The sequence below is a fragment of the Carassius carassius genome, chromosome 4, assembly GCF_963082965.1.
Source record: "Carassius carassius chromosome 4, fCarCar2.1, whole genome shotgun sequence".
Taxonomy (NCBI): Eukaryota; Metazoa; Chordata; class Actinopteri; order Cypriniformes; family Cyprinidae; genus Carassius; species Carassius carassius.
Window position 1 is genome coordinate 30,391,659 of NC_081758.1, and position 64,868 is coordinate 30,456,526.

At 36.7% G+C, this 64,868-nt stretch overlaps 4 protein-coding genes across 4 annotated transcripts in view; 1 reads left to right on the forward strand and 3 right to left on the reverse strand.

Annotated features, from left to right (window-relative positions):
* LOC132139743 (secreted frizzled-related protein 1-like) overlaps positions 1 to 9,760 on the reverse strand; it is an 11,224-nt gene extending 1,464 nt beyond the window's left edge. The window contains exons 1-2 of the mRNA XM_059548338.1: positions 9,020 to 9,760; positions 6,107 to 6,187 (exon numbers count right to left, since the gene is read on the reverse strand). Coding sequence (XP_059404321.1) covers positions 6,107 to 6,187; positions 9,020 to 9,530 — 592 coding nt within the window. The 5' untranslated portion in view covers positions 9,531 to 9,760. The remainder of the gene's footprint in view (positions 1 to 6,106; positions 6,188 to 9,019) is intronic.
* A 19,687-nt stretch (positions 9,761 to 29,447) lies between these two features.
* LOC132139744 (lysyl oxidase homolog 2B-like) lies at positions 29,448 to 55,757 on the reverse strand. The gene is made up of 14 exons (XM_059548339.1): positions 55,611 to 55,757; positions 53,724 to 54,093; positions 52,813 to 52,988; positions 43,778 to 43,989; positions 39,078 to 39,294; positions 37,128 to 37,311; positions 35,468 to 35,625; positions 35,190 to 35,357; positions 32,633 to 32,798; positions 31,785 to 32,025; positions 31,359 to 31,474; positions 31,069 to 31,205; positions 30,825 to 30,936; positions 29,448 to 30,055 (listed from the first exon to the last, which is right to left on the reverse strand). Exons 2-14 carry the CDS (start codon positions 54,061 to 54,063, stop codon positions 29,985 to 29,987), a joined length of 2,298 nt encoding a protein of 765 aa, XP_059404322.1. The 5' UTR covers positions 54,064 to 54,093; positions 55,611 to 55,757; the 3' UTR covers positions 29,448 to 29,984.
* An 803-nt stretch (positions 55,758 to 56,560) lies between these two features.
* Positions 56,561 to 58,900, forward strand: LOC132139745 (D(1) dopamine receptor-like). The gene has a single exon (XM_059548340.1). The coding sequence runs from the start codon at positions 57,043 to 57,045 to the stop codon at positions 58,390 to 58,392; it is 1,350 nt and encodes a 449-aa protein (XP_059404323.1). The 5' UTR covers positions 56,561 to 57,042; the 3' UTR covers positions 58,393 to 58,900.
* A 141-nt stretch (positions 58,901 to 59,041) lies between these two features.
* Positions 59,042 to 60,471, reverse strand: LOC132139746 (histone H1-like). The gene has a single exon (XM_059548341.1). The coding sequence runs from the start codon at positions 60,405 to 60,407 to the stop codon at positions 59,802 to 59,804; it is 606 nt and encodes a 201-aa protein (XP_059404324.1). The 5' UTR covers positions 60,408 to 60,471; the 3' UTR covers positions 59,042 to 59,801.
* Positions 60,472 to 64,868: the final 4,397 nt, after the last annotated feature.

Genomic DNA, 64,868 nt, shown 5'->3' on the forward strand with positions numbered 1-64,868 from the left:
CAACTATTACTCCACAAAAAAAAAAAAAAAAACATTCATCAAGCACCAAAAGTAACCAGGGATGAAAAAATGTTTTATACGATTTTTAACTAGTCACGTTGAAAATATCACTATAACATGATTCAGGTAACATTTTCTTTATTAACCCTCTAGTTAAAGAAATTTCTATTTCAAGTGCACCAGACGTGAAGTTGTCAACATGATGTAATTGTTAAACAAATCTCTTGTTAAATATCTTTGCAAAAAAGATGCATGAACTACAACTACATGTTGTACAAACTTGTCTTATACATATGTTGAGAAAAAATACAAGGAAAATGCTTTTTAAAAAATCTCAAAAGTCAAGGTAATTAAAATAAAAAAATACAGAAGGTAGCTACAACACCAGTAGACTATTATTTACTATAAATGTTCTGTAAAAACAATAAACAACCTGTCACCATGATGCAAACATGAAATTTCAAAAACATACAGTAGATAGTTTATTAAAGGTTTTTATTGGATAGTTTTTATAGTGTTTTTTTTTTCTGTGTGAACATGGACACGTTTGACTGTTGCGCTTACATCTCTTACAGCGTCTCATGCATGAAACGGCATTCTAAAAATGTGGCGCTCAAATTAAACTTATGGTACTTATGGTGCTACACACAGAGCGCATCACACCAACATGCAGGGCCGGCCCGCGGCATAGGCGGTATAGGCAAATGCTAAGGGCGCCACTCATCCATAGGGGCGCCAGAATGAGTGAACGAGTGAATTTTTTTTTTTTTTTTTTTTTTTTACATATTTGTTTTTATAATAGGCTACTATTTGAAAACCATTAATTCGAAATACTACAAAATAAAGCAAAAAAAAAAAAAAAACAAGTCCGGCTCTTCAATCTTCCCCCGCCCATCGAGTGCTTGAAGTGCGTCAGAAACAGAGCGCGCGCGATCAGTTGTTGGTAATTTGTTGTGTAGCGTGCCCGACGCCGCATCCAATGTAGACAGCACTGCTTTTGTTAACACACAGCTCATAGAAACGGGCCTGGCAGCTCGCGCCAGTTCTAGACACGGTGAAAGTTTCCTGATTGTGACGGAAGGCCGAATTTACATGACACATTATAAATGAGCATAGTCTGCGATAGATACAGTGCCAAAAAGAAGAGAAGAGGATGAAGACAGAGGTAAAGAGATGTAGTGAATGAACAATTTATTGCATAGGAGTAAGACACTATAATTTCATGGCAGTTATTTTTACCTTAAACTTAATGTTAGCAGTTGTTCTGAGTTCTGAGTCCCCAGACTGTGATTTTGTACAATCATGTCAGTTTTAAGACGCATTTTTTATTATCACTTTTTTATTAATGTTTTACTCTACAGTTGTGCAGTTTTGGGGGGATACAGTACAGGCCAAACGTTTGGAAACATTACTATTTTTAATGTTTTTGAAAGACGTTTCTTCTGCTCATCAAGCCTGCATTTATTTGATCAAAAATACAGAAAAAAATTAATATTGTGATATATTATTACAATTTAAAATAATTTGTTTTCAATTTATTATACTTTAAATTATCATTTATTTCTGTGATGCAAAGCTGAATTTTCAGCATCATTACTCCATTCTTCAGTGTCACATGTGACATCCGGTCTATCACATGATCCTTTAGAAATCATTCTAATATGATGATTTATTATGAGTGTTGGAAACAGTTCTGCTGTAATGTGTGTGTGTGTGGGTGTGTGTATATATATATATATATATATATATATATATATATATATATATGCTAAATCATGAACACAATGACAGGGTGAAATGGGCTGTGATGCATGGGGCGCCAGGTAAAATCTTGCCTAGGGCAGCAAATTGGTCAGGGCCGGCCCTGCCAACATGCAGTTGGATTATTCTTTTCTCTTTACTGTTAGCATTGGCATACTGTCAAAGTATCTAATTCTAAAGTTTGGTAATATTTCTATTCAATATTGTGATTCCTCGAGTTATACAAAATAAAATTGTGGCAAAACATTAAATTCAAATGAATCTATAAAATATATATATTGTGTTAATATAAATATATATGTACATATATAATGTATAAATAAATATAATGTAAATATAAATCAATTAAAAATAAAAGACTAAAACATAAATAAATCATTTTAAATGCTAGAAGTGAATTTACGCATTACTACATAAAGTGCAATATGGAAACAGATATTCATTTTGAGATTTGCTAAAGATTAATTAATAGTTAAATGTTAAATATTTCGTGTTTTTTTAAAGATTAATTTTAAGTGAGCATTTTTGTCTGCAAAGGTAATCTAGATGTAAAAATAGGTGACATGAGCACGAACAAATAAATATCTAATAGTGACCGATACGATTTTTAAAAAATGTCTAATCTCAACCTATTCAATTAAATAAATAAAAAAGTTTAATATGGTACTGATAAGTGACAGAAAACGGTTGGTAAAAACCTCTGCAAAGATTACATAAAATGCTGTACCTTATCCATCAGTATAAGAAAGACTTTTGACCACTTAATTCCTGTTTTAATCTAGCTCCACATTTTTAGATAAACTCTCTTTAACCTGTTTATCTTTTCATTTCCTTAACCTTCGCACAAGTCAACTCCACGGTGGTCTTCCCATAATATAACGTCAATGGCTGTTACTTCCTCACACTGCCTTCCAGGTGGTTTTTTTCTTTTCCCCTTCTGGGTTAATGATGGAGAAATATGAAGCGCATTAACATCTTATCAACTTCAACAGTCGAACATCAGTGATCCACCAGTGAACTTCAGAAGAATTTGGTCCAATTAGCAGTCCGATCCTGAAGACCCGTGGAAGTGAGCAGACATCGGTATTGAGATTTACTGCTAATTATGCTTTAACAACCTGATCAGTCTCCATTGGCTGTCAGTAAGCAGAACACAATGAAACTAAATCCTCATCATATCCTCTTAAACCTTGACTTAAATATCCTCTGCAGCCTGGAACATGAAAATATAATGCTTGATCATTGCCAAGGAAAGTTAAAGTCCCCCATGAGGACCCCTTTTAAGTCATGAGAGCAGCTCTTCACAATGTTATACTGTAATTCAAAGAGTTGCATGATGAAATGTGTTTTAGTCCACAGCCCATAACCTCATATCTCACACATCCTAACTTCTAATGACTCTGGCAGAAAAAAGCCTGTCTTCCCAGTATTATTAGTGCACATGGAAGGGATTACAGCTTGATCTGAAGTCTATAAAGGAACTTAGTGTTTGATTAAATAAAAATATGGTCTGAAGGTTAAAGAATGATCAAGTCAGGCTAGAAAGAGTCTTGCCTACCTACCACATCCACTTTACCTTAGTTCAAATCCCGCTTTAACTCCACTGTGAATTCCTTTTGCACCTTGTGTTTGTGAATGTAATCCTTACAAATGCAGGGACATGGCTACAGTTAAATACCTTCATGTGTGGCTTTACAGCTAGTATGTGTAACACCACACTTTCCGAACAATAACAATGGGAAAGCTATAATAATACCACTCTACACAAATAGACCCACATGAGTGAAACCATTTTACTGAACCATGTGAGGATAGTAAGCAAATATTGTGCACAAAGACCGCACAAAGTTTCTGCATTCATACAACGTACTATAAAAACACGAAACAGCCACCGTTTCCAAGCACAGTCATTAGATCAGATTCTAATTACACAAACCCGAGCAGATAATGTTTCGATCTCAGATGGTCCAAATAAGTAATTCATGCTTGAAAGCTTTGGTAAATATTTGTTAAATAAGATATAAACAAAGAGAGCATATCTCAGAAATCGTGTGGTCACAATCAGTGTTCTTTCCAAAATGAAATGAATCAGTTTGATTTAAAAAACTGTGAAAGTATTCACATTTCATCTGTGATAAACATTGCTTTAAAAAACCTTTTAACCTTTGCCCCTGATCTTTGACCTGGCTTCCTCTGTCATTTTGGAGACATGTCCGCAGCCAGAAGTAACGATGCCATAAACTCAGTAGGGTGAGTTCGAGCTCAAACAATTCAGAAACATGGCACCTGTGGCTTGGGGTGAGCTCCAGTTAAAATGGTGCTACACCATACAGTTTTACTACAGGAAAGCTGAGCATACATCACTGACCACATGATAGACAGCCAACTAAAGTGTGCTAATGTAGTACTGTTTTGTCAGAAAGGAGAGACAGAATTTGAATAAACTGTATCTATATTTTGTGATCTGTTTCCGTGTTCTTCAATATATCTTTAGGATTGTCTAAGTATCCAGAGCTGTTCAAAATGTCTAATGAGAAAACAATATGTATACAAGCTTGATTTAGAGACTAACCCATACATTTACTTCCTCAGCAAGATTTCACAGCATGAACCCTACCTTCCCTCACTGTCTGTCTTTGGCAATATCCTGGAAAACAAATGTAGGACTGAGGTCACAGTGAGAGTGTCAGTGGGGTCAGTTTACATAAAGCTGACCAGAGAAAGACGGCAGCTTTCCAGAGATAGCTAACCCATTTCAAACACTGAATGAAACTTTATGGTTTTGTCAGAGACTAACCAAAACCAGCTTTTGTTTTCTCCTCTTCAGAGGAAGGCAGGAAGTCACTCTCGCACAGCTCTCCTTTTGTTGAGGTAACTCCTGCTGTGATTGGCCTTAATGGCTGCAGTTACAGTCTCATTTAACAGTCATTGTTGTTACCATCCTCAAAAAAATAAATGTTTAGTCACACTGAAAATCTAATAACAAGAAATTAAACTCATCTTTTCTAACAGAATGGAAAAAAGGCCACCAATGTACCAATGCCATTCAATCAATATATCATTCAAAAGATGGGATGCTAAGATATTATTATGGTTTAAAAGAAGTATCTTATGCTCACTAAGGCAGGCATTTATTTGATCAGTAACGCATTAACATTAATATTGTGAAATATTGTAACAATTTGAAATATTTTAAACATTTTCCATTTGAATATATTTTAGAATGTAATTTATTTAAGTTTAATTTAAAAGAACAGCATTTATTTGAAAGAAAAAAAAAATTGTATGATTAATTTATTTACCAATGCATCCTTGTTCAATAAAAGCATTACATTATTTAATATTATTATTATTATTATTATTATTATTATTATTATTATTATTATTATTATTATTATTATTATTATTATTATTATTGTAATCTTACTGTCCTTGAAAATATATTATATTCATATAATATATATATCCAGTTTACTCCAGTCGCCAAAGAGTAAATTCAGACTTTGACAGTCTCTGCCCAGAGGTCAACCCCTGGGCTGTTGTCACATCCAGACAGGAGGGCAAACATCCCAATTTAGAGCTGTTAGTAACAGCCAAATAAAGACTGTACAGCCTCTGTGAATTACTTCAATTCATTAGTTAAACAGCCATAGCCTCTCAAAGGGTAATCCAAACCATTCAGCTGCTGCTGTTTTAAGTATTAAAACCATTGCATTGTTCTATTAAAAGTGGATTTGGCAGTCAAGACAGTCAAATATGTGCAAAATAACAAAATTGTGATCCAGTGATGCTTGAATCTGTCCCAAAAGCAGTGTTAATGGCCATGGAATAAAATATCATTCTAGCTCTTGACATTTATGGCTAAAGAAAGCTATGACTCAACATGATGACTTAATGCTGATGAAAGGTGGACCTCATCTTTAAACTAAACTAAACAGAAAGATTTAATATACCAGTAAGCAAGTCATTATAAAAAAATTAATTGCTATGGTTTCCTCTCCTGAAAGAATAAAGTTTTCCCTCATTATTCTTACGCAAGACCCTGAGAACCAAGTTTAAGATGAGCAAGAACATTAAACTACAGGCATCTGTATGAGGCTCCTGGGGAAGCTGAAGGAATAGGTGAATACTTTTGGTTCAAGACTGTGTGGTTTTGGCTGTTCTTTCAAACTAATATACTGTATATCAGTCTTGGCTCTCTTGCATGCCTAGTCTATTGCCAGAATACAGAAGATGAGAGAGGAAGATGGGCTGCAGTCCTGAAATTTTCAGTGTGTGAGCACAAAACAGCATGGATGTGTGTTTTTTCTGCGTGCATGTGTGATGTGTGTACTTATGTTCTTACCAAATTCACTGGCACACATGTGGTCCAGAATCACATCCGTTTTCATTTCATTGTCACAAGGAGGACATACTGGGGAGTATCCTAAAAAAGAGGAAATGCTGTCAGTGAAATGTCTGAGAAATTCATCATTGGTATCAAAATTCAGAGTTATTGTGATCAAATGATTTTTTTCTTTTGTCTACTTTAGTGTTTAGTCCCAAATTGTTTTTGTGTGTGTGTGTGTGTGTGTGTGTGTGTGTGAGAGAGAGAGAGAGAGAGAGAGAGAGAGAGAGAGAGAGAGAGAGAGAGAAACGCTTTGGAAAGTCTGCATTTGGCTTTTAACAGAGGGGATCCAATCACAGTGAAGTCTTCTTTCAAAAAGAAGAAAATTCAAACTTGTTTAACTTTCTCTAATAATCTACACATCAGGCAAGCCATGGGAATTTCTCCTGGCTTTCTTCTGTTTTTTTTTTTTTTTTTTTTTCGTGTGTGTGTGTTTTTTAAAGGGCCTGTAATACATCCTACATGTGCTTTGAATTGTTAGTATATTCTTTTTTTTTCGCTGCTCTTCTCATAGCATTACAAGATTAGAATCAAACCTTTTTAGACAGACATAAAAATCTTTGCTTGTTTCGTTCTTTGCCTGTCACATGGTAATTTGAAGTAAACCAATATGATCTCTGTTATTTACATTTGTATATAATCTATTGTTACAAGTTATGCAGGTTAGAAAAAGAAGGCATAGGACAACACCCCAATAACTGACTGACTGTAATTAGGACAAGAATTGTTCTCCAGATACCTCCCTATAGTCATGGAAACAGAGAAATTAAGCCTTGAATGTAAAGGTTTTTAATTAAATTCTATTGAAATTCAAGCAAATTATCATTATAATCCGTTTTTTTTTCAACAGGATAAGAAACTCAGATGTCTTTATTTGCACTATTTGCCAAGACTTTGATTTAATTTTTGGTGACTACTTGTTTTTTCATTTGCATCTATTTAACAGATTACTGTGAAAATTGCACTCAGGTGAAAGGAGCTTGTAAAGACAGCTGCTCGCAAGGAATTCCAAAGGTAAACATTTTTATGTCACAACTTTTCTGCGTAATGTAAATTATCACCCACTTGCAAGCTACCAGTGGATCAAACCACTTGTGCAAAACTATTATTTTAAAGCATTTTTGGATGACGGAATCAGCAGCAGTAAACTTAAACTGCCCTGTGGAGGATAAAACAGGGTTCAAAATTCAGTGGCTCTTGTTGAGTGTTACTTTCTCCACATGCATTATTGCCATGGAATCACAAAAAAAGCAGACAAATGGTTAGGGCTTAACCCCTTGTAGAGAGTAGGAAGAGACTAAATCCTTTCTTCTCTTTAACCCGGCACTGCATGAAGCTTACATTGGGTCGTTGAGGGAGGCTATGTAATCTATCTGTGGCTTTGGGTTCATTCGACCCTGATGCTGATAGCATGTGATAACAGGATCACTATGGGGTGCTTATTAATTTAACTTCTCTCTCTGGTATTCCAACTTCCAAGCCACCATGCTAGTGATCTCTCACTCAGGACTGTGCATCACTAACAGCAGGCTAGGGCAGATGGCAGAAGTCACAAAAGTATCTTCTCTCAGTGTGGTACATCGTTCTGGCACAGTTCATTCTAAAACACCATGTTGTATCTTTTGAAATGGAAATTCCCTTGTAATTTATGAGCCATCTACATAAACTAGTTGTACTTTCCCTTGTCTGAGACAAACAGCTACAGGGTTTGAGTGTTTCCATAGGGAACTGGTGCCAGATAAATAGTCCACATGACTACAAAAAGATAACCTACCTACTTACCTACCTAATTTGCTTTAAATTACAGGGGAGGTTTTTAATGGGAGTCTCTAAGAGTGTGGAAATGTATTTATTTATTTTCTAACTGTTGAAAATTACAATTTTCTGCTTTGGTGCCACCAGTAAATAAAAGCAGCTGTTCAAATCTCTCCCTTTGTCTGAGCTGAGGTACTATCCTCCTGCATTACCTTATGGAAAAAAATGTGTTAACAGGCACAGCAGGGAAGCCTGGTAAAGTTTTTGCTGGTGTTGTATTGAAATAGCATTACATTTAAAGAAATAACAGGGTTACTCAGTAGTTGAATTCATTTTAAGTCATTTTTTGCTGCCTGCCTACAGGGTCTTTTTTACAAATTGAAACTACACTAAAGAAAAGGATCTATTCCAAAAATTAGGTGCCGCAGTTGCGAAATAACACCAAATAAATAGATATGTAATGGTCTGTTGTTGGAACACATCCCAGCGTTGTCCTGGAACTCAACTAACACCCTGAAAGCAATTGCTACCAGCTGTTAAACAAGCAAAAACTCAGCTCTTCATCTATCATGCTTTACTTAAAAGCCACATCCCCTGTGTCCTCTACAGATGTTATTGTAAGGAACACGTTACCTATAGACATTTTCCCAAAACTGAATCACTTGTCAAATCAGATAAAACTATTAGGCATTTAAGAGCTTGAGAGGCAACAAAAGGTGTGATAAGTCTAGATGAAAACCCCCAAATGTCCCTGAATGTCCCTGAAATAACATTGCAATTGCCTTTAAAAAAATTCAGGTGTTACTTCTCACAAACAACAAAAGGTGAAGGCTGTAACATAAGTAAAATAAAATAATACTAAATGTATACAGTATACATTGAAGCAGCCAGTATAACCTTACGTTTATCAGGATAAAAAGTGCCATCACTGAAATATACAGACAGAAAATAATTCAGTATTTGTGAAACAATTACATTTTTATATTTTATACCATTATATTTGTGACATATTTTCATTAGCCTCACATATATCTTCATGTTTTAGTGAAATCACACTTGATTAAAAAAAATTAATAAGGCCAAACTTAAACTTTTCATCAAGACATGTGGACTTACCAGTGGGCTTGGAGGCCTCTGTGGCATTAGGTGTACTAATGCACACATCATCTTGAGGAAACTTGTCACAGGTGAGCATCTCAGGCCAGGGAAACCCAAATGCTTCCATGATGGGTATGCAGCCATCACGCACATCTTCACAGAGCCAGCGGCATGGGTAGATGGCCCTCTCCAGACACAAAGGGGCAAAAAGGGAACACAGGAACACCTGAGTGCCTGGGTGGCAGTTCTTGTGCACCAGGGGCACCCAGCTTCCTGCCTGCTGCTTGACCTCAGCCATAGACTCGTGCTCCAGTAAGTTGGGCAGCAGCATCTGGTTGTAGCCCACACCATGACAGAGCTTCAGGTCATCTGGGATGTCCACACACTGCGGAGGCTTGCCATAGGGTAGGTCGCCTTTGTACTCTGGCTTCCAGATATCATACACATCCTCAGATGTTTGGCCCAGTGAGACTATTAGTATTAATAAAATGATGATCCTCCAAAGGAACAAAGATGCGAAGGACTTCATTGTGAACACCTGGTCAGGATCCCCAGGCTACGGAGCCCAAAAAGCGGTGAACCTTGAGTGAAATTAAGTCTTCTTTGTTTAGAAAATAAGAAGGGAGAGACAAATACCTCTGAAGTGAAAGTACTGAAGTTGTGCAGACTCCAGCTCTGAAGCCCTGTAGCTAGCTGTTGCTGACTCACACGGCTGAGATGCTTGAAATGCGCTGCGCTCGAGACCAGGGGAGATGAGACCGCCTCGGCGACCAATAGGAAACGTTCTGCACCTTTTGCTTCTCATGTGTCAATCAAAGTATTCAATGACCCAGTGAGTGAGCCAATATCCCCGCGCGCGTGCGTCTCTCTCACTCGCAGTTTGTGAAAACAGATTCTTAATAACTTCATTTCGATAACATTATTCGAGGCATTGAAATGCATGAGGAGTCGCTGAAGGCACGCGATAATGACTTTTACAATATACTGAAAAGCCGACATTAGGCTACAGAGGGAAACATGCACCTATTACCACGGAACTCTGTGGTTTGTCATGCATTTTCAATTCCACGCAACGCGGCTCCTCAATATGTGCGGAATAACCTACGTTTAGACTGGCTGCTGATTTTCTTGATATATGTGATTTCTGTTCACACAGCGAGCGTTAAAAGGTCTATGTGATTTAATAACACTTTATTTGCTCTGTGTTCGTGGTCTCATTTCTATTTCAACGACCCAAATTAAGTTAAAATGTGAGGTGTGAAATCACCCGACGCGTGTTAACTCTCCTTTTGCGCAGTTGTTTTGCTAATCACATTGGTGAGATAATGAAGATGGAGATGTCTGAAGATGGCTCAGAATTCATCACCAACACCCACTCTCAATACATTTTAAAGCAATACGGTCATTATAATATGCTCTACATAGCACCATTTTAACTGGAGAACTGTAGAAAAATGACAGTGCCGATTACACGAAAAATGTTAGTCAAGGTTATCTTTCCGTTCTCAGTTTAAGTTAAAATATTATTAAATCGTCACAAAGTCCAGGCAAGATTATTTTTTTTTTTTACAATAATACATGTGCAGTTTTATACATAACGCGGGTTTGACCCTATAAAGCATAGCCTACTGTATCATATTCGATAAGCCTCTACATACCTCTCTTCATACTTTTTTTCTTCTAAAATCCTACACCTTTAAGGTTGTGTCAGGTGTGTTTTTGTAAATTCCAAAAGTAAATGCAAAAATAACTTTAGTAGCTAATATTTCACGATTATACAGTATTAATAAGATTAAGAATATTTCAACATTTAGGCTACTGGACTAAAGCTATTTAGTCACTTTACTGCAATGCAATTTGTTCTGAACTATCAAACAATTAAAACTACATTGATCATTAAGTATTTAAATCATCTTACTAAGATATATTACCGGTAGATATAGAGTGACAACTGATACTTATATGCATTTTATGTAAGTAGACATATTAAGTTTGGGCTTCTGAATAAAACAGATTTTTTTCCTCCTGAAGTGTGAGCTCCACATTCTCACTATCATACTAGATGGGCCATAAAATCCTGATAAAAATATTATACAAAACAAACTGTTTTGTCATAACTTGCCAGTATAGCATCATTATAAAAAAAATACTGTAATCAAATTAAGTTCAAATGATGACACTTGATTTTCTAAGTTTGATGATCTAATATATTTGATAAAATATGCTGACTATATATATAAATATTGGAAGGCTTCGATGAAATTAAAGGACGATCAATATAGATATTAGCTGTTCATACTATTTTGCTTAAATGAGAAATAGGATGTGTACAATGCTCCATGCATTTGAACATGGTGCCATTAACCTATTGTCTAGTACAACCATAGGATTTTATACGCTATTTATGTAACAAAATTTCCACAAAAACACACTTATGCATAATGTCTTATAACAGGAAAGACTATTTTTCTATGCATTTGGTTAAACATGTGTCAGCTGAGATTGCACTTCATCTGTGTTAAACTAAACAACAAGACATGGTCTACATAAAGGTGAACATATCTGAAAGATATAGGGCTAAAAAAGCAAGAGTTTCAGGAAAAGGAGTGCTGGCTTATCGGAAAGAACAACATGAAGCCCTCAACACCCTTCAACTGAAGCATTTTTCAAGCAACACCTTTCTAGAAAATTTCTTGGTTTAGGGAGTCTCTCAAGCTAAATAAATGAATGCCTTTTCTGTTTGTATAGCCTCTGGTATGAAGGAAAGGGCTTGATCAAGCTAATATCACACTTGAGAGATGCCTGCATGAATGCTAATTGAATGGCTGTGATTGGAAAAGTGACCTAACAGTAGGCCTCTTAACATAACATTTAAACTAACAAAGCAAAACTGTGGTAGTTGTACTGAGTGCCCATTGAACCCTATTCAAAGTGGTTTCCTCAGCCACAATAGAGGTCATTATCAGTAAAATGCGCATGCGGGTACTCGAAAGGTCTAATCTTATACTAACTGCAGCACCTGAGCACAGCAACTTTCCTGATTTAAAGGAGAATAGATGGCTAAATGCAGGAATTTGATGATGCATAATGGGAGATCTTTGTCTTCCATTTGTACAGTTCCACAACCATGTGTGAAAAATAAGATTTCTTAATAAAGTTACTCAGCAAATCACATCAGGAACCTGTGTTGCATGAATTCCAAAGTAGTAAATGAGTAGGCCTCATTTAAAATAATGTTGTCCTGACAGCTCCTGGGGAATTCACAAGACCACGTTTTCACGTTTTACACCAACCTGTGAGTGCTTGTCTGCATGCGTTGCAAAGCCAATGACTAACATTTACATATAACTTGAACTTTCATGTTGGGGTGAGGAAACATAAAAAGAGAGAGAGAGAGAAGGAAATAGTCATTCCCTTTCTTGCTCTCATGTTTATTTAGGCTAAGAGATTCATTTTTTAAATGTCATATGCCAAGTTATAAAACATGTTCACACTCCATAATCACTCAGGAGGGAGAAAGCAGTCAGCTTTACCATAGAGAAACTGATTCTGGTTTATTGCTCGTCTCTCAAGACTCAGCTAAGCTCGAATTGGTTCCTTAATTTGTGTCTTTGTTAAGGCTTTTCAAATGAGTTGAAGCAGAGTGTCATCCTTCTGCATTTTGGGGGTTGGCTGCTCTGTAAATCTTTAATTTTACGGTTTAAACTAGGCTCGAATTACAAATGATAGCCAAATTTTTTGATGTCACGTTGATTGCCAAGGTGGATCATAGCAACCGTTATATTTATAAACAAACAACTTCTTTATGTGGCAGCAATGTGGGAGTAGGAAAAAGTAACTATAGTGAAAAGGAAATTATGACAGTTCATAAAACCCTTAAATGTGAAGCCAGGTGAATCCTACGAAGAGCTCTCAGGACCTTCAATCTGACTGGGGTGATGTATTTTAAGTTGATCTTAACAGGAGACAATATTTAAAATATTCATCTTTAATTGGGCATGACAATTGAATCCTTTTTCTGTAGACCACCATAACGTCTCCAGGGCTTTTCAGGATAAAGAGACAATATATCCACCACACTGCACCGCAGGCCTTCAGAAAGTTTGCCAAAAAGTAAAAGATGGACTCTCAGACATTCACAATGTTCTCTCCAGCTGCCGGCAAGGATGACAGATTGATTTGCAGTTAGGAGAAAAGAGGAAAAAGTGAGGAGCAGTAAAACAAACATGCTGTTACTTTTCTTTCACAGCTGAAAGCCAAAGAAAGCAGAGAAAATCCCATTGCCTCTGAAAGTCCATTCAGGAGCCTGTCCTGTGACGGTAGTAACATCGCAAAGATAACCACTCTAGTCTATAGTCTACCAGCCCCACTTTTTTTTTTTTATAACATAGCACTGATATCACCATCTAACCTCACAGACATGGTTACCTGCTTGCGTTTGATTAAAGCAGTTCGGATTAGAGGTTGCCGCTTTCCTATTTTTATGTCTGTTTCTAATCACAAAACAACATGCATTAAACCACTTATAACGTTTTACAAATACAAGCCAAATGGAGTATAACAATATGACTGCATTTTATCTTATAAGACACATGCAAGCCTTACCATCCGGTTATTATGATTTATGTGTAAAACAGCGGTTTTCAATAAATATGTTGTATTGTATATTGTTATAAAAGGGTCACGGACAACAGTGATTAAAAATTGTTAAATGCAAATAATAAAATTCAACTAACCAGTCATTAAAGCTAGTCTTCATAAATAATGGAGTAAGTAGAGTTTTGAGTTATTAGCCCACATCTCTCAATCACAGGAGGTACTCATATCAAATCAGTTTTACGTTCCAAAGAGAAACACTCTTTACCAAATTCATGTCAGGACATCTTAATAAATAAGGGGAACGAGTTTGTGACTGGGAGGGAATGCTGGCGCTTACTGCTATTTTGATATCCATCTGTTTATAATTACAGGAATCTCATGCCACCAAAGAACACACCTTTTCCTCCTCTCTATTTTGCCACTGAAACATATTTTTATCTGTAAATCATTTTCAGGTAATTTGTTGTTTTATTTCCTTCTTTAATAAATTTTTCAATATTCCAGAGGGATTGTTTTTTGTTGTTGTTTAATTTGATTTTAATGGATCAACCTTTCAAAAGAGTTCTGTTTATATATTAAAAAAATAATTAATTTAAAATCTGTTTTGAAATCCATTACATGTAAATACAATGCTGCTGGCTGTAAAACAATATACATATATATATAATAATAATATTTTTTTTTTTTTTTAACATTTAACTGTATAAGTCTTAAATGAAAACCACAATAGCTTTTTTCTCCCATGGCTCTGAGACCTCCAGCACAAAGAAGGACTAAAGTAGTAGAATCAGGTCAGCTGATGCATGACATTGACCAGACATGTGTTGAAATGTGTTGTGGTGGCTCTGTGACTTCATGCATGGGCAGAGACTTTTGTCCAGCTCTGCAGTCTCAGGCCTCTCCTCTTTCTTTTGCACACTACTACATCCTGGTCTATTAGCAAGTAAGTAAATTACTACAATTCTTCCACTGCTAACTACAAGCGTTCAGTAAATTTAATTTGTAATCAGTAGAGATCTACTATGAAATTTGTGCCTTTAATTAAAGAAATTATAACCCTAAATGGCCCTTAAATTTAGTGACTGCTGATTATTGCAGATCAGGCTATTTGTGTGGCGTGTACACAGCAGTTCTTTATTAAGAATAACAGAAAGTAACTGCCATTGTGTTCTTTACAACAAAGAGTTGAGTCGTTGGCAATGAGAGCAACACCTCACTGGTGACCATTTGTAAACAAAATGGAAATCTGTCCAGCTCTATGCATTTCTTTTTTTCACAAAGCAACCTTAATGTGGTCTCATCAGGAACTAATTGCATTTTAACGAGGAAGGCATGGTGTGTTGCATTTAGTTATTCCAACCACTGAATAATCTGTCCTTCCAGAAGCTTCACATTTTACCCACTAGTCTTTCCCCTGTTTACTGCAGCATGGCTTTGTGAAGTTTGGACACACCTTCTCATTCAAAGAGTTTTCTTTATTTTCATGACTATGAAAATTGTAGAGTCACACTGAAGGCATCAAGGGCTATTTGACCAAGAAGGAGAGTGATGGGGTGCTGCGCCAGATGACCTGGCCTCCACAGTCACCGGACCTGAACCCAATCGAGATGGTTTAGGGGTGAGCTGGACCGCAGACAGAAGACAAAAGGGCCAACAAGTGCTAAGCATCTCTCGGGGAACTCCTTCAAGACTGTTGGAAGACCATTTCAGGTGACTACCTCTTGAAGCTCATCAAGAGAATGCCAAGAGTGTGCAAAGCAGTAATCAAAGCAAAAGGTGGCTACTTTGAAGAACCTAGAATATGACATATTTTCAGTTGTTTCACACTTTTTTGTTATGTATATAATTCCATATATAATTCTACATGTGTTAATTCATAGTTTTGATGCCTTCAGTGTGAATCTACAATTTTCATAGTCATGAAAATAAAGAAAACTCTTTGAATGAGAAGGTGTGTCCAAACTTTCGGTCTGTACTGTATGTATATATATATATATATATATATATATATATATATATATATATATATATATATATACATACATATACAATACATTATGTCTTTATCCCAATTAAAAAGAAACATACTAATAACAAAGCATTTTTTGAATGTTCTTCATAAACATTCACCCAACATTATCATGAAAACATTATTCGTGCTTCGTTATTGTAAAGTTCTTTAAACATTGCTACAGGTTATTTTGACCATTTTTATTTTAAGTATCTCCATGACTTAATGAACAAACAGCTATTTAATAGGTTAAATACAAGTTAATTAATAATTAAAATATATTTAAAAGTCATAAGACACTTTAATTATTCAGTCAGAGTGAAACAAAATTCCGAAAAAGGAATTTAAAAAGTGGCTCAAATTTGAAATATATATAAAAACATTAGTGATTCATTCATATCTGTTTCTGATTTCTGACTAACATGCATGGTATACCAGCATGGACATATGATTAATGATCGGTCCAGGTGCTGCTAAGAGTGAAGTAGAGGCCAGGAAGAGGGAGGTCACTTGCCTGGTGGCAAAGTTCCCAGAGAAAACAGCGTTCAGTTCTTTGCTTAAGGATACAGGCTGGATTTGACAGGAAAAGGGAGGGTTTTCCAGCCCGCAAGCTTCATGGGAGTGCTGCCTCCACCGGCATGCAGTAGGTCATCCTGTCGTCTCAACTGACTGTCAAAATAATGTGAGTTTTGGCAGCCCATGGGCATCTTGATGCTATTAAGTGCGGTTCTAATCGGACTTGTCTGGTTGAGATCGTTCCAATGATTACACTTAATCATGGTCTCTAAATCTATAGGCTACACAGGAACCTAAAACTGTTAGGATATAAAATGTTTGGCAGTGATTTCATGTATTTCTCTTGCCCCTGAGAGCTTATTGCAGAGAGATCATTTCAAGGCACTGGAAAAGCAATTAAATCAAACATGGATGAGTGACTACAGGACAAATACCTTGTCGGCACTTCTCAACATAACCAGAGAAAGCTAGTCAGCTTTTTGAGGGAAGGGGCGCTGAAAAAAATGGTTGAAGGAGAACCCAAACAAAGAGAAACCGAAAAAAAGGATGAAGTATGAAGAGATAGACAAGAGAGATAGACCAAATTTTGGGGTCAGACACAAAGTTTGACCTTTGACCTCACAGTTCAAATCACCCCATAATTGCCTTTTTGCAGCAAACCTCCTGCCATCCATGACCAAAGACAATGTAACAATTTTTCTTTTCAATTGTCTGTCACTCACTCGATCCTAGAGCCTTTCAGGGGGCATATATGGTTTCTTATTTAGATTTATTTATCTTGAATGGCAAAAGTGGGGGTCGTCTGGACCCTGGAAACATGGGCTCTTTGTCTAACTTGGTTTCCCATCTACCCCCTCCGCTGCTCACTACCACTCCATATTCAATCTTTCTTCCTTTATGCCAAGGGCTATGGCTCTTGGGTCATTTCAAGGTGGATTTCCATCCACCCAATCTCATCAATAAGGCTTTTATTTCCCTTAAATTCCAACCAGTGACAGACAGGACAGTGTATTGTAATGGTCAGGATTTTAGGATATACACTAGTTTTTCTCAGATTTATCTAAGCAGATGAAAATATTTGTCCATTTGTTTTCTTCCCCTTCTTGTATTTTACTTTTTCTGTATACAATCAAATTGTCTTGATTGCGTCATTTGAAACATTAGGACACTCCAAATTCACAATCTGTGCCAAATCTATCATTTAAACCTACAAGTAGAGGTGCTTTGCTTGTTGTTTCAGTCTAAACATGTACTGGAATTCATAAATCTTCAGATGGCTACATTCATCTCACTTAATTCTAAATGAAAGAATTCTGCAGAGGCAAAATTATATTCATTATTGCTTCACAAGAAAAATATACCTGTCACCCAGTGAGTTGAGATGAAAAAGTAAAAAATTTTTTTTGGTTAATATCAATATAAGTGTTTTTTGTGAGAGTAGTTAGAAGAGAATGAAAGACAACATGATTATTTCCTTGCTTACGAACAGATTGACATGCTGGCAATTGAAACAAAATATTTATCAAGAAATTTCAGCTGGTATTAAAATGGTAGGATAATAAAATGCAGATTTGTGAGTCATAAAATGGAGAAGTCTAAAAAGTTTGGTCTTTATTTCTCTTATATAACCACACATGCAAAGATGAGCTATTTATCTTCAGGTCTCAGGAGCATGATATCGCTTTTTCCTTTTTTCTTTCTTTGCTTGCTATGCTTCCTGTTCTGTTTGTTAAAATCTCCCAGTACTGTTCTTATCCACATCATTCCATTTATGGGGATCAGGTCTTACTGTAAATATAATCAGAGGATCAGAAGGCCATGGAAACATGCTACATTCCTTTTACACTACTTACAAAAGTTATACATCAGACGGAGTGATGGAGTTTGTCTTAAATTCATATTTGGAGAGGCTGTTTGTATTTATTAAACTTCGGTTTTATCTCATGAAATGAGATATGTCATCAAATTTATTCTAATATAGTTCTCAATTTCCTCGTATAACCAATCCAGCATAAATCAGAACAGGGAATATGTTTTTGGAAAAAGCATGAATAGATATTTCCTAAAAGAGTCTTATGCTTGATGAAAAATGAAACATTTTTTATGACCCTGATGTCTTGACAATGAGCAGGCAGAAGAATGTTGTGTCCTTGTTTGGAGAAGAAATGACTTAAGGAATATAAAAGCATTCCAGAGAAATATCTGGTACAGATACTGTTACAGCTGAGATAGAGTGATAAACACACTCTGAGACACAAAGTCTCTTTGCTAGATACCTCAATGTTTAAACACAGCATATTCAAAATGAAATGAATATGACTGTACTGAACATATCTACAACCCTAATGACTTCGGTAATCAAATCCAGAGGACAGAAAATATGTTTTGAATTTGGACTGTTTAATTTTTATTAGTTCTTGAGGGGGAAAGTACACTTTTTATTGACCTAGCAAACACTTCTCACAATTTTGAGAAGAGCAAATAATAAAAGTATGATAATTTTTTTATATGTATGGGAGAGCCCTGATTAACAACTAGTCTAAATTGTCTAATGCACACTGTTATATTCATTACTAAAGAATCATGTCAAACATGAATGTTGTAGGACACGGTCAAGGGTCAATATTAATGTCTCTCATCAATCATACTACATCTACCACTGTTTGCCATTTACAAAGCATATATATATTATGATTTCATAATTTGCAGCATTGGTCTCAGCGTGTACAGTTGTACAAGGGTCAAATGCAAAAAGGTATTTTCAAACATCAAAAGAATAAAAGTTTAATACAGCTTTAAACTTTTTTTCTGTACATTAGAATGTGTCCAGTTTGTTTGTTTGTTTAATTTTTCCCTAAGCAAAACATAATGACTATCATACAGGTTACCAAGACACCCACTAAAATATCATTCAGTGAAGCATTAGTTCATACACCAAAAAATATGTCAGCCATATCTAGAACAAGAATCATTAATGACATAAAAAGACTCTATTTAAAGGGTTCCTTCATCCCAAAATGAAAATGTCATCATTAATTCCCCATGATGTTCCAAACCAGTGAAAGCTTTGTTTGTCTTCAGAACACAATTTAAGATACTGTGGATGAAAACCGGGAGGCTTGTGACTGTCCCATAGACTGCCAAGTAAATTACACTTTCAAGGTCCAGAAAAGTATGAAAGACATAATCAGAAAAGGAAAGACCACATCATTTTAAATTCTTTCAGATTGTGAATTATTGATAATTTGTCTGTTGTTCCCATTGTTGTTTTGTTGATCTAATAACAATTAAAAAGCTGATAAAAAAGGAAAGGTTTACTACTTATTCAAGAAGTTTACACACCTGCATACACATAAGCCCCTTTCACACTGCACGTTGGACCTGGAAAATTACCGGAACATGCTGGGTCACTTTCTTTGCGAACGCAAACACGTCCTGGGATTGATTCCGGGATTGATCCCGGGTTGGGGACTAGTAACATTGCAGGGTTCAGTCCCTCAGCTCAGCTGAAGCTGAGATCGTTCGCCAGCTTCAGTGAAAGTTAACATGCCAAGCGTTTTCAACTCGTACATTACACGTCACGCCCTGATGTTACATGTCTTTACGGGACCTTTACAATTGTGTGTGAACACACACACATATTCCGGGTAATTGTGAAAGTGCAAAATCTAGCGACCCGGGAAAGATTGCCGGGACACATTACCCGTGTATTTTCCGGAATCACAGTGTGAAAGGGGCTATACACACATAGTGTGAGAGAGAGAATAAGGAAACTGTCAGACTGACTGCTTTTATACAGTATGTACAACTAGACATGACCCCATAGAGCCAATGAATGTCATCAGCAACAGGTAAACCTTATAACTTTGGCAGATTTGCCACATGCTTTACCACAAGGCATGAAACCTAAGTAATTCAAGTCTGATTCATAGTCCATTTCTAGTAAAGATTAGAGAAGTTTTGGTTTGAAGCACAAGGGTGAATATAAATCACTTTTTATGGTGATTAAGCCTTTGACCACTGGTTCATTGTCACAGCTAAAGTTTGAATAACAATACTTAATGTTACTCTTGATTGTGAGAAATGGAGAACAAAAGGAGCTAGTTAGTTAAACTGGAATGTAAAGACTAAAAAGGAATAAAATGTAACCAAATGATAAAAGAGACTCAAAGCAGGATATTAAACAGCTAATAAACATTAAGAGACATGCTTTGCTTCTCTTTTATGCTTACCAGCTTGACAAAACAACATGGCTTGCTAGAACAATTAACGTGTTTAAGGGAACATTTTCTAGTAGCCTTCCATGTGTTGCAAAAACAAGAGTTCCAAACCAATGTTTGAGACTAGCTGAATGCAGGATATGTCAAACACATGTTATTACTTTCTTTATATATATATATATATATATATATATGAAGAGTTCAGATGCAAAAGCCTCTAAGTGCCATCTGAAATTTTAATCTAAAATTAGGATTTTTACTAAGCTCCTGCATAGGTTGAGTCATTTTACTTTAATGGCAATGTGCAGGTCCTTTTCCATGCTATTAAAGTGAAAATTTCAGATGGCACTTAAGAGGCTTTTGCATCTGAACTGAATATATATATACACACTGTAAAAATATAAATATATTAAATATATTAAAATATAAATATATTTGTATTTTTTTGTGCCAAGTACTATGCGGTTGCATAGACAGTTTGAAATGAAGTATTGAATATTATTTCTGTTACCATTGGACTTGGTTGCCGTGTTAACACGTTTCATAGATCAGAAGATGCATCGTAAAACAATTGATCAAAACACAAGTTTGGAAGCCAAGAAGACACTGAAATTCATCCGAACCTAAAACAGACTTTTGTTTTATATTCTGGTAAATAAAAATGAAAATGTGTTCCAGTTGTGTGTCTATATTTATTAGTCTCACAGTTATAAAGTGCATTTTAAAAGGAACCAGCTGGCACATCTACAAGGCCATGAGCCAGCAGCCAAAAACCAGGGTAACCCTTGTCTAGAAATCTATCTAAACTCACTCCAAATGAAGTCATCTATAAACAGTTGGAGGGCTAGTTTAATGCATGGTTTATTCAAGTGTGAAAAATACTGGGCAGGGAAGCGCTCAAAGGTTTCTCATGTCAGTGTTGCACGCACAACTGGATGAGATGAAGTGACCTGAGATTCTACTCTCTTTGGGTCCAGACCATAATATGACCAAAAACAAAGGCTGTGTTGAAGAATTACATTGTTCTTCTTTTAAACAGCTAAAACAATAATATTTTTTTTTACTTTTAAAGTTACTGCTCACTATTTGGATTTCTGTGAAGCTGACAGGCCTCAGGCAACTCATTACTCGCTTTTAAATTAATGGTGGAAAAGAACTAGCAAAGACCTAATTTTTGTCACAGCTATTTCTTGTCTTTTCTTTCTTTTTCACCTTGTACACTGGGCCATATTGAAGTCTGCTGTTGGAGTGGATCCAGATACAGTTGAAGGGAGCTTTCTCTGTGCCCTATATTCACCACATCTGTTGCTGATTGTTTTTGTGATTTTTATTTCGCCCATAAAGCTACCATTTTAAGAGCTCATACACATCACTGTGTTACTCTGAAGAAACAGTAATTTGTCTGTCATTGAGTTATTCAAATCTGAGAGATAACATTACCGATAGTCAAATTATTTTCCAGAACAACAGGTATTACTCATTATTCACAATATAAGTTAATCCAAGCACAAATAATTTGTTATATGTTTTTATGATCACTGTAATGTCTGTTGTTTACACCATTAACCAGACATCTCAATGGAATAGATGGGTTTTGGTGTGTAAATGGTTGCCGGAATTCAGACATGTGGATCTGCAAATGTGCTACAAATAAAATATGAGTCACATTGCAATTAAATTAGTTTAAATCACATTTTGAACCAATCTGATTTTATCTTTATCTTTATTTTTACTTTACCACACTGCACTGCATTATTATGCCACTATTTCTATTTTTGCACATTTCTCAAACATTTACATTGCACTTACTGCCATCTGTAGTATAGATAAGGTACTGCTTCAATATAGCAAATTGTGCTCAAAAAAAAAAAAAAAGATAACAAACAGACAAACAAAAAAGAAAACCCCAAAATGGATTAAATAAGTAATATAAAAGAGGTACTTTCACCCAAAAAAGGCTTTGTGCATTTATAAGTAAGGTCATACGGTACACACATTCACATGCCATAATAATACTTGGCTTTCTCATGAAGCTGTAGTTCACATGAAATACTTCCAGAGTGTATTTCAGTTACATAGCTTGTAATATTTATATCCCTCCAATTCTTAAAACACACAATCCATTTGTCCAACTAACAAATGTAACAGGACTGATTCTGAAAGGGGTATATCAGGACAACAGCTACTATCCTTGTCTTTCATTCCAGCAGGGGCTGTGGTGGAAGAGATTGGTGAAATGCTGAATACTTTTACTTGTCTCTCTGTGTTTTCCATTGGCACATCACTGGTCTGCTGACATGGAATGAAAACAGTTTTATTCCCTTCACAATTCATTCATTGCTTTAAGGAATGTAATCCACTCATTTAGACAGGATTCTACTGTTTGCTGGCTGTATCCATCAGTTCCCCTGAGCCGCATCTGAATTTAAAAATCATATCATGTCCAAAAACATGTCTTTCAATTTAAAGTATCAAAAATTGTTACCATCAGATCTTAATTATGCACAATCCCAAGATAGGAAATAAGTTACTTATTTTTTAACTTATTATACTTATTATATAGACCAGATGTTGTTGTTTTATTATAATAATAAAAAAGTGCAGTCACCACTAGAAAAGCACCTTTAATTAAACTATACTGCCTCTCATAATTATTGATTCAAATGTCTTTATCTGGCTCTCACCAAATAAATAAATACATGTACATGAAAAACTGATTTAAAATCATTATAATTATTTGAACTGTATATTATCTTGAAGCATCCATTAAGAAATATTATAATAATAATCCACTTTAACGGTTACATAAAAAGATGCCAGTAAGAATAGTAATGCATAGGTCTTTGTGCAATCAATAAATTAATTGTAATTTTTTTTGTATAAAACAAGAGAGTCACTCTGCCCTGTGATACAACATGGTTTCAGTTATTCAGATTAGTGGACTGATTCAATCAACATTTTTGTTTATTTTTTATTTGTATAGCCATTTACACAGTCCTCATTGTTTCAAGTCACAGAAATTCATACTGTACAGACAGGAAATAACAGGAAATATCTGACTGCTGAATGCTGTGATTGACCAATCAGAATCAGTTATTAAAGAACTGTAATAATCTAGAATGATCCAGAATACGCATCATCATCCTCTCTGTCCTGAACATGGTTTTTCATTGCCTCTCTCAGGGCATATTTCTCCTCTGTGTATTGCCTTCTCCAGGATCAGACGGAGCACTAACAAGCATCATTTGGGGTGGCCATTTACATGCCATGCTGTTTAATGGCTGTTTTTATTGCTCAGCCTGTATGCTCTTCCCTGGAAGCAGCATATATCTTCACAGACTGACCAGTGTGGCCCACAGCCTTGATTATGCTGGGACAACAAAACCATATAGCACAGTAAAACCTACTCATGAGTGGTCATTAAGATTTGTCCTAATAGGACTTTTTATAGATGTGTGTTTAAAGCTTAGAAAAAAGTTTTAAAAGCACAATAAATCAGGAAAAGAATGATATCCAGTATGAGGGTGGTCTTTAACATTTGAATTACTAATTTGTGGGAGCTGTGTAAATATAGTTTTTTGTAAATATAGTATTTGCTGTGTGTAAATATAGTTTTTAGTAAATATAGTATTTGTGTATTTTCAAAACCAATTATGAATAATTTTAGGATAAATAACAGTTGATGAACGTCTCATAATTCACTGCAGTTTCAATTCTGCAATACAAGTGTATTTAAAAAGGAAAGCCATTTGCAGGATGAAAAAATATTGATTTGTATTTTTACCACTTTACGCAAAATCAAAATTTCATGTTTGAATTTGATGAGGATGAAGTTCTAACATAATTTTATGTTTTTTAAACAAAGTCTGATATTGTGTAACAAGCTACTTTATATCCTTGCTCTGTTATTTCAAGTTGATTTTAGAATGGCCTGCTGTTTATGTTTCTCCAAACCTGTCTATCATTGTCTACAAAAGGCATATACTCCACTGAGACATTTTGTAAACCATAGTAAAAAAAAAAATTGCCAACGATTAGGCGAAATGGTTTCTTTATCAGTTGAAATATGTCTGGGAAATCACTCATCCAAGTCTTGTTTAGTTGAGACATAATTAATCTTATAAAGTCCATCTACCACGTTATGCAACGCTATACTGTCCTGCCTTACTCTGTGCCTTATCAGTGTTGTAGACCACTGTTTATTTATGTTATATAAATTAATTTATGCAAATAAAATCTTTATCTATCATTGTCTTTTCATTTAGGCCCTTATGACTTCATTGTTTTATGTAACAATTACTAAACATTATTTATACATCTGTCTGTGGTACAGTTCAGTGAGAACAGAGGATGAAACCCAAAGACGAGTCAAACATCAAATTGGTTGTCAATTTTAATGAACTATTTTAATGATGGGTTGTGTTTCCTGTTGTATTTTATTTGGAGTTGTTTATGATGTGCTGTGGGGCTACTTAATATCCCTAATAGTCAAGACAAGTCACCATTATTTATACAGCGCTTTAAACAAAAGGATTGCGTCAAAGCAACTGAACAACATTAATTAGGAAAACAGCATGTCAATAATGCAAAATGACAGTTAAAGGCAGTTTATGTATATATATATATATATATATATATATATACATATATATATATATATATATATATATATACATATATATATATATATATATATATATATATATATATATATATATATATATATATATATATATATATACATATATAATCAAATTTAACTTTAAGTGTAAAAAAGGATGATTTTTTTTCTTCACTTCATCTACAGCGATATCGTTGACTTGATTGCAAATAAATGCTCAGACACTATTTAACTGAACAGAGATGACATAACTGAATCCAATGATGAACTGCCTTTAACTATCATTTTTGCATTATTGACACTGTTTTCCTAATGAATGTTGTTCAGTTGCTTTGACGCAATGTATTTTGTTTAAAGCGCTATATAAATAAAGGTGACTTTGACTTTTCTTTTCTGTCCTATAATGACGGATCCTATATTGGCAACATATTTACACATTTAGTCTCCACACATTTCATTATATATATATATATATATATATATATATATATATATATATATATATATATATATATATATATATACATATACTCAGAATATATCAGTCCACACGTTCCAAAAGAGAAGAATATAAGAACAAATGTTCCTTGAGACGAGTGAGCACACAAAAAGATGTTCTTCTGATTTATGAGTTTTCAAACTTGTGAAATCACTTGACAGGGAAGCATAACATTGAGTTTGACAAAGCCTGGTTTCTTACACTGCACAAATTCCAAGTTCCTGTCCGTTCTGTTTTTTTTTTCTCCCTACTTAAAGACCAAAGACTTAAGCTGACACTTCATCAAAAAAATAATGATTCTTAGTGTGTCTGGCCATCATCTATCCTGCACAAAGCTGGCATGCAGCTTTTTCTGAGTGGTTTGAATTTGACTAGCTTTTTTTCTGTGTGGAATTTGATTGTTTTAGCTCTTTAAGAGACATGGTGTTCTCCTTTCATCAACTGTTGTTTCATCAACTGTTATTATCTCATTACAGCAAACATTGCCTCTTTTGTGAGGTTTGAAAACACACCAGATCAGTCGTTTTGTCATGATGAACTGAAAGAAAGAGTTCCAAATGGATATAAAAAGACAAAACATGAAACATTTTGGAAGATTTTCAAGATTCCAAGAGAAAACATGAAACCTTAAGAAAAAATTTTGGCGTTGTAGTGAGACTATACCATAGCTCCTTGGCTGGAAAGCAAAGTTCTTTGTTTGGTGCAAACCAAATTCAATCCATCATGTTTCCATCAAGAACAATGATAGAAGCATCATGCTGTGAGGTTCAGAAGGGGAAACTGAGAAGCTTGTTACCATGAAAGCAATGCGGATTGAACGACTGGCTATATACAGTGGGTACGGAAAGTATTCAGACCCCCTTAAATTTTTCACTCTTTGTTATATTGCAGCCATTTGCTTCATAAATGTACACACAACACTCCATATTGACAGAAAAACACAGAATTGTTGACATTTTTGCAGATTTATTAAAAAAGAAAAAGTGAAATATCACATGGTTCTAAGTATTCAGACCCTTTGCTGTGACACTCATATATTTAACTCAGGTGCTGTCCATTTCTTCTGATCATCCTTGAGATGGTTCTACACCTTCATTTGTCCAGCAGTGTTTGATTATACTGATTGGACTTGATTAGGAAAGCCACACACCTGAATATATAAGACCTTAGCTTACAGTGCATGTCAGAGCAAATAAGAATCATGAGGTCGAAGGAACTGCCTGAAGAGCTCAGAGACAGAATTGTGGCAAGGCACAGATCTGGCCAAGGTTACAAAAACATTTCTGCTGCACTTAAGGTTCCTAAGAGCACAGTGGCCTCCATAATCCTTAAATGGAAAATGTTTGGGATGACCAGAACCCTTCCTAGAGCTGGTAGTCCGGCCAAACTGAGCTATCGGGGGAGAAGAGCCTTGGTGAGTGAGGTAAAGAAGAACCCAAAGATCACTGTGGCTGAGCTCCAGAGATGCAGTCGGGAGATGGGAGAAAGTTGTAGAAAGTCAACCATCACTGCAGCCCTCCACCAGTCAGGGCTTTATGGCAGAGTGGCCCGATGGAAGCCTCTCCTCAGTGCAAGACACATGAAAGCTCCCATGGAGTTTACTAAAAAAACACCTGAAGGATTCTCTGGTCTGATGAGACTAAGATGCAACTTTTTGGCCTTAATTCTAAGCGGTATGTGTGGAGAAAACCAGGTACTGCTCATCACCAGTCCAATACAGTCCCAACAGTGAAGCATGTTGGAGGAAGCATTCTGTGGGGTTGTTTTTCAGCTGCAGGGACAGGACGACTGGTTGCAATCGAGGGAAAGATAAATGCGGCCAAGTACAGGGATATCCTGGACGAAAACCTTCTCCAGAGTGCTCAGGACCTCAGATTGGGCTGAAGGTTCACCTTCCAACAAGACAATGACCCTAAGCACACAGCTCAAATAACGAAGAAGTGGCTTCACAACAACTCTGTGACTGTTCTTGAATGGCCCAGCCAGAGCCCTGACTTAAACCCAATTGAGCATCTCTTGGAGAGACCTGATAATGGCTGTCCACCAACGTTTACCATCCAACCTGACAGAACTGGAGAGGATCTGCAAGGAGGAATGGCAGAGGATCCCCAAATCCAGGTGTGAAAAACTTGTTGCATCTTTCCCAAAAAGACTCATGGCTGTATTAGATCAAGAGTGCTTCTACTAAATACTTAATACTTAGGACCATGTGATATTTCAGTTTTACCCTTTTATAAATGTGCAAAATGTCAACAATTCTGTGTTTTTCTATCAATATCGGGTGCTGTGAGTACATTTATGAGGGAAAAAATTAACTTAATTGATTTTTAGCAAATGGCTGCAATATAACGGAGTGAAAAATTTAAGGGTGTCTGAATACTTTCTGTACCCACTGTAACACAACTTCTTGGCACAGGTTTTTAGAAGACTGTGGGCCTTATACATTTATAATTTTGTACAGTTTGCATGTTTATGTGCCCAGATAAAGATATCTTCCACCAGATTCACAACAGGTGCATGTGCATAACATAGCTCCAGCATTGGTGGTTCTGCTTCAATCTTGAGGAAGAGCGTACTCTCATTTAATAAATTTTGCATTGAACATGCCCAAAATATGTCCATGAGAGCTTTCCATGACAGCATCACTGCTTTTAATGGGTACTTTTGTCGCATTGCATTGTGCCGCTCGCGTCCCGTGTAGACATGGTGTAACACCACTTTATTAAATTAGTAGTAAAATTGGTAGTTTGTTGTTTTTGTAAAATATGTAGTAGATTGTTGTTTTTGTAAAAACAGATATGTAATTAATCATCTGAAGAGCATAGGCCTGTTAAATAAACCACTGAATGCTTTAACAAGCAAAGTGCACATCTTCACAGGCTGCTCTGTATTAAATATAAATTGGTGGACAAGAAAAAACACACATGTTTCGGGTTACAAAGAGTTGTTCTGACTGAAATACTGCTGTATTGCTTACAGTGTATAATGTACGCTGTCAACTAATAATAATAAAAAAAAGTATATGAAATATTAGGCTATACAGTATGCAATAGAAAATGTTGCGAGCACTATAAAGCTAAATTATGTGATCACATATTGCATACTGTGCAAAAACAGTAATGAAAGACTCCAAAATTCCACCTTTTTATTTTGTTAGAACACCCTTTAGTGAATAAAGTGAATACAGCAACCACTACAATGTGTTTGCCATATTGCACATTCACACTGGAAAACAAATAAGATAATTCATTTGTCCAAACTGTAGGAATCTATATTGTTTTTCTTTGCCAAATAATGCACGTTTATTACGATACATCGCATACATCCATGATTTTTACATCCATTCAAGTACGCATTATATGAAATTAGTTGAAACTGTCCCTCAAAAAAACAGAGGATAACACCATATTAGCACCATTGACAGACATTAATAGATGAAAGACATTCCACATTGTAAAACAAAGATATTATGAAATAGCATCCCTGTCTTAAAATAAATTATTTAATGCTTGCATGATGAAATACTACGAATACCCTTGCATGAATAGTTGGAAAGGATCAGAATGCTTGTGATGTCTTCCAGTCAGATTCAACAGAGTAAATAATTCACAATGGTTGTCCACCAGTGAATTCAAAATAACAAAAAGAACAGGGTGGGCAAGGCACAGGCTCATATGCTCCTAGGATGCCAGTGTTTATAAACCACTTATCTGAATTGGTTGGCTTTAAGCTACTGGCAATATTCAAAGTTTTCTTACACTGCAATTCATAATGTAACGACATCATTTCTGAAAATAGTGATGCAATTGTATAGGGATAGAAAATATTGTAAGGCTCATTATATATTTCTAATGCATCAGTTGTTTCCTCTACAAACCCATAAGGTACTTGAATAATAACAAAAATATCTATAAGCAGAATTATCAGCTTGGTTTTCGAAATGCCAAAGTATTTAGTTGAAATGCATGACACAAAAAAGGTACTGGTCTCTTCATGCCTTTATTTTTCTGTAGATCTATGTAATATTCGTTCAGAAGACTCATCAGAGAAAAGTCCTCTCAACTTATCAAAACACTTACAAAAAGAACTAAACCACAAGTCCTGTCAAGTCAAAAAATAAAAAAGTGCACCAGAGTTCCTTTCATTTCTGAAGTGAGTTCACTTGAGAGTTATCCACAGTTTCATCTTCAACACCAACAGCAAACAAAGAAAGAATGAGGTTTCAGAATTGCTACTGGCTCAGCAGTGAGAAATGGAAAAACAGCATTTCAGTCTGTTAATCTTTTCAGAGTCACTTCCTGTCTCAAATCTGAGTTCTCAATGGAAAAAGTGATGTTTAGTCCTGTAATACAGTAGATGACTGTGCTGCCTATGTGCTTACACTGAGCATAATTGAAAGAGTACCATGGAATTACTGCTGAGAGATGAAAGGCCCTCTAGAGAGGTGTAGTGGTTCAGGGCACTTGATAATCTCACTGTTTGGTCGTGGTTTCTGGGTGTTCATCAGCACTATTCTTTTACCTATGGATCACCTGATTGTTGATCAGGCCAGGGAAGGCGTCTTCTGTCGCTGCACTAAAGGAGCCCCCTAAAAAAGACAGAATCACAGTGATGTTCACTATACAGCTATACAGGGTACTATATTATACAAACATAAAGAATTTTACTTTAAAATTTATGAAAGTGTCAGTAAGAAATGTAATGTTTGGAATGAAATCTCCAAGGCTGCATTTAACTGTAAAAAAAACAGTCATTTAAAATAACACTTTTTAAAATATATTTTAATATGTAATTTATTCCTGTGATGACAAAAGTTGAATTTTCAGAAGCCATTACTGCAATCTACAGTGTCACATGATCCAAATATGATTGTTGTTTTTATTATTAATGTTAAAGACAGCTTTGCTGCTTGACATTTTTGTGGAAGTCTTTTTTCAGACTTCTTTGACAAATGAAAAGTTCAATACAACAGAATTTATTTGAAATAGAAATATTATCTGACATTAGTCAAGTTTTCATGGTATTTTTTGATTAGTTTAGTGCATACTTGCTGAATAAAAATATACATTTTTATATTTAAAAAAAAAACTACCAAAATATTTAAGTGGTAATGTACATTTTACATATGCATTTCATTTTTAAAGAATTAGCACACTTTTCAAATAAAGCAAAAAGATAAGTTTCAAATGATACAATTTATATTATAAAATGTAGTTATAGACACTTTTTGGTAGTTAAACTTAGAAAATATACATATTTAAAGAGAAGGGACTTATAAAGTCCAAAATGATGACATGTGAAAACATTTTACATGACAAGACAATGTGAAGAGGCATAATTCATAAATGTTTGTTTACCTATATGGCAATTATACATCCATATACGGTGACCATCATATCGACATCTGCATTTGACAATGTTATTGGTGTAATCTGACTCTGCAACCTCATAATTGGGGTTAATTACAATCTGTCAGAAAGAGTGAATACTGTTAGTAAAAACAATTAATCACAGTGTCTGTGTTCAAGAACCAGGATAACAGGATTCAAAAGAATTTCTTTGGTCCTAAAATTACTACTAGTTTGTAAATGCCATTATTACCTGGAATATGTAGTCTCCCGGTTTAACATCTGTAATGTCCACCCACTGGCAGTCGATATCATGTCTGTATGTATCCCAGCAGCCCAGTGTGATCCCCTGCTCACCAAAGTTTGCACACTCGTACCTCTTCTCTATTCCTAATAAAGTTAACAATACAAAGATCATAAACGTTGATCACATAACTGCAAATTTAATACCAATAAAATTTCAGTACCAATAATACACAGTTAGAGTGAGGTGAAATTTGATTTACAACTGTGGGCTACAAAAACAGGCACATTCTCTGATACCTTCATCACATTCTGAGTCCTCTAGACAAAAGCTTGCTTTGTGTCCCTCTGCCACCTTGGTGCCATTGTTGCTAAGTAGGTCATAGTGGGTGAACACTTCCATGCTGTGATAGTGACTGAAACAGCAAAAAGAAAATATATAAAAAAATATACACTACTTTGTTTTAAAATTTGAGGTTGGTAAGATATTTTATTTTTTTTGAATGAACTCTTGTATGCTCACAGATGCGGCATTTATTAAAATAGTAATATTGTGAAATAGCTCTACAGTTTTAAATACTGTCTATTTTAATATGTTTCAAAACTGAATTTATTCCTGTGATGCTGAATTTTCAGCAGCCTGAATGTACTCCAGTCTTCAGTAACACATGATCCTTTAGAAATCATATTTATATGATTTCAGTTGTCAGTTATCTGACCCCTCACCTGTGGCAGTCATGCCAAACCCAGCTCTCTCTGGAGGCTTTGGGTCTGAAGTCAGACTGTCCATTGTTGTGGATCTGGGAGGAGAACCGGAGAAGCCGGCGATAGGAGTTGCCTGGGGTGGAACTGGAAGTAGAGCCCAGGCAGTTCTCCTCATAAGCGCACCGTAACATGAACATAGGACGGTCCTCTAAGTATGTGGTCTGTTGCACCACCTGGGGGTTGAGCACTAGATCTGGGGCAGCTGCAGGGAACAAAGCCAAAAAGAAAACTTAGCTAAAGTTTTAAAAAAGATGTGGAATGGTGTCCAGAATGGTTTCTGCATGTTTCTTCTTGATTTTCAACTCCATATTATCTGACAGTGCTGGGTTTAAAACACATAGTACACCACAAGCTACATTATTTATTGTTCTTTATTTCACCAGGAAATAAACATTTAGAGATTAAAAACCTCTTTTACAGAAGCGTCCTGGGCAAGATGAGCAGCCACAGAAGTGAACAAAACAACACAATACCAATACATATATAAAAATAAAAAAATGCATTTTGATTCTTCCTTTAACAGCTCACAGATCAAAGATTTAAAAGTACACACTGACAACAAACTTTGCATCTATCACTAGCCATGGCATACCGAAAAGCTTGTTTCCCTTATTTAATTGATACAAATGGAGCAGAAAGGACATATATGTGCTAGTGTTTATACAATGCAAACAGTCTTGCATGTTATTTTCAACGTAACCAGTAGAGGTCAGTGTTTAGTCCAGAAACAAATAAGTTATTAATAAAATATAAATAAAATATTACAATAACTGGATTTGAATATTTGAATATGATGATAATTATCTCACTCTCAGAGCAGGAAACTCCAGCAGCAAAGCGGCCTCCACCTTTAGGGCAGCTGAGATATTGTCCGTGATGCATACAGTGGGAGAGAGACATCTCTGTTCCTGCACACCTCACCCCACTCATCACCATTGAATCTGCATTCACTGCACCAGGCCAGTTCCATGTCTCCTGTACAAACACATAATCACACCTCAGCTCAAATCATTCTTCCAATCCACCAGGGAAATTAAGGGAAGTGCAAATACACTGAATATAAAGACAGCATTTATCATTGTACAGATTGTTACATTATTAAAGATGCACCCTGTAATTTTAACTCAGTCCAAAATATATTTTTAAAACGTATTCTTTTTAAAACATAAAGTACTTTTGAAAAATGTAAACTCACATGAGCAGACACAAATGATAAAAGTATCAAATATCATCATAGCCTAGTAAAAGCTGTTTTATTTTACATGAAGCAAGTTGCATCATAGGAGCAGACAGGTATGAGGCATACTTAAGATGTATATATAATACTTGCTTTATCTCAGTATGTGTTGGTATTGTTAATTAAATCTAAAATTCCAACTATTAAAAACAGCTTTCATTGTTTGAAATAAAGCTGAAATATAAATAATATATAAAAATCAAATAAAAACTTAAACTTTAAAAAACCTAAACAAAAACGAATAGATGTTGCCTCGGTGACTAAAGGAAATACATAAATAGAAACATGCACATTACACATATTATGCACATATTATACAGTAGACAACAACACATTTCAAAATGACAAAAAACAAATTTCAATTAAAATGAAAACTGAAAAATCGAAATTCATTGAGTAGAGCATTTAGTGGTATCTGTAACTGAAACGTTTGCTTTTTCATGATTCTACATTCACATCACTAGGTGTCCTTACAAGACTGGCGTAAAGGAAAAAATACATGCACTGAATGCATCCTTATGAAGGAACAGATGTTAAAAAAAACAAACTGAATGGAACAGAAAAATGTCAACAGAGAAAGAGAAAAACACTAAGAGTAAAACGTACAATAACCACAAGATGGTGCTATTGCATGTCACCCAATCAAAACCTAAGGGACTTCTTTGTTCTAACGGAGAAAAATCCTCAGCACCCTAGACCTAGCTTAGCAAATCATTGGAAAAGTCCAAACACTAAATAGTAGCCATAGAATAGTTCGACTTAATATCCAGAGCAACAAATTGTTCTCTTTGCTACTATATTTTAAGTTATCTACACTGTAAAGTCGTGAGACAATCCGTTTCCCCTCAAACTACAAACCATTTCAAGCCATAAATCACTTGTCAACACAACAGTAACATCTTCAAAAGCAGACCTCTCCTTCTTTTTTCCGACCCTGCGGGAGTCAACTGTTTTGTTCTAGCTTGTCATCTATTTAAGATCCATTTGATGAAGAGATATAATTTTCTCTTGGAACAGAGAGTCTCTAACTCTCTTAAAGTCTTCCCAGGTGTAACTGTTTATCTTTAACAATGTCAAACCAGAAGGGAGTAACTGTTTCTCTTGGCAACCGAAAACACAGATATCTATAACTGTCAGAAAGCATGTATTTAAGGTTAATCTGAGGAAAACAAACTTGTCTTAAACAGTTAGCTGTTCTACTAATTACCGTAGTTCTCTATCAGTATCAGAATCATCATTCACACAGGCTGACTTTGCAGAGCTCTGCATATCAGGTCAATGAAACGGGAAAACACATCACACTCTAACAGAACTGGGATTCATTTCAGACTTCAGATATACAAGTTCATATATTTCCTTGCAGTACCGGTAACTAATTTGTCCCAAGCTGTAAAAAGAAAGAATTTCATCTTGGAGGCAGTACACGTCAGATGAGAGAACGCACTGCTGGGAGAAAAACAGAAAAACTGTTTTTTTATGGACATATTTGACAAATAGAATCAGGGGACATTCTTTCGAAGGTACAGCAGTCGGCTCTGTTTACAAAATCCCATCTGTGAATTGACAGATGCAGTGTCATAAGACTAGACAACATGTCTGAGAAATGGAATGCTGCGATTTCTTATTTACAATTAGCAGGGACAGTTAATGGGCACCACAGGAATCACGTTTTCACAAGATAACTGGCCTGAAACATTCCAGAACTGATATGATCTGGTTTTTCTAAAGCTATACTTCACAAGTAGAGATCTCTCAAGCTTTTGCAAAACTTTCAGCCCACACGGAGCTTTGATTTCACTAACAGCTGTCTTCCACCATCCCTGCTTACACAAAAAGAGCTGAATAGTAATGTGAAGTTGGAATACCATGAATTTCTTCAAAGGGCCAACATCCAATTTTTTAAGATCAAGGGACGACCTGGTGAGAGGGATAGACATATCTTACCAGCAGTCTGTTGAGGTGTCAGCGGTGTAAAAGGATCGCACTTCAAACTGTTTACCCTGGGTCATTCTAAACCCTGATTATCTTGGTTATTGTAACTCTGGTAACCAAGGGTTAAGCACAGTGTGACAGTCCTTAATGTGAGATTTAAATGTCCATTTCTACTGGGGTTTTGAGGGTAAACATACCTGGAAAGCATGGCTTGCGAAGCCCAGGCCCAGCTGTCTGCAGACCACCATGGCCTCCATTGTGCCCCAGCCCTCACCACACACAGTCCCCCACACCATAGAACCGTTGCGCTCCATTAGAACCTCCACACGGCCTTCGAAGGGGTTACGACCTCCACTCAAACGCAGCTGCAATAATGAAGAGCACAGCGACCATGTTATGCTATAACGGTAAAAATACATTTCAATATCCAGTCATATTAAAGGTACCACAGATGCATAAAACAGTAAGTTCTTACCCTCTGTTGAAAGCCCATGGCAGGAACATTGCACCTCACGCCTGCGTCTTCCTCATGACTGCAGCCTTCAGAGTCTTTGTCCATACTGAAGGGGCATTCAGTGACAGACTTCTCAAAGCCAGAACATTTAACTTCATTCATATGTACAGGGCCCATTCCTTGAAAATACACATGTTCATACAGAGAGACATCCATGAATAGTCTTAAACATATATTTAGTTATAATTATTTACTGTAGCTCAAACAGTAAGGTATGTTTTAAGGTATGACAAGAGTCATATCTTTAAACACATATTTAATGATGGCATCATATAAAAAATTATAATAATAATTTATCACAAGAACCATAGTGCATTGCTTTAAATAGTTATTGTGTGCATTGTTGAAAGAATTTAAGGAATTTTTGTTTTCAAGTAAGAAGTTATATTTTCAGCTTAAACCTATCAATCCAGAGGCTACATAACCATGACCTACAGTACCATATCATTTGGATCCCTTTTAGGACAACTATAGATCAGTGACCTAAAACAAACATGGAACCATGCAATTTGTCAAAACCAAACACCTTTAATTGACATAGCATGGTGGGACAAAAACAAAATAATTTAAATAAAATAAAATAATAACAAAATAAACAAAACATTCAGATAAACTGTAACGTATGCATTAATTATTGCATTAACATATTATTTTGGCCGGGGGTCTGAAAACCCCTAAACATGATGATGCCCATGGGGACCCATTTCATAACATATATATATATATATATATATATATATAAGTCATCAATACATTTTTCACGATCCATTTGTGTGAACAACAGCAAACATTAAAAAATATGTTAACATAATTTGGAATCGTAAAATCTAATTCTCACATATAAAAGGTCACTGCACTATAAAAACATACCTTAAATTTCAGAACTCAAGATGACTCCAAAATGACTTGTTTTCTACTAATAAAAACATGAAAGAGTTCCTGTGTAATACTTATCTTATACAGTATGCAAAGATATTAGTCATATCAGTTCATAACACCTTTAGAAACTGGGCTTTAAATTACTTATATTTATATTGTACTAAAGCCAAAAAAGAAGATGTAAACTAATGACTGACAACATTTTAGTGCCATGTAAAAAAAAAAAAAAATTAATTGTAAAAATAAAAATAATTAAATTATAATAAAAAACAGACAATTTTAACTTTATTCTCTAAATATTTTCACTTTAATCTCATATTGCTATGACTTTATTCTCATAATTTTGACTTTATTTTCAAAATATTACAACTAAAATATTGTATCACTACTTCTATTACTTTATTCTTGTAATATATTATTCATTTATTTATTTATTGTGGCATCAAAACACCATTGTAGAAGAGAAACGATTGAAATTCTATTTTTTCCAGACCCCCCAGAGTCATAAAAGCAGTTCTATTCAAGTTGCAAACTAAAGGTGTGCTAGAAAGATAGTGTCTGTAGTGAACATACTGATGGAAATGACTTTCATTATAACAAGCAATATATCAAATTTAGTCCTCCATTTCCCTAGAGCAACTTGTGCTATGAATACTTAAAAAAGGGCACAAGCAAATGCACAAAAGTCAAGGTGGTAGTAATGTTCTCTCTATAACCTTCTGATCAGTTAAACTATATGCACCTTGTCCAAGTTGACCTCCAGAAAGAGCTTCTTTGGCACTTCCAAATCCAAGCTCACGACACACCACAGTAGCTGCAACGAGATTCCAGCTGTCATCACAGATCGTGCCCCATTCTCCATTTTTCAACACCTCCACACGCCCCTCTCCAACTACAGCGCCACCTCTGAGACGCACCAGAGGTTGCTGTGAAGGAAGAAGAGAATGACTCCTCTTTGCAGAAAAGCTGAAACTCTTTGCTTAAAAACTAATTATGGTTATACTAACTAACAATGAAGGATATCCATATTTGAGACATTTTCCAATAATTCAGGAAATTTTAAAGTGAAGTGACATTCTGCCAAGTATGGTTACCCATACTCAGAATTTGTGCTCTGCATTTAACTCATCCAAAGTGCACACACACACAGAGCAGTGAACACACACCCAGAGCAGTGGGCAGCCATTTATGCTGCAGCGCCTGGGGAGCAGTTGGGGGTTCAATGCCTTTCTCAAGGGCACCTCAGTCATGGTATTGAAGGTGGAGAGAGAACTGTACATGCACTCCCCCCACCTGCAATTCCTGCCGGCCCGAGACTTGAACTCACAACCTTTCGATTGCGAGTCCGAATCTCTAACCATTAGGCCACGACTTTAATGGCAGATGTGCATGACAAACCTCAAGACATCATAAGCCTAACATCATTATAAAAGATTATAAAAGTTGACAAATCAATTTCTCACTTGCAAAACAGTTGTGCTTGCTAATTTATTTATTTTTTGCAACCACAGTACATTGTTCAAAAGAAATTATCTGAAATATTTTTGTAGCATCATAAATTCATACTGTCACTTATGATCAATTTAATATATCATTGCTGAAATAAAGTATTCATTTCATGTAATAGTTCATCTTTGACCATAAAATCAATCATAGGTATTCTATAGGAATTCTTTCAGAAATACATTTAAATGGTGTAGATCTGTTTCATGCTAATGAACTCACTGACCTCGCTGAATGGTATGTAACAGGCAAGCTTCCACATGGACCACTTAGATATGTAATTTGGAAAGAGTGATGTCATTTTCGGCTTCACAGTGCTTTAGAGATTCAAAAATATTCTCTTTTTTGTTCTCTAACATTAGTATTCATATAATCACAGTTTGTGGCAACTTAAAATATTGAACTTAAAAAACTGTCACTTTTCCCATTAAAACTTCTTTAAATACGTAAGAGACGATTCACGTTAAAGTAACGACTTAGTCTAGATCAAGATTAGTCTAGTCTAGTCTTAGTCTAGATCAAGATATGACCATGAAGAAAAATTGTGCTGAGCACTGCTCCATACTTAAAGGGTTACTCCACCCCCCAAATTAAAATTTTGTCATTAATCACTTACCCCCATGTGGTTCCAAACCTGTAAAAGCTTCGTTCGCCTTCAAAACACAATTTAAGATATTTTGGATGAAAACACGGAGGCTTGTGACTGTCCCGTAGACTGCCAAGTAAATTACACTGTCAAGGTCTACAAAAGTATGAAAGACATCATCAGAATAGTCCATCTGCCATCAGTGGTTCAAATGTAACATTATGAAGCAACGAGAATACCTTTTTTACGTGAAGAAATCAAAAATAACAACTTTCTTGATAATGTTACAGTTGATCCACTGATGGCAGATATGCTAGCACCTTTCATACTTTTCTGGACCTTGACAGTGTAATTTACTTGGCAGTCACAAGCCTCCTGGTTTTCATCCAAAATATCTTAAATTGTGTTCCGAAGATGAACGAACTTTTACAGGTTTGGAAGGACATGGAGGTAAGTGATTAATTACAAAATTTTCATTTTGGGGTGAAGTATCCCTTTAATAGTTTTCATAAAGGTGAGAGTCAGAAGTTCAGCACAAAACAATACCTCATGTGGACATGTGGCTTCTTGCATTTTTGGAAGAAATACATCATCTGGCCTCACCTCCTGTCTGAAGGCCTTCTTGTATCCTGCCATGGGAGTGGGGGCAAAAGCTCTGCCAGGGATGCAGCTGACTACCACAGGACTGCCCTGCTCAAATGTGCTATTAGTTTTGATGGCAAGCATGTGGCCTAGCTTACAGCTAGATAAATGAGCTTCATTTCCCGTGCAATTTATGGAGTAATCCCAATATGTTGGCTTTCTACGGCGGGCAAACATCCTGAGAAATAAAGCAAAGGGAATTTAAGAATTAAACTGAATAAACATAACTAAAACAAAACTCATGTAAAGGCCCAAGTGGAAGATCCTACTCATAAGATTCGTGATAGCATTAAAGATTTGATACACACTGAACTGTAAAAAGATGAAATGTTGCTGAAGTGACGTCATATATTCCTGCAGGAAAAATGGTGCTCATCCTACAAACAGAATATTTAATAAGCTTCATATGAAATCCCATGATGTTAACAGTTCCCTGTCAGAAGTATACTGGCCGTCATTCACAAAACATACACAGTCCACATTTGTTTTTTGTTTAGACTCGGAGGGAGAGAACGTCTCACACTGGAATTGCTCCAAAGTCTGTTTCAGATCCCTGCTGCAACCACTATTGGGAAAACAAATGTGGACACAAACAAACACACACACAAAGGCTTTTGAAGATACAAAATAAATGCTAGACATAGCATTTAACTCACAGATTCTAAACATGAGAAAAAAAGTTCAAAAGCTTGAACATATAACCAGGCAGTTAATTTATATTTTTTGAGCGAACAGCTGTAGGGAAAGCTGTTATACTTCATCATCTGAGAACATTGTCTGTTTGTTCCAGCCAGGGAAAGAGCCGTATTATTTACAGGAGCCATTCATGTGCGATCCTCTGAAAGGATAGTCCCAAGTTTTCTTATGAAGGCATGGTTTAGAGCCACAGGGCAGACAGAGGTAGTTGAAAAGAAGCCCATTTTGGATCCCTGCTGAAAAAGCTACAGCCTTTGGCTACGTGCCCCACCTCCCCCCAACATCAAGCACCCAATTAAAAAAAAAAAAAAAAACAGACAGCGCCAGCACATTTCATAAGGCACACCATGTGTGGGGAAGCACGTAGCTTAGCCGAAGAGTCTGAGAATACAACCAGCTATAAAGCTTTAATTTCCATTGTGCCTGTATGTTTTGTAATAAAGCAGATTCATTATTTTCTAGTCCTAACTAGTCTTTAGTGCTGAATTCCACATAGTTATGAAAGTGCTCATGAAGATATACTCTTAGGTCATAAATTAGGAATATATTATGGAATGTAATAGCTTAGCAGAAAGTATAAGTTTGAGTTGCCCTCAGAAGATTTTTATATTTATTTGCCCATTTTCTTGTAGGAGTACTACAGAGATTTATCTACAATGAAATACTCCCTAGAAAACATCCTTCTACCCCAAATAAGGTTCATTTACCTAGACATGTTTGAGAGGTAACCAGTGGTTTCTCAGACCAGGGCTGATGGAAAAGCACCATGTCTATTTTTTATTTTATTTCCAATGTTGGGTATTTTCTTTCAAGCTTTCTACCAACAGCTAACAGTCCATTAAGATTTATGTCTTATCAAACAAAAAATTACTTATAGTGAATTATGGTATGAAATTGTCAGGCTGTTTACACTAAGATAGTCAACATATAATAGTGCTTCGATTTAAGCAACATAGCAAATTAGATTAAAGGAAGTTTTATTTATATTTGTTAAAAAAATGAAAATTTAAGCATACACTGGAAATTCTAAACAACGGAAGCTCTAATATAAAAATATTTCTTCTGTACTACCTACTGTATTATACACTACTAGAAGTGTAAAAATGTGGGGACTTGGGATTTTGGGACATTCTCTTAACCAATATCATAAGATATATCCAGAAATTTAGACCAGGATGATTTCCCTTGAACATTCAGTCCACCCTTATTCAGTAAATAAATAAAATAAAATAATTTTGTGATGAAACTCTTATATTGTCACACACCTGGACTCATTTTGTGTGTTTTTTGCCCCTGTGACCCAGTTTCTGTCTCTATGTGGTTTGATTAGTTCCCAGGTGTGTCTAGTCATTTCCGCATATGTTCCATGTCCCTGTTAATTTAGTCATTCCATCCACCTGTGTTTTCCCTATTATCCCTGGTATAAAAGCCTTGTCCTTTCAGTTCTGTTTGGTCGGGTCTATTCGTCTACTTGTTACTTGTCAACTTGTCAACTCGTCTACTTGTTACTTGTCAACTTGTCAACTTGTCTACTTGTCCACTTGTTACCTGTTACTTGCCACTTGCCACTTGCCACCTGTTATTTGCTACTTACCTTGCCTATGTTTGATTTAATAAATCCTTGTTTCAATTATCCCTCAGCTCCGAGTTCCTTCCAGCAGCGTAAGCCGTGACAGAAGACCCGACCTAAAAGTTAAAAACTGCGTGTTTTCTCTCCGTTTTGTTTTCCGTTTTTTCACAGTCTTTTTCTTTCCGTAGTGTGTAATGGATCCCCTCTATCGCCCCGAATACCTCCTCCTCCTGCTGGAGCAGGAGGGACTTTCTCTCGAGGACCATACTAGACGGTTTCTCTTCCTAGCTAATGCCACCAGCTACCCGGACCACGCGCTCTGCACCTTTTATCACGCCAGCCTGAACTCCAGGTGCAGAGCGTTGTCGCCCGAAGATGGTCCTCGGGAGGATTTCGCCGCATTCATAGAGTGGAATCTGGTGAGAAATGGGTCACCTCTCACGGTCGCCCAATGGAGGATCTCGCCAGGCCCACTCTTGACCCAGAGCCCAGCCTACTATCTCCCCACGGTACGAGGCATAAGCCCGAGAACCCCCGTTAAGCCCAGGACGGGCTCCTGATCCCCCGTTAAGCCGAGGACGGGCTCCTGAACCCCCGTTAAGCCCAGGACGGGCTCCTGATCCTCCGTTAAGCCCAGGACGGGCTCCTGATCCTCCGTTAAGCCCAGGACGGGCTCCTGATCCTCCGTTAAGCCCAGGACGGGCTCCTGATCCTCCGTTAAGCCCAGGAAGGGCTCCAGCCCCAGAGCTTACTCCAATGCCTGCTCCTCCAAAATTCCCACCCTCCCACCCACTCCTGCCTCCTCCTCCGCTGTCGTCTGGCTGCCCCTCTGCTCGCCCTCAGCCTACCATCATTGTGGTGCGAGCTCAGCGGGACCGCCATCTTCCAGCGACGCCTTGGTCGGCGTCTCCCTCACCTCCGCCTCCAGCCTCTGAGGCCTGGACTCCGCCTCGGCCCGTTGATCCGTCGGCTCCACCATGGCTCCCCGGCTTCGCCTCATCCCTCCGTCCCTCCGGCTCCGTCAGGCTCCTTCATCCCCTCGGCTACACCTCAGTCCTCGGTCACTCTGGCCTCACCGCGGCCTTCCGGATCCACATCGCCGCGTCAGTCACCAGAGCCATCAGTTCCGCCTAGGATCTCCGGCTCCTCCCCGTCACCCTGGCTCTTCGGCTCTCCGTCTCCGCCTCGGGCTCCTCCTCCACTTGCTCCGTTGCCGTGGGTCGAGTCCCTGGAGTCGGTGACCATTCCTCCTCCATGGCTCCTTCCTCCGTCGGCCCCACCTTGGGCCGTTATGGCTGTGGCCTGGGTCCTGCTGGGTGCCTCCTGCTTCAGATCCTTCCTGTCTCCTCCCTGGCTCCTCCCTCCGTCATTTCCTCCCTGGCTCCTTCCTCTGTGGTCCCTGTCTGCTGGCCTCCCTTTGTTGTTTCTACGGTGCGAGGACGCACCTACCGGGAGGGGGGAGTACTGTCACACACCTGGACTCATTTTGTGTGTTTTTTGCCCCTGTGACCCAGTTTCTGTCTCTATGTGGTTTGATTAGTTCCCAGGTGTGTCTAGTCATTTCCGCATGTGTTCCATGTCCCTGTTAATTTAGTCATTCCATCCACCTGTGTTTTCCCTATTATCCCTGGTATAAAAGCCTTGTCCTTTCAGTTCTGTTTGGTCGGGTCTACTCGTCTACTCGTCTACTTGTTACTTGTCAACTTGTCAACTCGTCTACTTGTTACTTGTCAACTTGTCTACTTGTCCACTTGTTACCTGTTACTTGCCACTTGCCACCTGTTATTTGCTACTTACCTTGCCTATGTTTGATTTAATAAATCCTTGTTTCATTTATCCCTCGGCTCCGTGTTCCTTCCAGCAGCGTAAGCCGTGACATATATTGGATGACTCAGTTCACTTGTCTACAAAACTAAACCTCTATGTATTTGATGAAATTTGTATATGTTTCATACGTCAGCTAACACAGACCCTGCAGTAGCTTTAAGGACCCATGGACAACAGAAGATGCATCAAAGCTGTTAAGAATTCATACACTCTAGGAGCACTATGATTGAAACATTTGCTATGTTCCATAGATTGAAACACGGGATGAAATTCAACAGATAACATGACCATATTTTCATGTAAAACATATTTGTCAGTGTAAATTCCAAATAAAGCTACAAGCAAACAATTAAACTCCATATGCACTTTATTTCCATTTTGCTGTAGGGGGAGTTGAATGGAGTAGGATTTTTATTATCAAAAGGGGAGTACCTCCATGTAAAATATTACAATTCTACATTTTCCCTAGGTTCCCAAAGTTACATTTGCCTTTATGTAGAAAGAAATCTATATTCTAAAGGAATATTTGCACAAAGGAATCTCGACTGAAGGGCAAATGAGAACTCACTTGTACACACGGGTGTTGTATCTCTTGTCTCCTGGGAAGCCGAACATGCCACAGATAACCCTGCTGTTCATTTGAGTCCACTCATCATCACAAATCTGCTTCCACTTGCCTCCATCCTTCACCTCCACATAGCCCTCTGTCACTGGGATGCGCTTACGATATGTTGACAGGATGGGACGTATACGAACATCCTCCACCTGAATGTTCAGACTCTAAAGGGCGAAAGACGACAAGTTTTACTGCAAAATTAAAGCTGATTTATGATATACAATGATTTTTGTATTAAAAAGAAAAATAATTACTGGGTGAGAAACCGAAGGCCAAACATATTAGATATATTGTTTTAACAAGGAATCTCCCGTCAGTTGGGTTACCCTATTATGGCTCCATTTTCATATAATAGCGTAAAGTTTCAATTTGTTCTGTCAGCATTATTTGTGAAACTCTTAACGCAGGCCCTGCTTAACTGGACCCTTTAACTTTAACACTTTAAACTAAACAGATTTTACAGTTGTTCCCTTCATTATAAACATCCTATATGTAGGACTTGTTGACCTGCTCCACCTTTGAAAAAACTTCCAGCCGTGTTTACCCTCAAGCCAACTACAATTCACGTCTGTAGCCAGACTGTAAAAATGCATTTAATGGGTTCTGACGTATATAGTCGATAAATAAAAAGGCAAAGAAGAGGTTACTGCTTTCAAGCTCACATCAAATAATCCCAGACACCTTGATAATCAGGCAAAGGTGCATGGTTAAAATTCTTTCCCCAAAGTCTGGAAAACTGAATGAAGAATATCTTATGCAACACTGAATATCAGAAGGTACTTCAACTCGTTAGATTTACATAGCAGCAACTTCATGTATTTCATCCTGTTTATTTATTCATCATTAACTTTATGGACTAACACCAAATTCTTCCAGTAAGTATCTAGGCCTATGTGAACTCTAAATGCGTCAGAAGGAATTAAGCTAAATCATTTCAGTAGACTCTAAGACTACTTGAAGAGCTTTAGAAGTAGATCCACATTCCTATGCAAAGAGACCATGTGGGTTAAGTTTTGAAAGACTATATGCGATTCTGAGCTTAGTAAAAATAGTGGCCTAAACATTACATTGCCCTCTGTACCTTATGATATAGTTTGACCACATATTTGTGAAAAATGTTTAAATTTGTGTTAAACAGACTACCATTTAAAAGTCTGGGGTATGTAAGATTTTTTGTTTTTGAAAATACACTTCAATAATTTTATTCATCAAAGATTTATTGAAGGGGATACTGGATTAAATTTGTACTTTTTTATTTTTAGTTATTTTTTTGCATTTAGTTAGGTTTCTGGCATGTCTGCTAGCTCAGAAGAGCTGAAAAGTAAACACACTGTCAGTTTGTTATGGGATGTCTGAGTCTGGAACTGTATCTTCCAGCAAGCTGTTTCAATTTGCAGCCACATCATTCTATGTAGAATGCTAGCTATTTTAATAAGACCAAGGCAGTAATGAAGGGTCATTTTGAACAAATCTTTAATGTGACTCGGGGAGAATAAGTCATCTGGAGGAGTGATTCTTTCAGTCGCGCATGCACGACATCCTATAGGTTCTGTACTGGAGTTAGGCAAGTAGTTCACCTGTTTTGAGTCTTCGGGTTTTTCGAGTTGTTCGTTCATCACGTGACAGACCCATGAGCTTAACCTATGCTGCCTGATCCAGAAATAGACTTAATAACAATAACTTTTTATAACCTTTGTTATGGAAAAGAACCATCATGACAGAAATTCACACATTTATAAACTGTAAGAAGTATTTGAGACCAGAAACGCACCACGTAACTGTAAGAGTAAATAGTAATAATGATAATAATAATAATAATAATAATAACTATGGACCCATTTGTATGAACGCTTGTCAATTAACTAATTTCTCTATCCAATGCTGTCACGTCATGTGACAAAAGGACAAACAATTCGAAAGACTCGAGAGATGAACTAGTCAATTTTCTTTCTGGCTCAGACTGCATTGGTTTAGCTTATGGGAGTCACGTGATGAACGAACGACTCAAACCCGAAGACTTGTCAGATACGAGGTGAGGTGAGCTAATCATAGACTGAAGACCCAGGTAAACAATGAATTAATATTTCTTACAGCATTATAGTTTTGTACTATTTGTAGTGTGAACAATGTTTGCATAAGCAGTAGACGTGTTAGGGAAGTAGCACTAAACATTTTAATTATATTTTGCTAAAATGAACAAAATGACTTTGAAAAAAAGATTCATTTATTTAGCTGAACGAGACTCAAAGGTCCAAGTCAGTAAAATAATCCCAACTTCCCATCATCACTACAAGGCAGCGAATCCTGTCCTGTGTCAACATGCCCTACAGAAGAGAGGGGTGGGCTGAGCAGTAGCTCATTATCATTTAAAGAGACATGCACTGAAATGAGTCACTGTGAACAGAGCTGTTTTTGAAAGGATGAAAAGGGTGTTGTTTTAAACAACACAAATGTTGAGTAATTTTAACCAAAGTACAATACAAACATTTCATGAAGACCCTAAAGATATCCGATGTCCCCTTTAAGATTCCAGTAAAGACATTTATAATGTTACAAAACATTTATATTTCAAATAAATTGTGTTCTTTGAATTCATCAAATATATTAAGCAGAACTACTGATTTCTACATTGATAATAATAAGAAATATTAAAAAATATCTTAAAAACCAAATAATAGTAATAGAATGATTTCTGAAGAATTATGTGACTGTGAAGACTGAAGTTATGGCTGCTGAAAATCCAGCCTTGACATCTGAGGAATAAATGACAGTAAAATATACTTAAAATTGTTCAAATATATTGAAATAGAAATAAGTTATATTCAATTGTAATAATATTTCACAAAATTACTGTTTTACCATATCTGTAATATAAAAAAAGAAAAAGAAGAAATGCAGCCTTGGTGAGCATGAGAAACTTTTGCTAACATCAACAAAAAACAACCCCACACCCTTGAACAGTGGAACGTGTTGAAAACACAGCATTAAATTAAATTTCAACCAAAGTTAAAGATGCTAAACTAGACATTGTCTCTCATTCTCTCTTACACAATAAAATTGTATTAAAATATCAATAAAAAAAGAAAAAAAAACTTTGCAATGACCAGGTATAAAAGTGCTCCCATTTTTTTATGAAAAGTGAGGGAGAACAAGAAGTGGACAACCCACCCACCCCCTGCCCTCGACAACATAAACCAGAAAAGAGGGAGGTGTCTTTAATTTAAGAAAAATACATAAATAAATAAATAATCAAGCAAGTAATGCAAGCTGAAGTCAGGGATTTCGAACTAGTAATGAGAATGTGGTTGTTTATGAATGTGGCAGAGTCAAAGGATATCCTTAATGGACCACACTGGAAATGCAAGCAGTGCAATTATGTGGGTTTATTCCAACATGGATACACAATAACAAGTGTTCACTAATATGACCTAAAGAGTAAAGACTATTATGGATTTTAAAATGTCCGAAATCTTCACGAGGCAAAACAAAACTCACAAATGAACTGCCAAGCACTCAAAAACATGAAATGGTCATATATGTAAATCAAGAGATTTTTTTTTGTTTTTGTGAATGAAAAGGTCAGTCTTTTTTATGCCTCTGAGCAAGTGGTCACAGCTGCAGGTTGAACGGATTTAATGAAGAACTGTGCCTTTTCAAAATCTAAATTGGACTCTGTGGTCAGCAAAAGACATCAAAATATAGAAGCAGTTTCCATGACTTGGCACAAAACTAAGTAAACCTTTCATAAACTTCATATCTAAGCTATTGTGTGATGCAACAAAGCATTCCCATCAAATGCTAAAATAAAAAGCTACAGGAAAACACCAACTAAAACAGCATATAAAGGCAACCAAAAAAAAAACCCACCCCAACACAGATTCATGACTTTTTAAATATGTTGCATAACATATTGTTTGGTGGATAATAAAAAATGAATTTCCATCATAAGAAAACAACTCCGTAGTCTTGATAAATGAGATTTTCAATTTTTTGATTGAAGTCGCCATTTACTTTGTGACTTGATCAGTGAGTTCAAAGACAAGTGCACATTTCTCTGCTACATGAGGTTTCAATTAACTCTTTTCTAAACAGGCAATGTGGAAAGTTTTAATTAAGGTTGGAAGAAAAAAACACCTGAGGTGTGATTTATTATCACAAAAGAGGAAGAAAAAGACTTCCAAACACGTGTGGCTGGCTTCCATAGTAACTGGATTTTGCAGCGAGGAAAGAAAAATACAGCAGCTGTGATATCGATTTATGAGGGCTTGTCCTTCTGTGGATGTAAGTAAGCGTCTCAGGAGACCAAAAAGAAAAAAGAGAACCCTCTTACTGCTCAAACAGGAGAAGGAGTCAGAGGCGCAAGTGGTGAACTGACAGGCATTCTTCCACTGGCCGGCAGACAGATTGTAAAAAGGAAAATGTCACATTGTTTTCCCTTCAAACAAGAAGAAAAGTGAGAGAGTTGACAGAGTCTACAACTAAACAATACAAATAACATAAAACTATTCCACAAACTGTCATTCAAAAAATATAATAAATCAACATACCCAAGTTAAAATTTACTAAAATGTAAAACTTGCAGTGCTGATTTTATTATACATTATATCTTTAACAACTTTGAATAACTTTACTGGTGAAGGAAATTTAAATGAATGTCTAAAATCCACAAAAGGAGTACAAATGGTAGATATTATTGTCACAAGCTAAAGATGGAAACAAAGACATGGTTTTAACAAAAATAAAACTTCTGCTATTAAAAATGGCCGTTGTTTGTTTTTAAACTCTTTGCAAAGACATGCTAAATGCTTCTCTGGAGATGGAGTCCATTTCCTATTACCATTTTCCCTTCCCCCAACTTATAACAGAAAAGTGGGATAACAAAATGCTCATAGTTTTTACATAAACTTGTCTGTTACTGAGCTTTTAAAACAGATGGGCAACAGATAACAAACAACCTTTCTACTTTGCTGGACAATGCCCTGGCCTGTCTTGTTAGACAGACTGAGTGCCTTAACACAAGTGATGATTATCTGTTTCCTAAAATAGCGAGATTGGAGTAGCACGGCCCATTCCACTTATCTGGTGCCCATGTTTAATTGTCTTTTTATTCTTTCTCTGACTGCCACTCTTTTAACAGTTAATTCTGACCTAACCGTCTCCTACAAGAATTTTTAACATTGAAACACTGGAAAAAACAACATTGAATTTTGGTGTCAGTTTTCAAGGAAAACTTTTACATGTACAGAAACCTCGGAATCCTCAGGAATGTAAAAAAAAATGTTTTTTTCCACTTGGGTCAAAAGCAAAATGTACTACAAAAACCACAAGCAATAGTCGCATACTATACTGAATGTAGGGCGACAAAGTAGTGAAGGCTAGGCTTAAGACTGAAAGAACAACTCTTCCCACAGTAAATTACACTGCTAGTCACATTAACTGTGGTTTGATCTGCATTTTCAGAGATTAAGCCTTCTACTTCATAGAAATAAACATCCTGTGTCATTTCCCTTAAGTATGTAACTTGAAGGGGAGGAGAGGCAGATAAGTAAACAGAATGAACATCGACTTAAAGAAACAGAGAAAGCGAGTGTTTGATAGTAATGAAACTGCTAACTGATCATTGAAATCATTGATCACTGAAATGTTATTTTAAATATGACATCAATCAAGCATCTGTGTAATGCAGTTCATTACCTCAAATGTAATTTTGACTCATCCCTCAGTTATTAAAAGCATTTAACAGAAAAAAACAATTACTTTCTTTGAAGTTTTTTTTTCTTTTAACCAAGAATACTATTTTATTCCATTTACCCAAAGGTAAGGAATAACAGTCACATTTTGACCTTTGATGTTAGCAGGAAATGTATAGGGAATATACACTGCATAACATTTACATAATAAACTCACTTATAGACATATTAAAAATATCTGTGAAGTGCAGTACAGTACAGTGAAGTACAGTACAGTCTTGAAAAAAGGTTTTAAAAAGGGGGATTCGTGGAACATGTAGAGCAAGAATAATTGTGCATGCTAGGCCAGACTCCAGAGAGGAGGAACATATTAGTCACAAAAAAAATAATGTCTGCCTGTTTCCGAGCTGATCAGCAGCATGAGATGAAGTGGTGGTGACCATGTTTATCTTCAGCTGTTGTAAAAGTATTAACAGAATTAAATGACTTTGTGCACGAGAAATATCTTAACCTTAAAAATCTTTCCAAGGCATATTAAGCCCAACTAGGATTTTATGTTTAAAAAAACTCGTCGTTAACTCTTCAGCAAATAAATAATGCAACTTCCCCTGAACTCAGTAGTACTTTATAAAGGCACAAACTCCCTGTGATTGTAACTAAGGTATTGCATAACACGTGTCTGCATGGTAGGCCCGGCTTCCAGCTGCTTCTGCGTGTACCACTCTTCTATGATAATGGTGGATGAGAGCACTGGTCCTGATTTATACAGGGCTTGTACTGCCTAGATTTATCAGAATTGTCAAAAATGGATTCATCTAGTTTTCATGTATAGAGCTAAATAAATGGAGTAAATGGGATGGAAACATTTACTACAAATATATGACTGGCTAACCACATACCTTTCTTTGCAAACAGGGAGAACATCTTGTTCATTCACATTAAAATAAGGCTGTAGAAAAATATTCACAGATTTGACCAGCCAATGCTCTAAGTCTTGCTGTAAAAAAGTCATGTAGTGCCATGATTTACAGCAGGGGTCTTCAACTAAAATTGTTTGCAGTCCAGTAACAAACCCTCCTCACTAGCCAAGGTCCAGAAAATAATATAGAAAAACATGAATTCATAGTTATTTAAGCTCAAATTAAAGACTTTTTAGGACCTGCACAAGTAAAGTTATTTAAAATGATTTACAGTTTTTCAGGTATTCACACACAAAATAAAGTTTTATAAAAAGATTAACTTCCCCGTCTAAACGTAGCAGCAGTTAACTGTAGTAGTAATCCGTGGCACCATAGGACCCAAAAACAGCTCTACTGAGCTGACGCTGATGTGCTTGATATACATTTTATTTAATTACAAAACAGCATTTGGCATTTGTTTATTTCATAGTTTCAAAAGGCTTCGCGGTCCGGATTCATGTTCAGTGGGGTCACAGGATATTTGAGGCACATAAATATTTGCAGCTTTTTGGATGGGTTCAGAAAAGTACAATGTATCTTTCCTTAAGTATTGGGTTTGAAACACCTTGACAAGATTTTTTAGATCAATGCTTCTGAGCGAAGAGATTCAGCAAATTATTACGTATACCGTAAAAATATACTATTTTAATGACAACAGTTATTCCATACCACTACCTGGTAAATGAAGTGTTCAAGTTCTCCCCCAAGACCTGTCTGAATATTCTGTTGAAGTCTCAACTTTGGACTCTCCTCCACATATGCCATTTCTGCACTACACTTACACATTACATAATTTTTCCCATTTTAACATGAGGAAGGCCACAGTGGGCTGCCTATGAACATTCCCAGATGACTTGAATGTGGCCGGCATTATGGTAAACCTCTATGTGATTTGACTGCCTTAATCTGGAGCCCTTGCAGGCTATCAATAGACGGAAAAGCGGACTCTGGCTTTCTCTCCAGGTTTCTTAGCTGGAGATTACCAAATAGAAGCTGATCTAAGAAGTCTAGACTTCCCTCTAGCCCCTGCTTGACTCATATATTCCCTATTCTTTTAGAAAAGGCAATAATACTTTGAAATGAAAATCATACACAAATAAGTATCGTTGTGAAATCTTTACGTATATTCAGATATTTTCTTGCTGCAAAGTACAGTGGTGATGAGTGCTCAGATGGACATTCATTAAGGTTTCCATATGGTATTACACTGATAATTACAATCAAAGATTAATTCTTATTTGTCACATCTTCTATAGTCTGTTTCACCAAAATAATGGAATTACACTTCTCTTTGTTTACAAGAGAGCTTATCATGAAATATTTCTCTGCATGCTTAATACATTCTTTCAAGATGATACTGTCGGCTCTGAGCATCTTGTGTATGGAACGAGACAGGATGGGGACAAATCCTGTTATTACTCTAAGTGGACTTGGAAATGAATTTAGATAAAGCCAAGGAGCATAAATCTGGGTAGTGTAAAAATTTTTTTACAAAGAAGGCGTTTAAACATTCCATTGTCATTTGCCTTGCAACCAAGCCACTTAGCTCTGGGTGGGGAAATAAATGGAAAAGAATGCATCGAACAACTGGAAAGGAAAAACAACAATAGTTTCAGAGTCATCCCACAACTAGTTTCCCCTACCTAGAAAACTATTTCATGAGGGGCCCACAGCAAAAACCTGCACCTTGGCCCCAGGTGGAGAACTTGACTGCCAGTGAGACTAAATGATGTACCTCTGAATTATGAACTGAATCAAGAACACACATTAGTAACACATTTAATGTCGCTGTTTCAGAACATTAAGAATTTTAGACCTTTAAGTATTCTGTAGCTTACAGAAAAAAATTAGAGTAAGCCATCAGGTCTGATCACCACAAGGCTAAACTGCACCTTTTTTCTGCATTTGACAGTGCATTTTCAGGCTGCGTTACACCTGCACAGAAAGTGCGGCAAATCATCCTTTCAAAATACACTTAAATGGATATATAACACATCTCTCATTAAATGCTGAAACTGTTTGGTTGTATTGTGTTGACAAATTAATATTCTGTAAAATTTTGGACAGATTTCCCGAACTACCTGCACACACACTGATTTTGCACAAATCACTAAAAAACATATTTTGGCTTCAAAATGGGTGAAATTCACTAAAAGGCTTTGGGGTACTATTAATTTTGCACCTACAATAATAAGATACATGACTGTAAAAATATTTATTTGTGTCCTTTGGAAGTTGCATTCAAAATCCATTTGGCTCAAAAATTTGAATGGGCATGATGCCACTGAATAGATTTAGACAATAACAGAAGAAACACACCTGTATTAAATTCACTTACATTGATGTTGTTGGTAAGGGTGTTCACAAACTTGAATCCTGGGATTCTCTTGTCACTGCAAACCACCCCAACATCCTCAGAATGCTTACAATCAGACACTCCTATGCCATTAGACTCACACTGGGCCAAGCTTCTCTCATTCCCCGTGCAGCGGACATTGTCAAACCAGATACGACCTAAAAACACAGAAAGTCAGTGCATGTATATTCTAAAACTCATCAATACTCCATAGAAGAACATCACTGAAATATTGCAGACATTCACTGTTTTGCTAATACTTTCACAATTATTATGTATGCAGCTTTAAAATTCATTTGTCACAGCACTGGTTCATTAAAACCAGTGAAAAGGGTGCATGAGGACCAATTCTAGAACCATACATTCATATACATTTTACCTAAAATCTTGAAGTTGATAAAAATAAATAAATAAACAAACAAACTCCACGGACATGTAATAACCTATAATATCAAAGGAATAGTTCACCTAAAAAGAAAATTTGCTAGAACTGACTCACTTTCAGGCCATCCAAAATGTAGATTTCTTCACTAGAACAGATTTGGATACTTTTTGCACTACATCACTTGCTCACTGATGGATCCACTGCAGAGAATGGGTGCTGCCAAAATAAGACTGCAAACAAGTGATAGAAACATCACAATAATCCACAAATAATCCACATGACTCTGGATTACTGTGATGTTTTTTATCAGCTATTTGGATTCTCATTCTGACATCACCCATTCACATCACTGGTGAGCAAAACATGTAAAGCCCCCCCCCCCCCCCCCCCCCCCCAATCTTACATGGCTTGAGGGTGAGGACATTTTCATAAATTTTTCATCTTTAGGTTAACTTTTCCTTTAACTGCAGCATGATTTTAAATGAGAAAAAAATGATCATTATCTTACCTTCTCCCTTCCCATATTTAGATGATGGAGACCAGGAGACTGCTTCCAAATAACCCAGTTCTCTGCATACAACTTGGGCTGCATGAATGGTGAAATCATCATCACACACAGTCCCCCACTCCCCTTCATAGAAGACCTCAACGCGCCCTTCGTTGTGCTTGCGTTTCTCTCCTGCCAGCCGTAGCTGTACCCTGGGCGTATCTTTAGGAAGCTCTGGAATAGTAGAAAGGTCTTGTGCAGGGTCTTGGTAGCCCGGAAGGAAACCCAAATGCTCATATTGTGCATAACTAAATCTCCATGCGCACAATAGTACAACTGACACAGACCAGAGGGCCAGCATAATGATAGAGGCTCAGAAGATTTTTATGTCCTACAAAAAAAATAGGGGGTGAAAGTGAAGCAAAGGAAGTAGGTTTTATTGTTATTACTGTTTAAAGGCAGCACATAAAGACATTATTAATGCTTATAGAGAGACATAATCTTGATAAACTTTTATCAAAGTATTGCGCTCAAGGATCCATCACCAAATCAGCCCACATCAAAGAGTGCAGTAATGAGAACACAGAGACTTGTTTAGACAACACCGTGGCATACTATTCATCTACAATGACCATACCCTAATCAGAAAAAAAAAAATTAACTTTGAATATCAAGCAAAAGAATCTTGTTTTTATCAGAAAATACAGTTTAATTGAAAATAATGTTTGACAGGTAACTTGTTCCTGACTGGGGGGAAAACACTCCATACAAAGTAGATGCAAAATTCTGACATTTAAAACCCAATTTAAACATGGAAATACACAGAATGTTTTAGGACGTAAATCTAAAAATACTTATTTGATTCTGAACTAGTTTTACATCTTAAATCAACTAAGCAAGTGATATTATTTTGTACAAAAGGTCATTTTTTTAAGGTTGCCACTCCAAGATAAAAGAGGCACTTCTACAAAAGCACATTTTAAGACTTCCGCTCACTTTCTCAAACACATTCAGAAAGTTATTGTCTAAAATATATCACAATGGTGAAGCCTGTAACCTAAACTAAAACTAAATTATACAAGCATGAATAAATCTTTCAGAATCTTTTCAGGATCTTAGGATGCATTGTCCAAATACATGTGGCAAATAGACATGGCCTCAGAAGTCTCAATGAATTGCCCAAAATTTCCATCTGCTCTACAGCAGCCTACTGTGGAATTTCTTTTAAAATGTGCTTGGTCTTAACTGAGTTTATGTAAAGCTCACCACACAGACCAAAGGGTTTGTTCAGAAATGTATTTGGTATATACTGTGTGTGTATTCGCCTGAACAAGACTATTGCTCTGAGCCATCTACAGCTTTGGAACTGCCTGACATTCCTGTCCTAAAGACCTGGTTTTTGTCTGTTAGTAGTTTACTTCCAGAAAGCAAGTCCCCTGACCACCATGAATAGGATTCTGACAGGACATAAGGGTTCACATGTCAAGGGGTCACAGTCCTGTGCAATTCCACCTAGACACAAAAACCCAGTGTTGTTCCTGAACAAAAAGCAAAGGCACATCTAAGAAATATCTTATGCAATCACATAAACCAACACGACAGCACAACTTGTATCTCTTATTTAGTCAGAAACTCCTTGTACTTGCATCCTATCGCACGAAACTCAAGTATGACGTCATGCCTAACCATTAAAATCACTGTTTCTCTCTCTCTCTCTCTTTCTCTCTCTCTCTCTCTCTCTTTCTCTCTCCTATCTTACAAGGAAACGTGATGTATTGTAAAACCAGAATGTCAGGTAACAGATTTTAAAACGAAATATTCAGTACAACTATTTTCGTTTAAAAAAGAAGAAAAAATGCGATTATTCAAAAGCTTATTGAAGCAAAGCAGATGCAGTTGTCAGCTTACTTTTGCTGTGAGTGCAACTTTCACCGTGGAATACTCCTCCGAATGTGAATCTCTGCTTCTCTCAGCTGTTGCACATCCCCTCAACTTTCACTGGTTGATCTCCTACAATTTCAGAGAAGTCGAAACAAAGTAACGTCTTGTAGAACTGCCCCCTCACGCCCACCACTGTGGGTTGGTGACCTCATAGACCTCCAGTCGCGCGGGCACATAACTGGAATTTTAGAGGAAACGGACATGATGTACGTGCCTAAAAGAAGTCGGTGTAATAAATGTGATGGATTAAATAATCTCCTAGCCTGACAGCACTTTGGGTCACTGGTGGAGAGTTTTCTGGAAGGATATTTAATGTTTGTTGGTGTTGTCGCTTTGGGTTGGGAGGAATGTATTCCAGTAAGACAAATATATGAACCTCATAATATTTTCAATTCTTAAACGAATTTTTTTTAATCCGTTGAACCGGTTCACAAAACCAGACTGAGTGATTCCTGATTCGTGGCTGAATTCAGCAAAGCATAGCGTGCATGCATATCCATAGAAATAGAAATATAAGAAATAGAAAAGGAGGTAGCCTATGGTTTTCCGTTTTAGCCTACATAAGAAATATTGGTTTTAATAAATACCTATTTTCGGCAAATACATTTCTGCTAAATGAATTGTGTACGATTGTTTATTGCCAATCCAACTTATTTTCGGTTCTATATATATTTACTTAACTTAATAGTGGCTGATAACTGATCTGGAAAAATAAAGGTTGATCGGGGACCAATGTAATGAGGTAAAACAAAAGCTGAACATAACATCTTTTTGAACAGATTCTTTGAAACGAACAGTTTGAATGAATCGTTTCGCCGTCATGACTCGGATCTCCCATCACTGGAACCGCTGTCTGTTCTCTTGTTTGATATTATTGAATAGGCTACTGCCATCTTGTGGGTAACAGTGAGTTTAGGAGAACAGAACTGTAAACGAACCCATAAATGCTAATTAGACTTAACTAGTCAGATAGCAGATGTGTCCTGAGAAAGATTTTCCACTTGCCTTAGGCTATTTCTTTGATAAGTAGGCTATTATAAATACTTTAAAAGAGCCTGATGACTGAAAACATAAATTGAAAATATATCATTAAAAATATATCAAAAATGAATAAATAATATATATGAGAGCAGTCACAGTCTCCCTCTCTACTATATTTTCTTAGGCTCCTCCCCCAAGATCATTAGTCTCACCCTCTGCACTGCATTCTCATGCACTTCTCTGGTTGAAGGAAAGAGGGAAGGTTATTTAAGAAATGTTCAATTACAGACAACTCTCTCATTAATGGATGAATTCCTGAAGTCTTTGGATATTAAACTATCTTCAAATGTACCCTGAAGAACGGATGCTTGATCAAAGGACTTCATTTTTCAGGTTGTAGCCAGGGTAATCCCAGAAGATGGTAAACCAGACTGAAGGTTATGTCTCAGAACTAATAACTCGCTCCACGACTGCTTGTCTGCTTTTCATTTTTGTGCTCTCCACCTTTCTAGGGAATGCTCTGGTGTGCACCGCAGTGGTACGGTTCCGTCATCTGCGCTCCAAAGTGGCGTATGTGTTTGTAGTGTCTTTGGCTGTCTCAGATCTTTTAGTAGCCTCTCTTGTAATGCCGTGGAAGGCAGCCGCTGACATTGTGGGTTTCTGGCCATTCGGCAGTTTCTGTGAAGTATGGATAGCCTTTGACATCATGTGTTCCACTGCCTCCATTCTTAATCTGTGCATCATAAGTGTGGATCGTTACTGGGCTATTGCTATCCCTTTGAGCTACGAGCAGAAAATGACAAGAAGAGTAGCATTTGTCATGATTGGAGTGGCATGGATGCTCTCTATTCTGATCTCATTCATTCCTGTGCAGCTGAGTTGGCATAAGAGTCTGCGCCATAAAGAAGACCTGGGAGAAATCGGTGAAAAGTGTGATGCCAGTTTAAACCGCACTTACGCCATCACTTCATCTCTAATCAGCTTCTACATCCCTGTCTCCATAATGATTGTCACTTACACTCGCATCTTTCTTATAGCGCAAAGGCAGATCCGAAGGATATCAATGCAAGAGTGCACCATTAAGCATGTTCAGTCCTGCCAGAGCTGCAATAAAGCACCTGAAGAGAAGTTTAAAAGTGCATTTAAGAGGGAAACCAAAGTCCTGAAAACCCTGTCGATGATCATGGGCGTGTTTGTCTGTTGTTGGCTCCCTTTCTTCATTCTCAACTGCATGGTGCCATTTTGTGACCCTGGCCTCCACAACACCGGAGAGATCCCATGTGTCAATAAGACCACTTTTGATGTTTTCGTGTGGTGTGGATGGGCAAACTCTACCTTGAATCCTGTAGTTTATGCATTTAATGCAGAATTCCGCAAAGCTTTCTCCAGTCTCTTGGGATATGGGAAGTTGTGCTCTCGGAATACTGTGCAAACGGTTGACTTCAGCAATGAGCTGGTGTCGTACCATCGCGACTCCACAAACCTTCAAGACATTCACCTCTTCAGTCACCCATGTCTGCATCCACATGCTGTCAGGGAGGAAAGTGATAAAGATATGTGCCTTGATACAGTGTCAAGGATGGCTGAAGTCCCTTATAAAACGGAGTGTACCTTTGTATATGGGGAAAGGACTCATATGCTAAGTCATGGAGAAACAGAACTATCATTGGATAAAATCATACCATTTACAAAAGAGGATGATTTAGCGTCTCTTGAACAAGTGGCTCATAATGAAAGTGAATCTCCTAGTATATCTGGAATATTGTGATCTTTAAATATGTTTTGGTAGTGTGTTTTGAAAATAATTCTACTTCTTATGCCTACTTTTACTTCGAACTGAGTAAGACCATGAGTAATTGAACAGGTTTGACTTGTTTTTGAGTGCTGTTTTCTCCATTACTCTGCTCATGAATCATTCAAAAGGCCACTCATTGTGAGAGAAAGATTTCATACCATAAATTGATTTAACATATAAAGCTAATAATGTAGTACCAACCATTATTTCTATCTGAATAACGCTCAGTCTTTTTCAGTTAAATGTGTTAATAGAGGAAATAATAATCATATGTCTGTCATCTTGAAGATTTTTGTTTATACTGAAAACAAATAACACCTGACTTTGAAATACTCTTTTATTCACTCCTAAAGGGAAATGGCACTAACAGACTGACAGGTTTTTTCTTCTTCTTTTATAATGCCTGCTGCTTTTGTTACCTCATATTATTTGATGAACTACTTTGAATATCTACATTTGCCAATCCACAAGCAAAAACAATGAAAATTGTGAAAAACTTCATCAAAATGAAGTCATGAATGAAACCATGTCCAGTGTCATTAACATTCCCATTTACATTCATATAAATTTTAAGGAAAAACCTTTACGTTTATTTTTTATACAAAAAAAAGAGGTCTGTCCAAAGTTTTAAATGGCTTTTAATAAGAAAATTTGTCCTTAATTTAAAAACATGAAATTCAAAAATGTACATTAAGCAGATAAAAAAAATAATAATAATCTTCTGACACCATTTTTTTGTTGTTGTAGTAAAACAGGTTTTGGACAAAATATAGGTTTATGAGTAAAAGGTAAAAACAGTATACACACACACACACAAAAACTGATGGGATGTATCTTGCCTTTTATAGCAACATTCAACAAACCATTAACAATGAATAAATTAAATGTGTGTTCTGTATTGCTATATTTACAGGATACTCTAGTATTATCATATACAAAATATAAATATTACACGAATCAGTGTTTAGTCACAAAAGCTCTCACGTATACGTGCACACACGCTCGCACACGATGAACTCTGAACAAACTATGTGCACATTTCGGACACTTTCCAACCAGCGGACTCTTCTGTCTAATCTGTGAAGGATTGAAAATCTACAGCAAATAATCGGCTTTGAGCATCAGGTACAGAGGTAGAGACTGTCACGTGTTTCTACAAACCGATCTTACACAGAAGTATTTGTCCTGCTCGTTCGCGCTGGTGATATTTATAAGCAATCCAACAAGACGGTTCAAAAAGTGTCGCATCCCACCCAAAAACCATTTTCTCAGTCTATTAAAAAGGCAATAGCCTTCTTACATGCATTAGGAACATTTGTACTTCTGTGAAGATGGGGTGGCTCTTACAAGAGCCTTTGGTTTGTGGAGTGAAGTGTGGCTGTCTACTTCTTTTTAGCGGCCGTCTTCTTCGCCTTGGTAGCCTTGGGCTTTACGGCTTTAGGCTTCACTGCTTTGACCTTCTTAGGACTCTTTGCAACTTTCTTCACAGCCGGTTTCTTTACTTTCTTCGGGCTTTTGGCGGCTTTCTTGGGCGCAGCCGGTTTCTTCACTTTTTTGGGAGACTTCTTCGGGGCAGGTTTCTTTACTGCTACCTTTTTGGGCTTAGCCACCTTGGCTGCCGCCTTCTTCTTCACGGCTGGTTTCTTCGGTTTCGGCACAACTTTCTTAACGGGCTTCTTGGCGGCTGGTTTCTTGCTCACCTTGAAAGATCCGGATGCTCCGGTGCCTTTAGTTTGAGCAAGCGCCCCTTTTTTCACCAGAGATTTCAAAGCAATCTTGATGCGAGAGTTGTTTTTCTCAACGTCGTATCCACCACCTGCCAAAGCCTTCTTCAGAGCCGCCAGGGAAACTCCTTTGCGCTCTTTGGAAGCGGCAACCGCCTTCACGATAAGGTCTGACACGCCTGGTCCAGGCTTTTTCGCCTTTGCCGCCTTCTTCTTCGGGGCTTTGGCCGGAGCAGCTGCGGGAGCAGGAGCAGTTTCTGCCATAGTTTCAGTAAACTTGGAGCCGATGTAACGTAGTACAGATCTGTCAAGCAATGTTTACATCCAACAGCTGAGGGCGGGATTTAAACGGGAGATGAGAACCATATAGACTCAACTGCCTGAACCGCCGCTCTCAACATGACAGAGTCGTTCGTAGATGTGTTTTCTAATCTTGAAAAACACAAGGTTTTCCGCGAAAAAGAGTGACGGATTGTAGACTTTAAACCACGTCCCGATAGCGGAGTCTTTCATCTTTAAGGGCAGCTTATGTTTTGTTCAAAACATCGCTCGGTTTATTGTACAATAATAAAAACGCGTCCAAATTTAGTGTGAGGCGCAGCGGGAAATATCGCACTTCCTCTGTTCTTTTGTAGATTCTATATTAAAATTCGATAATCACAACTACAATGACGGACACTTTGAACAGAAAAGACCCTAATCTACATATTTGTGGTGGTGTTACACTAAGATAGGTCACGGAATAGTAAATTGAAGCATTTTTCTTAAGTGAAGGTAACACAGATCAGCGCTGTAGCCATTTCAACCTCCTCTAATCTCACGGAGATTCTTTCTACAATGATCTATAAATGATAATATCTGTACATCCAGTAAATTATTTGAATAACTTGTATATAAGCATTTTACCAACATTACACATATAAAGACGTTGCCTGTTAGTAATAAAATGGAAGTTTGTAGTATATAAAGGGAAAGTGCTCTCAACAGTCGAGGAGTGCCATAACAGAGGCAAGCGATCTCGGTGTATAATGTTGTTCTGATACATTTCTAGCACTTTTTTCAACAATGTAATTCTTACAAAACCTTTAATATTCTTACAATTATATTTAGTAGTTACAGTCTTAAAAGCGAGGATTTTCACTACGTTCCTCTTTGTCCAGTGCGGAACTACTGCTAAACGTATTTCTGTACTGTGATGTTGATTGACTTATCTATTAAACACATTTATTAAATATTTCATAAATACCTGTGACAGACTCTTCACTCTTTATTTTAAGCGAAATCTGAAGATTATTCAACATCTGATCAATAACGTATGGACTGATGGCTGTTCATTAGTAAGAAATCATAGACATCGACCAGGGCACAAAAAGCTGACAAATAGGTACACACACACACACACACACACACACACACACACACACACACACACACACACACACACACACACACACACACACACACAGCCTATACCAAATACTATAGAATACAATACAATAATAAAGGGACTTTGCCTACACACACACACACACACACAGATATATAAAGGATGGTAATCGGTCATTCAGTCGTTTCAGCTGTATTATCCTGCAACTTTGTAAATAATTATTGTAATGAAAAATTATTAATTGGAAAATTTGTATTCCTAATGATTCTGTTGGCTATATGTGGTATCATTTGTGACAGTCAATCTGCTGTGTGTTGTGTCTAACAACACTCTTTAAAGTCACAATGAAATCAAAATTTGCAATTCTTACTTTTCAATGGAATACTGTAGGGTTTATTATAAATAATCTATCCGTTCACTTAATTATTAATATTATTATTATTGTTATTAATTTATATTTCCCTTCATAATCTTTGGGTAACATACACAGTTTCACCTAATCTTGTGTTAATCTTGAGAACCTATAGACTAGTACTGCATCCTTCATATATCCAAAATGTCTTTAGTTTTATCATATAAAAGAAAAATACAGCTTTCCGATTCTCTCCGGAAAAAGCCGAGCTCCTAGAGGCGTGCCGTGGGCGGAGCTATAATATTGATATTTTGTGTCGTTTCCATTAACATATGCTGCATTTCCACCGATATAACCCGGAACATTCGGCCAGGAACTTTTTCCCCCCAGACCTGTTGCTCTCTGTGTTTCCACTGCAGTCTAAACTACCGGGAAGATTAGGCAAATAGTCTGGTGACAGGTCTGAGCGCGTTTCTCAATAGAAGTATGCAAATTTTGGACTTGCATCCTGGGTAGTTTAGACTTTGCGCATTCGACTCGGGAGTGTGATGTCCGCGATGATGCTACGGTGGCCGAGAAGTGCAAAACAAATCACAATTACAAAAACAAAATAACAAATCCAAAAACACAACGACAATTCAGAAAACAAAATAACAATTCAAAAAACACAACGACAATTCAGAAAACAAAATAACAATTCAGAAAACACAACGACAATTCAGAAAACACAACGACAATTCAGAAAACAAAATAACAATTCAGAAAACACAACGACAATTCAGAAAACACAACGACAATTCAGAAAACAAAATAACAATTCAGAAAACACAACGACAATTCATACAAAACGGAAAAGGTAGGTATATTTTGAGAACGACATACTTATCGCTGATTGGATGAGACACCTGTCAATCAAAAATAAATTGTGATCAACTTTGTTGAAATCTAATGTTGAATTCTGCTAAAATGGAACACATTAAACGCTACTTTGAAGAAGGACATTCATATGCCGTGATTGTGGACATGCTGGCGACATACCACGACATTAAAATGAGCTTGCGCTCTTTAAAAACACACCTGAAGAATAATGGTATGTTCAGAAGAAAGAACTATTCGCCCATAGACGAAGTAAGGAATGCTATTAGAGCAGAGCTGCGTGGACCAGGACAGTTGTTCGGCTACCGGACAATGTGGTTAGTACTTCTGTGTTTTCTGAATTGTCGTTGTGTTTTCTGAATTGTTATTTTGTTTTCTGAATTGTCGTTGTGTTTTCTGAATTGTCGTTGTGTTTTCTGAATTGTCATTGTGTTTTCTGAATTGTTATTTTGTTTTCTGAATTGTCGTTGTGTTTTCTGAATTGTTATTTTGTTTTCTCAATTGTCGTTGTGTTTTTTGAATTGTTATTTTGTTTTCTGAATTGTTGTTGTGTTTTTGAATTGTTATTTTGTTTTCTGAATTGTCGTTGTGTTTTTGGATTCGTTATTTTGTTTTTGTTTTTGTAATTGTGATTTGTTTTGCACTTCTCGGCCACCGTATGATGCAAATCCGGTAAATCTGCAAACATCAGCTTACTTGATAACATCAGTCAGCTCGTCTTGGCTTCTGCAATTTTCCTCACTGTATATTTACAATAAAATGAAAAAGGATATCAAATACCACTGCCTCCTTTCGATTTCCCGATGAAGCGCATTGATGTCTGTGGTCTCGCTCTTCTCTGGTCAACGTGTGCGCTTTTCCTAGAGAAATGCTCATATAAGGAGTTCCACTCTCGTCTACGTCATTAGATCCACGATGGAAAAAAACAGCCGAAACTGGTACCAACTGGAAGTAAGATTTTCGGCACAGAAATTCGCAATCATTCTTCTAAATTATTTTTTAAAACTTTGGCCATGTTTAGCATGAGAATCCATCTCTTTAACACTGTGAACAACTCTGCATACATGAAACACCATTGTACCCCCCATTTAATAAAAAAACGTTAACCTCTGATAGGTTTCTGAAGAGGCAGGGAGACCGACACCGATAGCCACGCCCTCGCGCCATCGCATGTGATTGCAAGAGAAGATGAGTCGTTATTTAAAAATATCGAAGTGCCCGGATAAATTTTTTATAATAAAGACTACAGTATTCCAATAAAAAAATAAGACCTGTCAATTTTGATTTCACGCCGACTTTAAGGACTACTGTACAAACATGGTGGCTACGTCCATGTAAATGGAACCGCGTGTATCTAGATCAAAATGATCTTTTTTTTTTATGGTGAAATAGATTCATAAAGGCAATAGCAAACAAGTATCCAAGACTGTGGCTTATGGAAGTAAAGTTACTGTGCCTGACAACTGCCATAATTATTCACAATGCGGAACAACTTCTAGTGCATTATTGTTATTCATATATTCATATATATAGACATATTCATTCATTATTATTCAAACCAACCTTATTCATTAACATCATTTAATTATATTATAATAAATAGCTTACAAACATTTATTAAATATGAAAATGTCAAAAGGTTTACTGACATTTCTGTCCGATCACCTATAAACTAATGAACTGTCAATGTTTTTGTTATTACCGCAAGTATCAATTAATGTAACAATAATTCTAAACGCCCTGCTTTTTTTTAAACTTGAGTTACGTTCGAGCGCCAACCTCCCGCTCTCTCGTGAGGGCAACAAGGAAGTGACTAATACTGCAATTCATCGACTGGTCGCTTGAGGCTGGCTGCAAAAGGGAGTCAGTTCCATAGACTTCCCATGTTAAAATGTAAAATCTTTGTTTATTGATGAGTGGTGGCAGAAGGGCATTTGGTCACTAACACATGTAGTGGACAATGGGGGAAACATTCTGAGCCATGTTGCTTTTTGTGGTAAATACAATATAAGTTGCTCCTCTAAAATGTATGAAAAAATTATCAAAAATATTCCATTACAGATGCTTAAATTAGTAAGTGAACATCTGAAATATTCAAGGATAATACCTA

Bases quoted from the DNA above. Each gene is read 5' to 3' on its own strand.
- LOC132139745 (XM_059548340.1), top strand. From the start codon at position 57,043: ATGGTAAACCAGACTGAAGGTTATGTCTCAGAACTAATAACTCGCTCC.
- LOC132139744 (XM_059548339.1), bottom strand. From the start codon at position 54,063: ATGCTGGCCCTCTGGTCTGTGTCAGTTGTACTATTGTGCGCATGGAGA. The intron at 32,026-32,632 runs GTGAGATAATTA...TGTTCCCTGCAG, and splicing joins TGGAGTTTCCTGCTCTGAGA to CTGCCCCAGATCTAGTGCTC. The intron at 30,937-31,068 runs GTAATAATGGCA...TCTTTCTGACAG, and splicing joins CGGGAGACTACATATTCCAG to ATTGTAATTAACCCCAATTA.
- LOC132139746 (XM_059548341.1), bottom strand. From the start codon at position 60,407: ATGGCAGAAACTGCTCCTGCTCCCGCAGCTGCTCCGGCCAAAGCCCCG.